The 72,089-nt window shown below is 38.2% G+C and overlaps 3 protein-coding genes across 3 annotated transcripts; 2 read left to right on the top strand and 1 right to left on the bottom strand.

Moving 5' to 3' along the window:
* The first annotated feature begins 9,243 nt into the window (after positions 1-9,243).
* On the top strand, positions 9,244-26,174 carry LOC139149701 (putative N-acetylated-alpha-linked acidic dipeptidase). The gene is made up of 17 exons (XM_070721573.1): positions 9,244-9,598; positions 10,469-10,625; positions 11,775-11,906; positions 16,948-17,076; positions 17,952-18,144; positions 18,291-18,381; positions 18,581-18,670; positions 19,137-19,222; positions 19,629-19,751; positions 20,006-20,088; positions 20,638-20,769; positions 21,407-21,492; positions 22,208-22,298; positions 23,737-23,989; positions 24,322-24,403; positions 25,166-25,258; positions 25,513-26,174. The coding sequence occupies exons 1-17, from the start codon at positions 9,354-9,356 to the stop codon at positions 25,703-25,705; spliced, it is 2,259 nt and encodes a 752-aa protein (XP_070577674.1). The 5' UTR covers positions 9,244-9,353; the 3' UTR covers positions 25,706-26,174.
* A 6,647-nt stretch (positions 26,175-32,821) lies between these two features.
* On the bottom strand, positions 32,822-33,229 carry LOC139150630 (ribonuclease P protein subunit p20-like). The gene has a single exon (XM_070723066.1). The coding sequence runs from the start codon at positions 33,227-33,229 to the stop codon at positions 32,822-32,824; it is 408 nt and encodes a 135-aa protein (XP_070579167.1).
* A 223-nt stretch (positions 33,230-33,452) lies between these two features.
* On the top strand, positions 33,453-71,377 carry LOC139149700 (eIF-2-alpha kinase GCN2-like). Its single transcript, XM_070721572.1, has 38 exons — positions 33,453-33,706; positions 34,096-34,214; positions 35,794-35,896; positions 37,428-37,601; positions 37,902-37,985; positions 38,424-38,584; positions 40,828-40,961; positions 41,380-41,537; positions 43,808-43,918; positions 44,308-44,525; positions 45,195-45,300; positions 45,784-45,884; positions 46,474-46,589; positions 47,061-47,203; positions 47,342-47,475; positions 48,102-48,274; positions 48,484-48,613; positions 49,622-49,718; positions 50,422-50,625; positions 51,003-51,174; positions 51,519-51,604; positions 51,923-52,024; positions 52,687-52,971; positions 54,744-54,938; positions 55,309-55,358; positions 56,081-56,249; positions 56,722-56,907; positions 57,578-57,751; positions 58,546-58,683; positions 59,416-59,535; positions 60,645-60,773; positions 61,990-62,073; positions 64,150-64,244; positions 64,934-65,114; positions 66,299-66,364; positions 67,300-67,347; positions 68,557-68,687; positions 69,771-71,377. Exons 1-38 carry the CDS (start codon positions 33,596-33,598, stop codon positions 69,826-69,828), a joined length of 5,046 nt encoding a protein of 1,681 aa, XP_070577673.1. The 5' UTR covers positions 33,453-33,595; the 3' UTR covers positions 69,829-71,377.
* The last annotated feature ends 712 nt before the right edge of the window (positions 71,378-72,089 follow it).

The following is a 72,089-nucleotide window of genomic DNA, read 5'->3' as shown; positions in this document are numbered from 1 at the left end:
TCACTGATCACGGCGTTACATATCCGTAATCGCAAGTGTAAAACGTCCCTGTTTTCAGTATACCGTGGTGACACCTATCTTGTGTATACCCTGGCAAACAATGTTCTCAACCTGTGAAGATATTATTAAATTTCTAATTTGATTCTGTTGCCCGCGCGCTCTCACACTTTCTGGCATTATGGCATTTTTCTTTCATTTGTTAATCAAATACTTATTCAAAAGTGCAACACTTTCGTAACGTACAGTAGCGATCAGTCTCTGTAGGCCCTCTTCACCTGCTGGCTCTGTGTCGGCCTTTCTTGACTCGCCAGGTGACCGGGATTTGCCCACGAGCCCTCCACATCGGATCAAAACAAGACTGCTATTTCGCTGGTGGCATGGCATGGCAGAGCGGTTGCGGTCTGTACAAGGTCTATCTTATTAGTATCGGATTAATTTTAATTGAAAGTAGAAAAAGGGGAGAGCAAACAAACTTTTTAAAGTGGGTTTTTAGCTCTCATCGGATTGTGTGTGCTTTCGCTTCTAAGCGACACACAGGAAGTTCTATTCAGGCGTCGGTGAAAAGGCCATCATCGAGCTGTCCTTGATTGCTGTAAGTGTGCGGCAGAAAGTTCACCGGTCCGACCGAAGCCATGGTCATGTTCAACGCCCGAAGCTTTCAATTCTTGCTGTTCTTGATTCTTTTGTGGCCGCAGAGCTGGAAGTAGGTTTTGAGCGTCCATTGTGAAAATTCGATAATCCATTTACCTTTTTCACCTTCAAAGAGCAACTGTACTCAGATCAAAGAATTTCCGCTGAACTGGTATGCCGTAACGTTTGCGAAATGTAAAGGCCAGAGATAAAAGTGTTTTCGAAGACGGGTTTTGGTAGATTGCGGAAATTCGGGATAACCGGGTGATGGAAACCACGTTTATAGTATATTTTGGCTGCTGGTACGGTCACATGTCGTGAACTATAGATGTACTATTATAAATAAACAGCCGTAAGATGTTAATTTGGCATTTTCGAATTTTATGATTACTTTTCAATGTTTTTTTTTTACCTGTGTTTGTGCGCGCGCATATGTCTGAGCTCCTGGACAAACTGAATTATCATTCCACAGTGAGTTTTTGAATACAGTATGATTTGTTAATTGATGTGTTTATTCATGTGATACAGAGTTCGTGTGTGAAACACTATGAGATGTCCCCCATTGTGAAATTTACCCACCGGTTCTAAAATTTTATGATCACGTTTCAGTGGATGTGTGTATATGTTTATTCGTAAAATGAAAGCTGGGGACATCGTCGCGAGCAACTATATTGCCGTCGGCAACCTGTTTCTGTGAGCGTTTCAACTTCAAATAAAGTGATAGGAATTCAAAGTCATCGTCGGATGTAACTTGATGTAAAAGTATAGAGAATCAATTGCAAGTTTCAAGGACATAACACTTCTTTGCTAGTTCATGCCCAAGTTATTAATTGATTGCCAGTCTAGACGATTGCGAAAATGAAAGTAGAAACCAAGTTTTATAGTGAAGATGTCAGTGAACCACGACAAAGTAACGAACAAACGGTTTTTTATTTGTTTAATTATTCATACATCTGTACAATCACGCTCATCGTGGCTCAAACGTGAAAAATATTGTGCACGTGGACATCAGCAAAATGTTGTTCCAGTCCACGTTCTCGTAATTTCACGTCAATTATTTACCCCTGATTTTGAACCGAAACGTTTTGTACTGATAACACAGTTTGTCTATTGCCACTGAGTAAAAGGAATGATCAGCCGCGATTCTTTGTCGAATTTATAGCAAGATTAAGCTTAACCAGAAACGACATTTTTATTGTGAACAGATAAACGCTTCTTGAATTAAGCGCGACACAAAATTCCGACACATACCAACGCACACGGATATGCATATCCCGGCGAAGGCACTGGCACCCTGGTGTGCTTGATAAGGCACCCGGGCGACAGAAATTCATTCGACGAATATTTCTCCGAGATTTCGGTAGTGAAGTTGATGTCGACTGAGATATTGAGTTCGCTGGAAGAGAAAGACAATTCGAGATGAACGTAAGGGTCCTGTACTTTTCAGACAAGCACGTGTGCATGGGTGAGAGCTGTCGCAGTTTACTTGTGGTGACTGATATCATTTGCCGATATTCAGCAATTTCGCGAATTTTCAGTCGCCCGAAAGTACAAATATACCCTCCACAGAGTGCATCCTGAGAAACGATTTGCCCATCATTGCTAAGAAACACACTCATGGATGCAGGGGTTCATAACTTCGACCGTTTGTCAAGGAGTACTGTGTCTGCGCCCTCTCTCATTTTAAAGGCGTACGCCGTAACATACAATGAAAATATACTTTTTGCAATAGTTCAATAATCACGGTTTCTCATTTACTCTGATGAAACTAAACGGCTGGAACTAATACGACTAACTTCGCAAAGAAATGAAATACAAAACTGTATAATATGTTGATGAGCTTTGCTAAGTCCAAAGTGTCCGGTGAGGGCGCACTACTCAACCAAATACTTTCATTCATTCAGGCTCAGTATTGTAACGGAAACTCAACATTGACAGTACAGAAACGATTTCCTCTAACATCTTTCGCACAACACAAACACAAAATGACACAAACTGAAGCAAAAATGAAAAATATTGTTGGTTGAACAGTATGAAAATTTTGACAATTTATACAACGATAATGGATTCCGGAATGTAAAATAAAAAATGCTAGATTATTTGAAGTGTTTCAGATTTTTTCACTTGAAATGTAAAGGCAGAGCATAGACACTTTATGAATTATGTATGATGAAGTACAATTGATCATTTTTCGTGAACAAATGCAATGGTGAATTATACAATTACTGGGGCGCTGCACCCAACGCAGCGTATTTTGCTCAAAAAGCACTTTTTTGCAAATATTCATTCCATTTTCATTAATTTTTTAAAGATTAAAATATTGGTATGGTTCACCTTTTAGCTTGTCAAGCAGTCGTAAGTTGCGTGATTAAGACGTGCTAGTTTATGTAACTGTATGAACATCACCCGATTTCATGGCTTCTCTTTTCTCCCAATTTCAAAATTTCAAAAGAATTTAACTTTACTCTGGCTGGGTCAAATTTTCTGACATTTTCACATTATGTTCTTTAAATGCTATATAACTAAACGAATATTTTGTTTGGCAATAAAGTTCGTACATTTTCAATAAGAGGCATTTTAATTATGCTAATCATGTTTTAATTACTTTTTTGTGTGTCAGTCTTTCAACCAATGCCATTTTAGAATGAGGATAGAAAATGCAAAATGAAATAGTCGTTTTTTTCTACATATACTCTTCTTTCGAGTGAAATATTACATTTCAGAAAAGTGTCAAGTTTTTGACTTAAATTAATTTTTATCATTAATACCAAAATTGAGTTTTTTTACCCCAAATATATACCCCTTCATCCTTCAAGGAAATTATCGCTTTCATACTAAACTTTAGATTATCTGCTTTTTTTGGAAATATATAGGATAAGGGGTTTCCTTGCAATCCTTGATGAGAAATATTCCTTTGTAAACAACTGTTGGCAACGTGCAACTCCACCTAAATCTTTAGTTGTGAGTCAGTATAGAAAGCACATTAAACCCAGTTTTATCAACCTAAATAACTTCAAAAATTTGAATAAAAGAGTTGACGTTTTCACAACTTATAATCAGAATACTAGTCTATCGACCTATATCTTTTTCGCTAATTTTCTTTGCATTAATTTATCTTTCAGTGATATAAATATAGAGAATGTTGGATAAAAATTAGTGATTTGATCATCCTCAAATTCTGTCCTTTTTGTATATACTTCTACCAATCTGATTAAAATCCGATGTAGAGTACGGCGACCTGTACTTGCGTGGTATTCTCTTGCTGTCGCCTCTCACAAGAGAATACCGCGCAAGTACAGGTCGCCGTACTCTACATCTGATTTTAATCAGATTGATACTTCTACTTACTTTCCATCACGTCTGTAGACCGTGAGTTGCTCATTAAGGTAGAACGCTCCTCGGGGACAGACATTCGGACTCTCAAACTTTTACAATTCTCTTCTGATGTATCACTTGTGGGGGTTCATTTTAAAGCTCTTGGTGTGGTGTAAGAAAACTTTTCACCTGCTTAGTTTTTCGAAATTCGAAAAAAATGATTTTCCCTCGTAGAGTTAACACAGGGATGGCGGCCATTTTGAATTTCAAATATTGGTAAATCTTTGGTTATATGTTTCTCTAGTACCACAATTTGCACGGTGACCCCCAATTTTTATTCTTGATTTTGAAAGAGAATGGTTGAAAGATTCTTTGAGGAATGTTTGAGCAAAAGTTTAAGTCTTTCACTTTCGAGACGCATACAACGAGAAAGTTGTCTCATGAAGCTCGCCAATAACATCAAATTTCGACAGTTCAGTTGCTTGTAGCTTTGTGATAGCTTCACATTACTTTTGGCTTTTGAAGATATCCGAAAAGTGGATTTTTAAATGGCAGACGCATCAAATTTATAGCCAAATGATGATTTTAAAAACCCTCACCGCGGTTTGGAATATAACATCCGCACAGGTCCAATGATCAGTATCATTCAAGGTGAATAATTAACCAGGTCCAAGAAACACACAGAAAGTGGCAATAACGATGAGCTAATCTTCAGCCACTGTTTAGTGGTGGTACTAGGTGTTCGGAATGGGTAAGCGTCCCCTGCTAGCATTCTACACTGTCAAGATTGATCAAAGTGACAAGTTTTATGTAATTTGGCAAATCAACGAAATCATTATTGCGAATTCAAGCCAAGACTGCTGCCACTGATCATTCGAGACACAGACGTGTAATTTTTCGATACTACACCTCCGTGTCTACCCTAGAACTTCCTAGGTGATCTGACTTCAACGAACCTACTTTCTGAGAATCTCCGTCTTACTAGCTCTAGCGCTGATCAGCTTTGTCTCACCCCTGAACCTATATCAGCTGCCAGACCGCTTGCTGAAACATCTGTTTCGAGGGGATCAAGCTAACTGACCGCTATACTAGGTGAATTAGTATTGGAAGGCGGCGGTTTACAAGAATCTGATCTGTGCAAAATTAGGACCCCATCGGCTTGAAGGCGTTGGCGAAGGTAACAAATGTGTCTTTGTAATTAGTCCAGTTTATAAATCAAGTTCTATAGTGCATCCGTCAATCGTGACTGTCAAAATATTGTCGGAACTTTAGTGTCTTTCTAAACCAAGAGAGAGAGAGAGAGAGAGAGAGAGAGAGAGAGAGAGAGAGAGAGAGAGAGAGAGAAAGAGAGAGAGAGAGAGAGAGTGTGTGTGTGTGTGTGTGTGTTGTGTATTTCCGGTGACCAGAACTAGCCCATTTAATATTCCCCGACCCAAAACTTTTTTTTGGTTATTTATAAAATTACAAATAATCGATACATAGAAAAATGAAATAAATAAATAAATAAATAAACAAAGCAATTTCAAGATATCTTGCAAACGATATATCTGAATATATTTTTGAAGCGCGCCTGCCTGTGGAAGCAGTCAAAGCTCACTGTGCCGGATTGCAATCCACTGTATGTTTTTATACATATGGAATTAAGAGAATATTTATTGTGAAGACAAATCCAAGACAACCCCTGCAACCCGCAGCATTTCTAAAATGTGGAATTTATTTGTAAGTCTGTCTCCCTTGTTAATGATGCTCCTATTCACTATGTCACAATTCGGTGATGCTAAACAATGTCGCGAAATCACTTTCGGGCGATTAGTATACCGTAGGTTCATCGTGAAAGAATTTTCTCCGATCGGACTACTCGAGACTGGCATTTGGAGGTTACATAGCAACAATTTCTGTAATCGGTTCGTGTGTGTACAATGTCGTGACGTGCTAGATATGACATATGATAGTATGAGAATTCAGTGTTCAAATGTTGAGCTATCACGGGTACGCGAAACGTGCAAGTTCAGTTTAAAACTTGTTTTCATCCATTGTGTTCGCCGATGGGGATAGGAAACGAGAGAAGCGAGTGTCGACGCAACTCACTGTCCTCTGAAGCAGTGAACTCAAGGAGACCAACACAGACAAATTATGTGACGGGCATATAGACGTTACGAGTTGCGCTTGCGCAGTTTGATGCTTCTATCATTGTTTGTCAGCATTGAAAATTATATCATGTGATTCGAGTCAGGTCTAAAGTAGTTTAGAATTTGCAGTTGATGTGAAAGACAAAATAACTGTTTGGTGTGATGTAGTGGGATTTGAAACTTTCAAAAAAAATTATGGACGTTTATGCGAAAGGAAATTTGATGTTTTTGCTGTTTTCAAATTTATCTGTCACTGACATTTTTGCTCTCTTACATTTCGATAAGCATTTCATCATCGCTGAGTGACAGCCGCACGTGACGAATATATGTTCGCCATCGATCTTGTTTTGCGATTTACGAGAGAATCACCCGTGGTACCAATAAGCCTTGTCAACGAGCTCTGTACGTGCAAACATCACTCCGGGTCAACCAGTCAAGAAACTGTTTTGATGGTCTGAGTGATATTAAATTGTAAGCGGTGTAGACAGTTAAAGATAACATTAGCCGAGAGTCGTCCTGGGGAGAGCAACAGATGGTCACTGAACTCTGTGACTGACACTGATAGCGGCATGCAACCAACACTGACCAAAACAAATCATTGACAATGACACAGTCCCCACTTGTTAATGGGTACTTTAATTACAAGTCCTCTGAGAGGAAAGAGTCCTCTTCATTAATTAGGTCTGTGATTAAAAATACTGTGATACAGATGGGGCTTAATGGCCAAAAATGAGTTCCATGGTGGTGAAAACATAAAACCAATGTAAGCCGCCATACTAATTACAAAAGGTCATTAAAATGAATCAATTAGTACTTAATCGACAGGATGCTGCCAAACATTTTTGCATCCTATCCTAACACTGACAGATTATCACCGGTACCATATTTCATAAAGTTTGATGCAGTACTTTGGACATTCACCCTAAAAACAAAAATCCATTATGTAAATGCAAACTAGCAATTAATTTATATATATAAATGATACCACTAAGTGTTATTGATTTGTATTTACAACACTATGAGATCAAAATCTGTACCAAGTTTCATCAAATTTAACGCAGTATTTGTGGATATATCACTCTATAAATTAGGAAAGTTCATTACATATGGAATTACAAATTAATTAACTTGACACTGATAAATATCTTTTTCACTGTTAAAGCAATGTGAGCTTAACATTTTTACCAAGTTTCATGAAATTTGATACAGTATTTCTTGACATATCAGACTAATTACGAAAATTCAATAATTGACATGATACTGCTAAATGCCGTTAAACAAATTGATGTGCAAATGTATGTGCCAACTTTGCATGATACTGGTGGAAATATGTCTGAGTTATAGCTCTGTACATGAAAAATTGTAACAAAATGGCCACCAGACAGCCATTATATTGCATAGGACTATGAAACCGATAGACATGCATATTTATGACATGATAGGTCAATGTCCTTGTACCAACTTTGAAAAAAATCAGTTGATACATATCCAAATTGTGGCTCAGGACATGACAAAATCATAACAAAATGGCCACAAGGAAGCCATATTATTTATGACATAGGTCAATGTCCTTGTACCAACTTTGAATAAAATCCGATGATATCTGAGTTATGGCTAAGGACATTAAAAAGTTGTCACAAAATGGCCGCCCAGCGGCCATATTGGATCATATCGTGAAACAAATTGACGTGCATATGTATGATATAGGTCAATGTCCTTGTACCAACTTTGAATAAAATCGGTTGAGATGTGCCTGAGTTATGGCTCCGTACATGAAAAAATCGTAACAAAATGGCCGCACGGCGGCCATATTGGATTGTATCACAAAACAAATCGACGTGCATATGTATGACTTATGAAGTAATCCTTGTACCAAGTTTGAATGAAATCGCTCCAGGCATCTCTGAGATATCTGCGTGAACGGACGGACGCACGGACGGACCGACGGACGGACGGACGGACGGACGGCATGACCAAACCTATAAGTCCCCCGGACGGTGTCCGTGGGGACTAACAAATTATCGACAGGAACGTCCCCAGTCGACCCCCTGCTGTTAATTTTTAGACGTGAAATTTTTTGCCTACATTTTAATTTGATTAGCCTTTGATTCAGACTTGGTACGCGAAACTCTGTTATCACACTATTGTCGCATAATTACTGTAACATGCAAAAAGGATGGTTGCGAGATGGAGATGTATACCCGGCTACTCCAGTTGCGTTCCCTTAGAGCTATGGGAAGCATAGCTCTAAGGGAAATTGAACTCGATGACAACGAAAATTGGCCCTCACTATTTTACGATTTCTGATAAAATCAGGTAGGCAGCAGCAAGGCTATGGAGTAGTGGGTCCAAGATACCAGAATAATTCAAAATTCGGACACACACATTCCGTTTATTTACCTGCACAAGCGACTTCGGCAGTATTTGATGTCGCAACAGTAAAACGAGTTGATATGTTACCGATCTACTGGTACTGTGGTAGGGTCTGTTCAGCGACTCGGGTCACCGAGGACTTCTCCGAGACAGTCATACAAGTTAAATAATGAACTTTGTACCAGACAGCAGGTGCAGTTGAAATATACTCTCGTCATCTTTAACCCTAGATTGGAATCAAAGGGCATCCTTTACCTAACACGATGGAACTTATTTGGGATAATTTGATGGTGAAGTTATATCAATTTGATATACAAATGTAATCTCATTTGCTTTTCTTCTTATATGACACACTTGTTTTTATGAGTTTGCAATATTGCAACATTCAGCTGTACGGCACCTAACACTTTTGAGAAATTTGAAAAATATGAACATCCAATTATCCCAAATTAGTTCCAATCGTGTTACCTCCTTTCGCGTAAAGTAGCGCCGGTTTTTATGGATCACTATTGAAAATATGAAGTCTTTCATAAATATACATAATATACGTGATTAATATTTGGGCTATCCGAGGTAATTTTTGCGCTATACATAGGCATTTTCCAGTTAAACTTACGCAAGACTGACTTTAACACGTAGAACGCACACACCGGACAACTGATGAAACCTGTAGATTTCAGGATTATGAAAATACACACGTGACTCACTCGCTGAATGATACGAATCTCAAGTACGCTGCCTTGCAGATTACTATAAAGGGATACTGTACTACCGGCAAGTTCTTCTGCGCACTCTCGCCGGTATTTAATCTTGAGATCCGAGTTACCGATTGCCAACCTCTGACCTGTTAGTGTCTCACGCCACCGTGTTCGCGTAGTCTTATACAGCACAGGGAAGCTAAGCACGATGCCATCGTCGGACAGGTATTCGTTGATCGGCGGCAAACACCGTAAGATCAAAATTTCAGCCCTTGTCGTCCTTCTCCTAGCTGTCGGCATCGGCATAGGAATTCTGTTGGGGTATCTTATAGCGTTCTCCATACACTATGAACCAGAGCCGTCTTGTGGAAGTCCCTGTCAAGATGCTGACCCGACCGTGTCAAGCAAACTCATGGCGTCCATGGAAGCCACAAATATTAGAGGTTTTTTGAGGTAAGTATGCGTTTGCAGTCGCAGAGAGCAATGCAAGTGTACACTGGATCATGTAAGAGACGAAAAATACTGCGTTTTTGTTCGTTTTTTTTGTTCGGTGGAATCTCCATCTGGAAGACGAGAAGAATACCTTACAGTGACACACATTGAAGTTACCTGTTAACAGTTACACAAACAACGAATGTTGCAATAAATTAAGGTGCGCCTGTTCTTGATTGTAATTTATGAATGTCAGATCTATATGGATTACACACTTCGATCAACAAATGTCTTTCAGCTATATAGTTTGGTGTCAGCAATGTGCACGTATCTACATGAAACTAGGTATGCGCCTCATCTGAAAGTTTCAGGGGCGTCTTCAAAAGGGACGTCCATCTTAAACCAACCTGACTTCCCCTTTTATCAGATGAGGACACTAACGTGATTTGCTTCACTGGAAAAGCTGCATACATTCTCCTACGTACTGAAACGTTTGCATTCATCGTTCAACAGATATATGATCGTCTTCTGACGTTAGCTGCAGCATGCTTACGTATACGTACAAAGTTTTGCCACATACGCTAGAGGCTTACGTCATCAAGTGTCATTATCACGTGGACCTTCATTCAGGGCGTTGGTATAGATTGAAAATGACTCGACGATTTTTGCAAGTAGGGAGATGAGATTAAGATCTCTGAAGGATTTATTTTGTTTGATCTTTTTCTGTTGTTGTCACGGAACTACTTGCATGATCTGAAACGTACTTGGCCGTCGTCACTCAGAGTCCGTCATGCGTATTTCCAGAGTAATTTAAGTCATTTTTGTATGAAGCTTCTCATATCTTTTTCATTGCGTCATATGCATTAATAACATTTACCTATCTTATCTCAGTGATCTGTCGAGCAAACCTCACCTTGCGGGCACACCAGAAGACTTTGAAACGGCCGAGTACATCCAACAGAAATGGCTAGACCAAGGCTTAGACTCAGCTACAATATACCCGTACCATGTCCTGCTATCCTATCCAGACGACACAAAACCAAATAAGGTGAATGACCGTAATAATAATTTTAATACCAATGAGGTTTTTGGTGGCCTTTAGGTATAATATTGTTGAAAAACGGTTAATTTTTACAGTGAAGGCCAGCTCAGAATGAACGCTGAAATTGATCGAAATGTTATTTCACTTGTGTAATTGGTTTGTAAAGTTGTATAAAATTTTACTACATAACCAGTACTTGCGCCAAACAACAAAAGGGTGATAGTGTCGTTTCATAGTAGGCTTACAATGTAATTGTTTGATAAAGCAATAAAACCAGTCAGTCGTTAGAAACTGATTTGTAAGTGTATGGAGGGGGGTCTTGGAGGAAAAAGAAACCAAATGTTCGACCATGGCAGACAACTTCAAGAAATGCCAAGGCAAGAGTACAGCGTGACACTGACTAGGCTGCTGCATAATGTGACATGGGGCAGTGCAACAATGTTATACAGACATCTAAAGTTGACCGGACAGTGTTCGACTCCCCGATGTGTGTTTTATTATGAGTCAATATACAGTCCTTTGCTAAGTGCCACTATTTTGGCAAATTCAGGAACAAGTTCTCAAAGCAAATTACACAAACAGAGAACATTTATATCTATTTCATCATCCTCTCTCAGCTGACTTTCACTGTAATTTACTGATGGCTTCATAATACAACAGATCAATTCTTGTTTTAGGGGGTTGGAGTCTTTGCACGTGACCGTATCTTTATTCGCTCATCGTTGCGTTCCGTATACCTTGTACGATGGCTGGTCCCTAATAAATCTACGACAGCCTAAGACAAAAAATCCTAGTGATTTCTCCAAAGCGCCAATCTCGTAACATCTGCACTTTTACCAAGTCGGAGGATGGTTCAGCTCAACATTTGTCCGTGTTTCATATTTATCCAGAATGTGGATAATGGTACAATGACAGTGTCGGACAATCGCGGTAAATAAATACCAGACAATGAAGGCTCCATGTCAGAGCGAAATACTATCTGCCATGTTAACTATGTCTTGTTCTCTGATCTCAGCAATCCAGAAATTGGAATTTTTCCATTATAAAATTTCACCTACCTATCCAAAATGATATTTGCATCAGGAGGGTAGGCAGTGATTTTTCCCCCTCTAGATATGTCATGACCCGTCTCCGGAACTTATTTATTGGCTGTAGGTTCAGATACTCAACGATGATGGCAGTGATAACTATACCTGTGTTGACATGGAGGAAAACCTCAGACCGGAAGATCAAAATCCGAACATCGTGAAACATTTTAACGCGTATTCAGCCATCGGAATGGCACAGGTAAGTTTTTTGTGGCTATTGCTTACGCTATGTAGCCTATCGCCAAACACTCCCGACTTCATTCATATCGGGACCAATCGCAAGCAAAGCATCTGTAGATAACAGGGAAAATTCATTTTGGAGCATATATATATATATATATATATATATATATATATATATATATATATATATATATATATATATATATATATATATATATATATATATATATATATATATATATATATATATATATCGAGGCTCAATCGGAGATCTCATTGCCAGTTTTAGCCAATATCTAGACGTTTTGCTATCTAGCAATTGTTACGTCTTATTTGAGACGAAGTAAGTTTATTATTATTAATGATAATTTCTCAATATTTCTGATTGACAGAGAAGCTATTTATATTTATTTGCAGTTTATTAGCTCTCTTAATGTAGACATGCGACCGAGATGGCCATTTCAGTGTGCCATGATCGGGAGTTTCTCGGGTATGAATGTACGAAGTGCAAAAATTTATAAGGACTCCTGGAAGTGGATGAATGATACATTTTCTAAAATAAACGGATAGATGTAAAAACAATTGATTCAAAGGTTTAATGCGAATAAAACATGTAAACACATATTAAATGTTTTGATGAAATTGTGTTTTGATCTCTTTCCTCTCGGTATGCAAATACGATAAACACAGAAATTTGGCGAGGAGAGTCAAAAAATGATTGGCCGAATCTAACATTGCGTCAGCTAAACTAGGATCATTTTTCGTCTGTATTCAAATTTTACATGGTATTCCTACTCCTAGCTCAATAATAAGCTTCATATCTGCTCTCAATCGAAGGACCTTGTACATAATGGTGATGATATTTGAAAGTATATCTTCTGAACAGCAGGGTTATCGTCATTTATCACACATATTATCATGAGCTACTCAGATAGGTTCACTGGCTATCGTCGACCCGTCAGGCAGTGCCCACCGTCCGCTGTCCGTCGTCCTCCTCCAAAACCATCGCTCAGACATCGTTCATAGTCTGTTTACATGTCACTCAGGATAACTGAACACGGATTTGTCCAAATGCTTAAGAAATTTGCATATGCGATTTTTTTTGCTGATGTTCTCATTTTTAGTCAGACAGCTCCTCCTTTTTCAGTGCTGCTGGTCTGACTTTTTTAAAAAATTCAACGTGTAGCTTCTTAGAGATGAAATTATTTAGTTTTATCATACTTCTCGAAAAAATTACATATGTAAATTTTGCGAACTTTTTCCAATATTTTTCAAGGTTTTCTTCTAAAATTTTCTTGTCCGCCTAAAGTGCTCGTCTTGATTTGTAAGTCGCCAGGGATGACGTCATTCAATATTATTTAATAGTGGTGAACTTTGCGATTGGAATTTTTTTGGGTCCAGTTTACTCATTCTTTCCAAACATCATTTTCTCTGATACTTTGCTCTGCTCTCTGCTCTGACAGTTTTCACATTGATGTGTAGCTTCTTACTGCAGACCTTATCGATAAATTCCCACCTCATTTGTACATTTGAGGGCTAGTTTTCTCATGTTTTGTTAAAACATTGTTTCCTCTTATGGCATTTGGATTACGCCTTTGAAATCCGATATGCAGCTTCTAAAGGGACGCCCTTATATGCCAGTAATTGTGTTAAAGTCTCCGGGAACTTCAAGATGATTTTGCGCGAAAACTGGCAAAAGACAAGTGACTTACAAAAGACTGGCAACCGTTGACATTTCTTGATCGCCACACTACACTTCTCGTGTAAAGCATTTTCAAGTAAATGTAAATCTTTTATCTTTCACGACGATAACGATTGAATCTTTTTTCAAGACGGTAACGAATGTATCAGAAGTTATGAAACTATTGAACGTCAATCAGGTATTTATATAGGTTTTCCTAAAACACCGGTCAGACATCAACCTTGGTAGTTCTTTATGACTTACATAAAGATGAGATGAATTTAAGGTAGTATGCACCTCGAAAGTGAAAGACTTAAACTTTTGCTCTAACTTTCCTCAAGGGATCTTTCAATCATTCTCTTTCAAAATCAAGAATAAAAATAGGGGGTCACCGTGCAAATTTTTGTACTAGAGAAACAAATTGCCCAAGATTTACCGATATTAGAAATTCAAAATGGCCGCCTTCCCTGTGTTAACTCTATGGAGAAAAATAAAAGTTTTCGAATTTCGAAAAACTAAGCCGGTAAAAAGTTTTCTTACACCAAGAGCTTTAAAATGAACCCCCATATGTGGTATATCAGAAGAGAATTGTAAAAGTTTGAGAGTCCGAATGTCTGTCCCCGAGGTGCGTTCTACCTTAAAGGGGCAGGGTCTTTTATCAGCTTTATCTGGACGCAAATTGACTGACTGTGCACGACTTTCAAAGGAGAGCAAAGGATAAAAATCACATAAACAATACATGTCAAGAATCAATAATGTGTAGGACCAGGGACTGAGGACTGCCCAAGGCCTTTAAAAGTAAGCGCGACGTCAATAAATAGTAAAATTGACATATAACATATAACAACTCTCATAAAAATATGACGTTGCTGAGGTCAACAAACCGAGCACTTAGCTGAGCATCAAAAAAGACCTTGTGAACTCTTTTATCTGATGAACCGTACCAAAAGACGGGGGAATAGAACATTACACATTAAATTCCTTTAAAAAATTGTACAAAACGTCAATAAATAGGAGACAAGAGTACTCCCTTCCCGAGCGGCTTGCTTTGATCGGAAGAGTTGAAAACTTAACCAAGGCACGGTCCTTCTATCACCGGTGATAGAGGGATGGGATCTACTATTTTCTACAATAATAAGTTTCTATAAATCCCCTGACCTGAGGCAGTTTTACTTTAAGCCGACACCTATACTGTTGACCATCGACCTTTGTATGGTTTCATAATCATAAGAGGGAAATATATACACACTCTTTCTTACTGTATTGCGCTCCACGGAACACGCCTGTTCTTCCGATCACTGACAGTTGTGGTAGGACTACCGAGTAAAAGATTAAAATTGTTTATGGCCACGTCAATCGTTTTGCAACGGCAGCTTATTTGGATTTATAAAATAAACCAAACAAACCGAAAAACAGTCAAGATAATCAGCGTTTCGTGTACTTTATTCTAGTTCGTCGAACAATAGGGATGGAATTTATGGGTACATAAATCATTGTTTGTCCGTCATACCAAAACAAGATACCTGGCTACGGTAGGTAGCTAAGCATGCATCAGTTCAGACTGAAAGATCCGTCGTTCGGGTGCGCTGTCCACGCTTCCAACAAGGGGAAGGGGGAAGCTTGGCCAAAACTTTTCAATTTAAGTGATGGGAAATGCCATATTTGTGGCCAAGACACACGCTCAAACTTATTTGAGTGTAAATATGTTAAAGAAATCTGGCAGAAATGTATTTCTTTCTTTGTCAGAAAACACAACTTTGATAATATCAATATCAAAAGATTAGCAATTGTAGGAATCGAAAATGATAATAATGCAACATCTGACATTATTTACTGTATTACTTCCTTTGTAAAATATACAGTTTGGAATATTCGAAATTCGGTTATTCTTGATGGGATTAAAGTTTCCCTTCAATCCTATGTCATGCAATTGAAATGTTATCTCTCCTCATGGATGAATACATTGTATTTCACTTATAAGATGATGAACAAAACTGAGTATTTTATCACAAAGTTTTCAAGCCTTGTAAGACTTGAAGGAGAAGAATACATCCTGAATCATTCATATGATGATCTTTGTAATTAAACAGCTATATTTATTTGTTTTGGTTTTTTTTTCAGACAAGACGCATTGTAATTTTAATGCATTCACAGTTATGTAGATTTGTTTTATTTGTGACTATGTGGAAATAAATTTATCTTTTTCAAAAAAAGGGGGGACCGTAGAGTGTCCTCGAACGACGGATCTTTCATTGCAGTATCCGTTTTGTATCCGTTTGTCCCAGAACTAGGCAACCTCCAATCGCGGTCGTGACCGAACTCCGATAGGGTACGACTTTAGAGCGAGCTAGTCCACCAGAAATCAAAAACAGTATGTCTGTACACTGTCAGTGCATGATTGCCTTGACTAAATATGGTACCACAATTAACAGGCAATCCACTCTCAATTAAAGACCAAGGAAATCTTGAAAAAGGCAACCGGTTGACCTTGCAGCTTGGCAGTGATACCATAATAATCTTTTTGAAACAGTCCCTCCACCAACTGATGGGTGGAGTACTGTGTTTTTTATTTTTTTTTACATAAACATGCCAAAGGCTGACTCCATGTCTCCATGAGAAATCATACACTATGTCTGTATGGTTGCAGGGCATGATTGCCACTGCAATCACTGTCCATGATTGTCACTGCAAAGATGCTGTACAATGTCAACAGTAATTGTCTATTCGTGCAACAAACTTCTTCTCTCAATGGACAATAGATTGTCTATTAGTAGTATTGCAATAGTATTTGTTACTAATACTGTTGCAATACAAGTAATAGACAATATATTGTCAATTGAGAGAAAAATGTTATTGCATGGGTAGACAATTCATTGTTGACATTGTATACTAGCATCTTTGCAGAGACAGTATGATAATCTTTTACATAGTTCATCCCCTGCCAGTGGATGGAGGGACTGTGCCGTTGATGATTTACCTAGATAATGTCAAATAAGCTTACTGTCTCGAATAGGATTTTTGAACTTACTACTTACTATGTTTATTGACAATCCTTTAAAATGTGTATGCCATATGTAACGGATACTGTACGGTCGATAATCAGTCATCTCATTTGTCACAGAGAAACAATAAAATACGTATGTTTTGCTGGAGTAAATTTGATCTCAATATGTAAAACATGCATGTATGCTCAGACTATCTCCTGAGAACCGAACATTGTAAGAAATTACCACTTTCTTTTCACTGACATTTTTGCAGTCTTTCTTGCACACCAGAGGGTACCTCTTGGCGTATTTTTACCGGAATATGTAAAAAATGCCTTCATCGAAAGATTTGGAAAAATCGTAACCTCCAAATAATACTAATACTTCAACAGGGGGATCTGGTATATGTGAACTACGCCCGTGTTGAAGACTTCGATTATCTGGCCACAGAACAGCCGACCTTGAATCTGACGGGAAAGATCTTCATCGCCAAATTTGGTAAAATTTTCAGAGGGAACAAGGTAGGAGTTCTGATAAGGAATATTTACTTACCCTGTTGAGTGTGGGTAGTGATTGTGACTGCGTTACATGCAAGATAACTGCCGGTGACTATGAGTTACGCAAGTAGCCGAGAGTCAATACATTGAAGTTCAGCCATGTAACTGATGTTTGTCTTCGAAATCGTCCGGAGAAAATAGGATACTTGCAACATCCTCGTTTGAGTGACACATAAAGTTGCTTACTTGGTAACGCTTTATGTTCATACGGCAAATGAAACTGTATGACAAATGACATTACCAGCCCGAAGATGGTCAAATCTGGTATCGAATATCTATTTCTCGCGAGTCAAAGCTTTATTTCCAGTCAACGGTGTTGCGCAAGCCACATGCGCCAACCCTAGTGGTTTAACGCTTCTAGCTGCTGTCGACCGTGAACATCCCGTACCTATTGCAACATCTGACGGGCCAGTAACTGTATAGCTTTTGACGAATTTTTCAGTATCTCTGTTTCGCACATCAATCGCAAGTTCCCTTTTAACTCCGCAGAGCATGCTGAAACAACTACTATTAAGCTTGTTAACACAGTGTATTCGTGCAAAATGCGTCGGTATTTACATTTGAGTTTTAGTCCGGACCAGAATTCACCTGTCAACAACAATGATGCAGTGTACGCATGTCGGACTGAGCTGAGAAACTGAATAGTGTGTACCTTAATATACAGTACCATGGATAGTATAACAAAAAACTGTAATTGAAATAAAAAAAACAGGAAAAACAACAATAGTTGAAAATCAGGAAAAGTTACATCTAATGGCTTTTTAACAAATCTCAGTTCATGTTCAAATATGAACCCAGTGTAACCTGCAGGTTTCAACTGTCTTGTCCGACCATCACAGGCACTGAACTCTCAAGAAAGAGGGGCGACCGGGTTGATACTGTATTCCGATCCCGCCGACTACGGTAGTGACGACCCTACGGCTAAAGTCTACCCAGATGGTTGGTGGTTGCCGGGTACTGGCGCACAGCGTGGAAACTTGCATGTTAGTGACTACAAAGGGGACCCTTTGACACCAGGATATCCTTCAAACGGTAATCCATGGCAAAGTTACTTGCTTTCCTGGTAGGTGTTTATTCAGATAAAGAAATAAAGGGATGTCAGCTTACTGTCGCAGCTGTTTCCCAACTTTTTTCAACGAAGGGGTTGTTTCCTCTAACTTTCACGTCTTGTTTTACAGATTACATGTCACGTATAGACATGGAAGACACCTACCTACCTGATATTCCTGTTCAGCCAATCGGATACGACGACGCACTTGCATTCCTAAGGTACCATTCACACTTATCTTCACAACGTCCGCTTTTCCGTTGTTTTCCCCCTTTTTATTCGATCATGTCAGATTTAAATGGGGTAAATAGTCTCTTTACTTATAAATGGGACAAGCATGTCTGATCATGGTACCTGGTTTCGCTATTGTTCGTGAAAAATGTTATTAGTGGATACTAAACGAACAATTGCTCTTCATAGAGAATTGGATGGTCCTGATGCCCCAAGCAACTGGCAAGGTGGACTGGGAATCACCTATAAACTCGGACCAGGCTTCACTAGCAGGGGAAGGTTAGTGATGCAACTTTTTCCACGAGAAACGTAAAATAAAGGCCCACGAAAGCGTATATGGTGCAACCGTAATGTGTATGAATGTGTGTATGTATGTATGTATGTATGTATGTATGTATGTATGTATGTATGTATGTATGTATGTATGTGTGTGTATGTATGTATGTATGTATGTATGTATGTATGTATGTATGTATGTATGTATGTATGTATGTATGTATGTACGTACGTACGTACGAACGTACGTACGTACGTATGAATGCATCTGTATGTCTACCTCTGTATGTCTATCTTTGTGTGCCTATCTCTGCTGATGGGTTAAAGGGTTGGTGGATGATGGACAGATGGATGTATGTGCGCATCGTTGTTTGCACACATTGGAGTGCTTTTGTATAAGATACATTAAGATGTGGTAAGGTCTACAGTCGATCCCTTCAACTTACCTGGGATTCTACCACTGTTTCAGAAAAGTCAAGATGGACGTACACACAACTAGAGAAAGGAAGTGGACTTACAACATCGTAGGATTTATCCGTGGTGCTATCGAACCAGGTAGATGATGAGAACTTGTTCAAGAATCCTGTCAGTCTTTGTGAACACGAAGGGATTAGTACTGACCTTAAAGGCAGATCCCCTTCATTTGTGCAAAAGTTCTTCTTGACATTGACTACAAACACCGTGATAGTCCTCTATTTTGTTTGCATTTTGCAACATTTTAACCATACTAATGAAAGTATGTTTTCGGATAAAAATCATAAAGAGCATTCGCCTTCAATAAAATGCTTGGTACTCAAGAACAGGCAGGTGGGAGTTCGGGTAAATTCATTTTTGGAACGAAAGAAAGAGTTTCCTGTGAAAACTGTACCTAGACTTTCTTAAATATATTAGATTCATATGTGTATCATGATGTCTTTAATACCGATGCAATATCTCCCTTCCTGCGTGCGTCTCCCTACAGATCGATACGTGATAGTTGGAAATCACCACGATGCGTGGGTCTACGGATCTGTCGATCCTTCCAGCGGAACTGCAGCTATGCTGGAAATCAGTAGCGCTTTCGGCAAACTTGTCAAGTCTGAAGGTAAATTCGATATGCCCATGTTACGATTCTGGGAGATTAAAGGACATAATCTTGTCCACGTTGAATTTGATAGCCTGATATACAAAAAGAATACATATTTGTAAAGAGGTGATAGACTGTAAGATATTTTCTTCAAGAAAATTATCAGTGTACGCACAAGAAAGTAGAGTCCGCTGCCTTATTTTAGAAAGCTGGAGTTTTCTTTAATAACCCAGAGTGCTCTGCATCATTTGACTGGTTGTTGTGTTTTGCAGAATGGCGCCCTCGACGTTCTATATTGTTCTGTGCATGGGGAGCCGAGGAATATGGTTTGATTGGCTCCACAGAATGGGTTGAGGTGATACGCTTTAGTTTTCAATCGATCTATACTCTTCAAGATCGCCGCTATTGTCAGCTAGTAAAAGTTTTTACATTTGCTACTTGATAGGTTGACGAACCAACAAGAATATTTCCGTCAAAAAGTTCGTGTTTGTCCATTTATGGCTTGATCTATCCGAATTCTCGATTCACCGTGATAGCATGTCACGTGTCGAGGAATATTTGTGCTGCGGCCATCCGCTTGACTTAATAAATCTGTGCTATCTTTAATCTGGTTTAAAGATGAAGGTCTGAATTCAGTGACAAGACATTGTAACCGCAAATATGTACAACAGGTAACGAAGGAGGGCCCACAAAGAGAAATTCTACTGAGTTACCTGATTGGGCCATAATAAAGCATGTGTATGCTAAATTCATCAGGCCAAAATGCTTAAAATCTTAAAATATGCAATGGAATGGAGATACTTTCAGTAGGATGTCAGCATCCAAAAAAACCGAGACGATCTCGCTCGGCCACATTAAAATTTCATTAAAAATCATCATATTCATGCATATATATATTTCACAGGACTTTGCCAAGAACCTAGGCGCTCGTAGTGTCGCATATCTGAACATAGACCAAGCGGTCAATGGTGACTGGTATATGCGGGCAAAGTCTTCCCCTCTTCTCTACCAGGCAATCTTTAATGCAGCGAAAAAGGTGAGCCTTTCTAGAGTTTTCGGAGAATGAGGCACCAGATTGACATGCTGTAAGTGTAGACGTAATATAACTAGTTCCAGAATTGTCAGAGCTATTGCAGGAAGTAGCGGAAACACTGTTCGGTGATAGACTTGTACGAATTGACGACGTTGTGATTTAGTACCGTTGTTCCCGTTGCAGAATTCTATCGCAAACGGAGAAATTATGAACAGACAAAATATTCTATGAATTGCTTTCAGAGGATTTATATTTATTTATGTTTATGTTAGGGATAAAGACAGCTGATTTGTTGGTTTGTTTGTTCTGTTTTGCTCCATTTGCTGTGCAACCCATAATTTCATGTATTTGATGAAACTGACAAAAATGCCAAACATTTGATTTATTATTATTAGACTAGTTCCTCGTAATTACTTTTCTAAGTCTGCTGTTTGTTTGTTTGTTTGTTTGTTTGTTTGTTTGTTTGTTTGTTTGTTTGTTTGTTTGTTGTCATTAATCTGACACTGATCTTGAGGCGACGCAATCATTTGGCATCTAGATGGCGTGGAGTGTGGTGGCTTCTGACATGTTTAGACACTGTCTCATACATTCCCTGGTCAGGACTAATTTTCGTCAACTGTAATTCTCTCTCTGTCTATAGGTGACTGACCCAAGCGACGCAGACAAAACTGTTTACGAAGTGATGGTTGAAAGAAATGGTGACTATGATAATCCAGAGATACCATAGTGAGTGAACTATGTACTTCAGTACACCGAAAGTTTAACATCCCGATGTGTTTGAGGGAAACATAATCCCGGATCGGAGGGATAGCGTTAAGGTAGAACGCGCCTCGGGGACAGATAGTTGGACTCTCAAATTTCTCCAATTCTTTCCTGATCTACCACTTGTGGGGGCTCATTTTAAAGCTCTTGGAGTAAGAAAAACTTTCACCAGCTTAGTTTTTCGAAAATGCAAAATTTAATTTTCCCCCATAGAGTTAACACAGGAATGGCGGCCATTTTGAATTTCGAATATCGCAAAATGTTGAGTAATTTGTTTCGCTTGTTCCAAACTTTGCACGATGACCCCTGATTTTTATTGTTGATTTGGTAAGAGAAAAGCTGAAAGTTTCCTTCCGTAAAGTTTGAGCAAAAGTTTAAGTCTTTCACTTTCGAAGCTCATACTACCTTAATAAAGTTTATCCTTTCTCGTGGTTGCTGATTTCTCACATCCCCAATTTGCCGCCACTTCGATGACGTGTGCAAACTATGGAGCAGATGTGGCAGTATTTGTAGATGATACGATTTCCACTAACGTACTGCCTGTAATCATTGGAGTATTTTCCTACAAATTTAGTATTACAAGTCTGCAAGGTTTTTGACGGACACTTTCAATGCTGTACACAGCAACAGCATGTGTTTAAAAAAAGTAACATCGTTTTTAATCTCTTTCTATCATTAGTGTGAGTAACCTTGGTTCCGGAAGTGATTTCGCACCGTTTATGTATCGCATCGGCGTGCCTGGTCTGGACCTCAGATACACATATGACCGGGTAAGGTGTAGTTCAAGCGGGACACATATTACGTGCATAGGGACGAATTGAAGAAAATTGGCTTCACAATAAACGTTCAAGCTGTTGCATGCTAGTTTCTCGTTGCTAAGACTACGTTCCCCAATAATTGAGGTTACAAGTTGCATTAGCTTCAGACAGGTGAACTAGTAATGGCATAATAGTAAAAGAAGCTTTCGAGAATCTCAACACGGTCCGAAGGTCGGTCAGTAATGTATATGATGATGCCCAATGTCCCCTTCAAACAGGGACCATGAACAACTATATAGGTGAACGGCTCTTTATGTAAAGTTATTTGTACATAAGCTTATACCTACTAGAACGTTTTTATTTATTGGTAACAGTGGCAGGGACCATGAACAACTATACAGATGAACGGCTCTTTATGTAAAGTTATTTGTACATAAGCTTATACCTACTTACGGACGTTTTTATTTATTGGTAACAGTGGCAGGGACCATGAACAACTATATAGATGAACGGCTCTTTATGTAAAGTTATTTGTACATATACCTACTTAGAACGTTTTTATTTATTGGTAACAGTGGCAGGGACCATGAACAACTATATAGATGAACGGCTCTTTATATAAAGTTATTTGTACATATACCTACCTACGAACGTTTTTATTCATTGGTAACCGTGGCAAACGTCTACTACTCTTATCTCCAAAACCGCAACAGTACAGTTCTCAAGTATCGGTAATTCTTTGTAGTATTTAATTATAGTCCAGTTACACAACGTTAACATTGTGTCTCTGGTTTATCTCTCTATATGGCAATTACATATTCAAGGTAATAGTTGTATATGGCATGCAGCAAATGAATAGCAGATAATGGTCTCCCAGTATTTTTCAGTTTCATTTCGAAGATTAATTGTTTTGCAATGTGTATGAAATGATTGTAAATAGCCAGTGTCGCCAAAGATCTCACAACCAAGGCTTGGTCTCACGACACGGTCACAAATAATATACTTTTGTACAAATAGTTCAAAAAGGTGTCGGGAAATTTGCAGGCCATGAGTAACAGAAATGGTCTACTCATTCGTTACCACTATGGTGGGAAGAAGGGTATCTGATCCTGTATATGTCGCAGCTTGTGTATTATACAGTGAATGGGTTTCCATAGATTTTAACGAGTTTTTTGTCTCTTTGCGTAGAGATGAGACCAATGCGATACTAAACCGCACACTGTCATTTATAACATTTTGCTTTATGTAACATGTACTCTTGACTTGCATGAGTTTATGTCCTGCAGCGGTCTAGTGGTAAAAGACAGCAAAGCCATCACTTGACTGAGCGAATAAGGCTATGACACGTTTGTTTCGCTAGTTTGAATATAACTTCCTGGTACAATTTCTTTATTGAGAGGGAATTCAAAAATGCTAACTGAAGACTTTTCTCCATACCTTATTTTTCTAGTCGCTGGGCATATCCAGCTATCCTCTGTACCACACCGCCTTTGAGACCTTTTACGTCATGGACCAGTTCATTGATCCCGACTTCAACTATCATCTCGCTGCGTCTCGTGTCATGGCCGAAATCACGCGAGATCTCTCTGATGCCTTGGTTATCCCGTTCAACTGCCAGGACTATGCGGACAGACTGAAATACGCTGTGGATAGCCTGAAGACTTCCTACCAACAAGACATGGCGGACAATTCGATTAATTTTGGTGAGCATGGCAGAAGGGGCAGAATCAAAATGACGTCACAATTCTACCTTTAATGTGCACAAACCAAATTTGTAGAACATTCTGACAAAATTTCCAGAATTACACGTGCAAGAATGACAAAGTGGGAGTTTGTTACTATAAATACAAGGGCTCAAGGGATCCGACCACAAACCTGGGTAGTAAATAAATCAGCAAACAGACAAAGTCCGTCTCAGTTGCTGTGAGCAGCAATGATGCTATTTTATTAACAAATGTACATGCATCTCTCTCTCTCTCTCTCTCTCTCTCTCTCTCTCTCTCTCTCTCTCTCTCTCTCTCTCTCTCTCTCTCAGAGTCTCTGGATTCTGCTGTGGAAAACTTCACCGCCAGTGCGCAGGAACTATACGAAAGAACTGGCGAAGTAGACAGGGAAAAGTAAGGGAAATATCTCGTCAAAGGTTATTCCTGATAGCTTGAAAGAATATGTTTGTGTAGTCTCGCATGCCAGACCTCGAAACCTGCGTAGGGCGCGAGCGGCGAAGCGAGCAGCGAGTAACCGCAGATTACGAGCGGTTACTCGCTGCTCTCGGCTTCGCCGCTCGCGTCGCATGCAGGTTCGAGGTCTGGCATGCGAGACTAATGTTTGTGGGACTAATGAACCACCTCAGTGTATTACACAAATTCTGGGACTGTTATGAGAACAAAAAATAATAGTACCAGGGGATTACGTCGTTCCTAGCAAGGGCCGTTACAATAAAAGTAAACAATAATATGATAGCGACAGCAAATACTGATATAAATTGGACGTAACTATGTTACCGCGCAAGTGTTTTATTGACAGGTTCATTGTTAATAAACTTTTTGGAACATATGCATATAGTTGCAAGCTCATCTGGTATGATTTGCCATCTGGACTTGAAAGACACATACTTAGCTGCTTATCAGGATTACCACGAAAGCTTGCCTTAACCTTCGTTCTCTTTGCAGTAGCTCTTCTGAGTCACATACATATTGAGAGATGTGAATCGTCAAATACAAAGGCTGTCAGGTGCTGTGAAATGCTATCCAAATCCAACTTATAAAAAACAACAAGGGAAGAAAGAAGGCAGTACAGGTACTATGTACTGGACATTCCGTGTTCAACGATAGAAAAAAAAGATATATGTAGTAAACCAGTCTTTCTTCTTTTAATTTCAGTCCGTTAGCGGTAAGGTCTATCAATGATCAGTTGATGGGAATTGAGAGGGCGTTTATTGATCCACTGGGACTGCCAAGTCGCCCCTTCTTAAGGTAGGATGGAAGAAAAATTTAAAATTCAAAGTTATCATTTCAAGAAGAACCGGTAATGCGTAAAATGTACACTAACTCTTTTTATAATATCAATCCACTTTACCAGCGTATTAATCGCATTATTTGCATAAAAATTACTTGCAGTTTCAAAGGCGTCAGGTTTTGTCGTTCGCCTAGATTTATGACGTATAGATTTATAGGCCGACACCGAATCATTTATTCTACTGCATTTGATCGCACGGCTCTCTCCACAGACACATCATCTACTCTCCAAGCAGCACCAACTACTACGCCAGCGCATCTTTCCCGGGCATCGTGGATGCCATGTTCAAAATCGATGAAGATCCGAACCAAGACGAGAGATGGAAACTGGTTGCTGAACAAATGTCGGTGGCCGCTTTCACCATCCAGTCTGCAGCTTCCACGATGAAAGATTACCAGTTATAGAAACAGTGGCAACCGTTTTATGCTAACTCTCTTGGAAAATCACATAATCGAGCAACATGACATTAATTCAGTATTTTTTGAGGAATGAAAATTTCTTTTGATGAGTAAGTTTATGTTTAAATATTATTGTACAGAGACATATATATTTTCTTATCTGCATGTATTATATAAGTATGGTGAAGCTCAATACAAAGAGATTAGTTTCATCATCTGATGTTACAGTCAGATGTGCCATTAGTACATGGTCACTGGCAAACCTGGACAACAAAGATATCACCATGACCATCACTAGAATACAGGTACACATTGAACTCAAATTCCTGGTAGTGGCCTAGTTTCTTGGGCGGGGTAGCACATTTCATGATAGTTGTGTAGGACCATGGATTTTAAAATTATACCAATGCTGTTGTAAATCTATTTGAAATACCAGCGCTGGCTATTGAATAAACTTCTAATGATTTTGAGAGCAGTTACTTTTCCTAGTCTTTTCTATATACAATGTACGGTAGCCCTCTGATCTCAGTTATGTTTCCTTGCTGTCTTTTCTATATACAACGTATTAAATCCGTCATCCATCAGGCGAAGGCCAAATTAGAGGATCCTCTTGATCTAGACATCCCACTCGTTTCCCAGGGTAACTTGCATATCAATATGAGTCTGAGATCCGAAATATCGCCCTATTTTTGTAAACAGAAACATCATGGCTGTATATGAAATGATTCATGCCAATATCTTGTCTGTTGAAAAATGCGATAGTACTCAACACATAACTGTTTCTTGGTGCTAGGTGTCCTGTCAGATTGGAATCAAAACTTTTCCTTGAAGAAATTTCCAAGGATATCATTATTTCCTAAACTGGCAATTATTTTCAACGATACAAAGTGGCTCGATCTGGACAAATCGCAGTTACTGATTCCAGGTTATGTCGTTCGTGGCGCAATTTCAGCGCAGGTGACGGACACGCGTCCGGAGTCTGTCGAGCGAGACTGGCGGTAGAGCAATCAATTTTCAAGTCCATTGGGAATGAGAATTCGGTAACGTTATATCGGAGAAACAACACATCTGAATGATTGACATCTATAAAATGCAAGAAAATATCGTGACGATTACATCTAGCTGCACTACGGCGACATTGCATAATTATAGCTAACTTCATACACCGAGAAAGTCTATAATGGCGTTAGTTTTGACTGTGCTAGGTGACTGGGTTCCGTATCTACTGAATTCAATACAAACACCATAGATGTCAGGACGCTAAGACTATTCAATTCTGGACAGCTTGCTTCTAAAGCCCGAAATTTTTGCACAATTAGGGAGCCTTCAGTAATTACAGGGGGGTGGGCCGGGGGAATTTCGCGAACACCTGTACCGTAAAATGTGACCCTCCCCCTATACTCCTGTCTAAAATGTGACCCTCCCCCTTGTCCGACATTCTAAAACTTGACCCTCCCCCCCAACCACTGCGGTATTCTCCCCGGGAATAACTAAAACAGTATCAGCTAATTTACATAACAATTGGTTCAATTGTTATGTTGGGGACAAATTACAGAGGGGAGGGCTGGTGTTTTTGGAGAGACAGTCGCAATATATCACGCAAGAATTTTTGAAGAGAAATGGTATTTCATACAGTTTAGGGAGGGTCACCATATTTTGTGCAACTATAAGAAGGCAAGATGTAGCTGATTTAGTGCTTCATCCAAAAATATCAAATCATAATACATAGAGTCTATCAGGCAAATTATTGACAATTTACCCCCACAAAACATGCTATATCTGTATTTTATATATGTTTGATAATGTATTTAAATGTACTTTGCTTGAATAGGGAAGTAAAATGAACATTTGTGTACAAGAAATTAATTTCTGAATTTCATCTAAAAAGTTGGTTCACTATCCATGGTGTTTATGATGAAATTATGAATAGTTTTTTTCCAATACAAAAATAGGTAAATCTTTGCATTTGTGTACTCTTGATTATTGATATTAATTTTCTTAATTAGACTAGAGTGGTTACAAGTCTATGGTTGCGTAAGAAATTTGATTTTGGAATTTAACCAAAATGTCATTCAATACACTATGCATTGGGGTCTATGATGAAACTATGAATAATTTTTTTTCAGTACAAAATTAGATAAATCTGTGCATTTATGTATGCTTGATTATTCACATTATTGTTCTTGATAAGACTAGAGTGGTTACAAGTCCATGGTTGTGCAAGAAATTTGATTTTGGAATTTCACCAAAATGTCGATTCACTATGCATTGGGGTCTATGATGAAACTATGAATAATTTTTTTTTCAGTACAAAATTAGATAAATCTGTGCATTTATGTATGCTTGATTATTCACATTATTGTTCTTGATAAGACTAGAGTGGTTACAAGTCCATGGTTGTGCAAGAAATTTGATTTTGAAAGTTCACCAAAATGTCAATTCACTATGCATTGGGGTCAATGATGAAACTATGAATAATTTTTTTTCAGTACAAAATTAGATAAATCTGTGCATTTATGTATGCTTGATTATTAAGATTATTGTTCTTGATTAGACTAGAGTGGTTACAAGTCTATGGTTGTGTAAGAAATTTGATTTTGGAATCTTACCAAAATGTCAATACACTATGCATGGCGGTCTATAAGTGTGTGCGTATTTTGTTGGTGATTTCCTATTCAGGAAATATCACACGGACAATCAAAGTTTTGGCCATAATATCAGCTTCTGTCAAAAGTGACCCTCCCCCCAAGATAGGTTTATAAAAAGTGACCCTCCCCCTTGAACTGTTTTCTAAAAAGTGACCATCCCCCCAATTCCCCCGGCCCACCCCCCTGTAATTACTGAAGGCTCCCTTATTTATATTGTGGCTTGCAGAAGAGATTACTTTAAACGTGGAGGGACTGTGCTTTAAAGCCACATTAGCTGCGAATTTTACGCATTATATTTATTTTCTTGATTGTATTTCAAACCAAAGTTGGTTCGCGTAAATGTGCTAACTGAAGGACGTGTATAGAAGTATTACTGCTCGCTGATTTGGACCATGCCCATACGTTTCGCGCTCTCTCGAAAATATTTAGTTACTTTAAATATCAATCTCTGACCGGTTTCCTAAGCCATAGTGTCCGCGCAATCCTACACAGCACGACAATGCAAGATGTCGTCGTCGGACAGGGTATTCGTTGATCAGCGACAAACACCGTCAGGATAAAATTTCCGCTCTTGTTATTCCCCCTCGCCCGGCGTCGGTATCAGAATTCTGTTCGGATATCTTATTGTAGCGTTCTCCATACACTATGAACTGGATATTCTTGTGGAAGTCCGTGTCAAGATGCTGACTCAACCGTGTCAAGCGAACTCTTGGCGTCCATGGAAGCAGCGATTATAAGAAAGTTCTTAAGGTAAATATGTGTTTGAATTGAAGTCGAAACAGGAATCTCATCTGTACAGATGAGAAGAACACCACAAACTAGTGCGGGCAGTTACACAAACAATGAATATTGTGATAAGTAAGAATGCATCTGTTCTTGCTGGTTATTTATTAATATCAGATTTATACGGATTAAACATGGTGATTAACAGAAATTTTCTTCATATAAATTAGTTTCAGAACAACGGGACGTCCTTCTAAACCCATTCTGATTAAAATCTGATGTAGAGTACGGACGTTTATACTTACGCGGTATTCTCATGCTGTCGCGACAGCAAGAGAATACCGCGTAAGTAGAAACGTCGCCGTACTCTTCATCTGATTTTACATGTTATCAGATTGTTCTTCCATATTTCGATTTCCCATGTTGTCAGACAAAATATTTCAAGGGGTGCCATGCAACTATTTTTGTTTCAGTTAGAAAGTTGTACGCATTTTCTTGAACATTTGTACTCACCTTTCAATAGATCTCTAACCGTGTCCTGCTTTAGCTATAAAAGAATATGAATTTTTAAAGACCATCTTGGTACTCACACGACAAAAAATTACGTCATCAAGTGCTCATATCACATGAAACGTGATGTATGATGCGTGATGTATAACCATAGTCCACCAAACTTGGGGTGAGATGAGTGTTACTAATAAAGTAGGTAAGTCATGCAGAGTGTTGGATGATTAAAGAATACTTGGCATATTTAGTATTGAGAATGTTATAAAGATCGATATTAGCTTCATATTTGGTCGATGTGTGAGGGCAGTCTTCAAAATGAGCCATGGTGTATTGTCGTATTTCTGTTTGTGTGAGCCTTTCTGTGACTAATTTTCCCCACTAATAACGGTTTGTAAACTCATTTGCATATTTAATTAGTTTCTTCTCATTAGGCCATTTATCAAAGGTGAACGCACAGACTTGATTCTAACTTCTGAGGCATATCTGTTATACCTGGGTTAAGTTATGATGAAACTTCGATGAGTTCAACATGGAGCGGTTCAGATCCCGATTTCACTGATCACCTAGTTTTATATCACGTCATGGCCGAAATCACGCGAGATCTCTCGGATGCCTTGATTCCATTCAACTGCCATGCAGATTGACTGAAATATACTGTGGATAAACTGAAGAAAAAAAACCGATTGCTTATTACGAACAAGAGATGAAAAAAAAACCGATTACTCTTAATGAGAGTGAACATTTGAAAGAAATGCCGCGTGTGTGTATCTATTTTCTTGTCTAAGATAGGCGGCAACGAACGTTACAAGAAAGCATTTTAACTGTTCTGATAGATCGCATGTGTTATGACACTTGTTTGTAACGATGAACCGTGAACAAAGTCGACTTCTTATACAGACTCTAGATTCTGCTGTGGTAAACTTCACAGCCAGTGCGCAGGAAATACACGAACGAAGGGGAAAGTAAAGATAATATCGCGTCAAACAATATTCCGTGGTAGAAGTTATCATTAAGCACCTTTAATTATCATAATAACAGGTGGGACAGATATGTAAACTAACATAATTCGCATCATAGGATAGTATTATGCCTAGCAAGAGACCGCTATTATCAGAAAATGAACGAGCATGTAATAGCCGCAAACATTCATTAAATGAGAACGTAAACTCGTTACCACACATACGTATCTATGGACGGGTTCATTGAACCCTTTCTGCTCACCGGCTAATCTGGTATGGTTTACAGCCTGGAAACTGCATGGTGTAACCTGTAGCCCCTAGGTGTTTGGTTGCTTCAGAACCGCAAAGGCTTGTCAACATTCATTCTTCTTGAAAATACTGTGACCATGTGAAAATATTGTGACCTCATTTAACGCATCATTGCAATCGCAAATGGGCAAGCAAGGTTAGCTACATGTAGGTGATGTAAAATGTAATCGAAACTTAGTATAAACACCAAGGGAATCAAGATGACACTACGGGAACTATGGGGTATGCGTATTAGTTGTTGGGTCAAAACGATAACAGAAAAGATAGGAAACCTTGTCCTTTGCATTATCATTTCAGCCCGCTAGCAACAAGAGCTGTAAATGTTCAGTTCGTGGGATTAGAGAGGGCGTTTATTGATCCACTGGGACTGTCAGGTAGCCCCTTCTTGATGTAAGGGGAACAAATTTAAAGGTCATTCTTAACATCCTTCCAAATTTTCAAATCTTTACTTACGTGTAAAAAGTACTGTCGATCTAACATATATCAGGTTTTGCAAGTTCACTAGACTTATCAATGGTATATTGGCCGACAACTAATGATTTTATTATATCGTTCTCTCTAGAGACACATAATCTATTCTCCAAGCAGCACCAATAGCTACGCTAGCGCAAATTTCCCAGGCATCATGGATGCCATGTCCAAAATCGATGAAGCTCCGAACCAAGACAAGAGATGGAAACTGATTGCTGAACAAATGTCGGTGGCCGCTTTCACCATCCAGTCTGCAGCTTCCATGGCGAAAGATTACCAATTATAGAAACAGTGGCACCTCTTTATGTTAACACTCGGAGAAAATTACATAATTTCATATACTAGAGAATGAAAATTTCTTTACATTTCCTTACTTTCGGGTATCAGTGTGAGGCTCAATCCAAAGAGATTAGTTTCGTCATCTGATGTTACAGTTAGATGTGCCATTAGTACATGGTCACTGGCAAACCGGGAAGAGGATGTAACTATGTCCACCATTAGAATAAAAGTGCACATTGAATTTCAATTCTACCAAATTTTATGATAGTAGTGTTGGACCATTGACTTTAAAATACACCAATCATGATGTACTTCAATTTGAAATGAAGAAATGAATCAGAATAACAGTGAAATGAAGAAATGAATTAGAATAAAGGGCACATTGAATTTCAATCCTACCAAATTTTATGATAGCAGTGCTGTTGGACCATTGACTTTAAAATACACCAATCATGATGTACTCCATTTTGACATACCAGAATAAACAAGATAGGTTGAATAAACTACTGATTTTAAGCGAAGAAAAGTTTACTTGTCCCTTTTCTACGTATTACCCCTATGATCTATACCCTCTCTCTTTCAAGTTGTACCCGAATGCGAGACCCTTTAAGAAATACTTCCCGAGTTTTTAGTGTTTGTGAACAGTGGCACCATGCCTGTGCATAAAATAATTCATACCATCATGTCTTTCAAAAAATAATACACACACAACAGTTACTGTTCCTTGTTGCTAAGTTGTTCAGTTACATTTATTTGAGCAACAAAAGAAGAGAATCAGGTTTTCCGATAAGTTGACGAGTGCTCAAGTACAGACTCTACCAATGACCTCTGTACAATATTGTAAATTTTGAAGGTCTCATTACTCCCTCCAGTCCATGTGCACATGAAATAAGACTCCAACATCATGATCTTGTCCAGTACCGTCAAACATCGAGATAATTTTGCATTCGTCGTAACCTTTCAAATTCTAAATGCATTCATCACAGGGGTTGCATGGCATTGCTAAGTAGCATCACACTGACACTACTGACACTAGGCATTGTCACCATGGTTCTTCTTTCTTCAATCTGTTTCACTTGGGACGAATATCACTTTGTGTTTTTGCTCCGACCAGCAACGCATCTTTTGATGATCCAGTTCTCAGTGACTTACTAGTTCATGACAGTAGAATGTATATATCATGGACGGGAGAAGTACTATTGTCAATAGTATTGAGTGATCAATTCTCATGATAACGGTACTTTGTATACCCGGATGTGAACGGCAGAATTTGTCCGAATTTGGACGTCTGCTTCTGAATCATCATTGTTTGGCTCAAGGTCGTCTATGAGTTCTACACTTGACGTACTGACAGACACCTCTATGGACCCCATTCCACGGGTTTTCAGTTGAAGAGCCAGATTTATCGCCCGATTGATGGCTGCGCCGAGTCCGTGGATGAAAAGTTCCTCGAAACCCGCATCGAGCAGTTTCTGACATCGCTCTAGTTGGGCGCCAAAGTTAGTCCTCCTGTTAACATATACGTCGTTCTTCCTTTTTGGCAGTCTTCTTGGTAATCGTTTCCGTAGAATGTATTCATTTTGGTCGATCTGTGGAATTACGGCTTTCTCGTGTCTACCGCTGCTGTCAGCCATGTTGCTTTAAAGGTTGGGTCAACATCCGGGAGCCTAAAAGGAAGGGAAGCGATCAGAATATGAGAAAAAATAGAGAATATACCACATTCTATAATGCTTACTTTTGATGAAAGTTATTTTCTGTGTAATGATGCTTGATCAAGATACATTCGAGCAGGGAAATAAAATGAGAAGCATATTGGGTCACAGAGCATCATGGGTAGTTGAGGTCAAACTTGCTGAGCAAAGTCTATGTACTGGACGAGTGAACTACAAATGATAGCGTCGAAAACAACGAATGTCACGATAGTTATGCACTTCTCATTGACTTCCGTTGCAATAGCACTTTAACAATGTAAGTTTTGCAAAGCAACCAAGGATTTGGCCATGGCTGATTACAGCGAGACACCTCAGGAGCGTCAGGAGAACGAGCTGCAAGTTTTGAAGGCTATTTTCATGGACGATTGTCGAGACCTGCGAGAAGACGACCCATGGCAGGTAAAAACAAAGTTTGCACAATAAGTCTGTAACTTCGTAGCAGTTGTTCAGTTGATGTATGTTAGCAATTGTTGCAAAGTTTGAAAAGTCACAACGTTTGCTACCATATGCCCACTTTTAGTCTCGAGCCTGACAGCTGTTTTGGCATCCGAGTCGCCGTCGAACGACAGACAGATTCAGAAGCTGTCATTTTAGTTTATAAACAATGGTCACGTGATATATTTTTCCTCGGTTGTGCGTCGTCTTGTAAGCCCGCGGCATGTGAATATTTGTCTTACCTATAGACTGAACATAAACACTTGTTTGAATACTTTTGAACTTTTATCGTGCCGGTTCGTCCTTTATCGTCAATACTGTGTTTAATCATTGTTGACACGTGTTCCCTTCAGGTTCAACGCCCTTTGGAAGTAGTGCTGCATTTGCTGCCTTCTGAAAGCATGCGTGGAGAAACCGAAGTGTATGCTAAAATTGATCTGAGGATAAATTGCACCGAGAACTATCCAGACGAGTAAGTGGAATCCTTTAAAAATTTTATGGCTTTGGGTACATCAAAGAGTCACAGGACTTGAGCGTAAGTTTAATACAGTAATGTATGATGGTAAATACAATTATGATCTAAGGGGAATTTCCCCTTCTATTGACAATTAAGATCTAACATACTAGCAGTAAATCCCTACATGAGCAGACAGGCATTGTGCTTTCATAGGTACAACATAAGTTCCATAACATAGTCTAAGCTGAATAATTGACCTTACCTAGCCAATCCTCCATCATGCAAACAAACGTATAGAGGTAGGCTTGAGATGCAAGTGAAAAGGTGAAGTGTTAAAAGAGTCCCCATACTACGTCATATGAGACTTTACAGAGGTTAAAACATAGGATACACCCTCACTCCTGTGGCACAGACTACATGTTCAGGTGTTTTGTGGGTTTTGTGATAATATGCTAAAATGAGAAGTTACCAAATATTATTAAAGGAAGTTCACCAAAGCTGATTTTAACATATGCTGCTAGCTTTTAGGTCACTAGACGGTAACCAAATACATATGGCACGTATGTATTGAGGGTATGGCATTGTCATTCACATTCACACCAGGACCTGGTGCGAACTTAAATGATAATGCCATACCCATCAGAAGATTGTCCCTGCCATATCACGTGATGAAAGGGCCAAGCTTGGTGCTTTTCCCCTGATTCAAAATACAGTGAGTAGATGAAGCCCTAAAATGCAACTTCCGCCACTATTTTTATCCGTTTTTGTAAAAAACTCTGCGAGTTATAAGTGGCGAAAATGGCTTTTCCGGAATAAATGACACACAAGCTGGCAAATATGTAAAAATCAACCTTGGTGAACTCCCACATGCTAAAGCTACAGTGTTTTGATTAATATTTAAAGCCATATAAAACTTGGCGTACATATTTACCCTCGCTTTTACACATCATTTCATCGGACACAGTCAGGAATAGTGGGATCTGACCAGTGAAGCTGACGCTGCAGCGTCAACACTCAGAATCATTTTTGCCAATACCCTTGAAGCCGATGATGAGCACGACGTTTTTAAGGGTCTTCAATCTTGGCCCCAGTTTCAAATTCTCAATTGTGGACAATAAACATACACACGTTTCTGTAGATAGCACATTTTTATTGCTTATGATAAGCGCTCAGCAGAGATGAGATTTGAACATTTGAATCATTCCTCCTCACATTATTCTGATACGTCCGTGCCAGCTTCAGCATCAGTCAGCAATATAGTTTATGCTATTGCTAAAATTATAAACAAGTGAAATGAAAGTTTAATGGTACGACTTCCTCGCCGCACTTATCACAATTATTTAGGGGTATTTGTTTATTGTGACACCTTGGCATTTATGTAAATAAAAATCACAGTAGAGTATCTCCTCCAGATCAAAGTACTTTTTGTATTGAATAAGGCCCAACGGTAATCTCTCAAAATAAATTCAGAGAAAGTAGACTGCTACTGGAGTCTTTCAGATGGTCACAGTAGAATTGAAGTTATTTTTGATGTTTTAGAAGGTACAGTACTAATGCTGAATGTGATACTAACTTACCCCCGCTTGTCTTGTAGACTTCCTGAAATAAGTTTTGAGAATGCCAAGGGGCTGTCAGATAAACAGGTAAAGGCACTGAAGCGGAGCCTTGAACGAGAAGCAAAAAAGTTCCTGGGAGAGGTAAGGGCTCGTGAGTGTATCAGTGTTTTCTCTGCATGTTCACTGAAGGGGCAATTTCTGCCCCATTTGTCAAAATTAGGGGGGCAGAAACAACAGCAAATTCACAGGTCACTACACTATGCGCTAGGGTCACCATCATATGGGCGTATTTGCTTGCTGTGTTTTGTGCACGATTTTCGCACTGTCAGTAACTTTTAACCCTTTCACCCCCAGATCCCTGTATACAGGTTCAACTTTACCATAGAAAACAATGGATTTGGGACAAACCATGGTTGTGAAAGGGTTAAAGGGCAGAAAATGGCTCAAAATGCGCAATTTGCGAAATTGCACTGTTAAGAGAAAAACCTGGTGTATAGTGACTGACCTTATATGATGGTAACCTCAAGTCTGCTCATCACAGGATATGTAAAGACAGACAATGTAAAGACAGATAAAAGGAGCACACTGAAAGACCGTTCAATAACACATGCTTTCAAGTCCGAGTACAGAGAGCAAGAAAAAAGAAAGTGACATGATTTCTTTAACGCACAAAAAAATGTGTGTGCCAATGAGGTAACAGCCATTCTCAGAGGCTGCAAATTCTTTATGCAGAATGCTATGGCAAGATCCTCGACTCTCATGTCTTGCGTTGTTAACGTCATGTTTTGTTTTGTGTGTGCAAGATCCAAATTCTATGCTGCAGTGAATACATGAAAATTTATGATGCTTTTTTAGTACGCAGAATCTATCACAGTCTCAGGTCATTTTATAACTACAGTACTTATACTATAGAAATAACGGGCGACGCGCTGACCATTAACGTTTACTTGTGGGCAAGGGCGAGAGGAAAGCCAAAAATTAACGGGCGAGGCTTGCCGAGCCCGTTAATTTGGCTTTCCTTGAGCCCGCGCCCACAAATAAACGTTAATGGTCAGAGTAGAGTCTGTTATTTCCATTATATTATCAGCAAACCCAAGAAAACCGTCAAAATTTCCGAAAATTTCAGGAGCGAACGACAACTGGGCCCCAGAAACTGAGCAATACGCGACGCACTGTCACGCACTGTGTAAAATTTGGCAAATCCGGAGATATTTTCAGAAAAAGTATCTCAACTTGACCTACAAGTGCTCCATTTTATTTTGTGATTGATTATGATTTACGTTTGAGCTTTAAAGTTACGATACTTTTAGTTGTTAATCTTATTATTCATATTCACGGGCATGTAAACAAACAATTATTGTGTATTTGTGGTCAGTCACGTGGTTCAGCTCGCTCAATCAAAATGCGACGGGCAGGGCATGGTAATATACTACTATTTAACAAGATTGTTCATGTGATAACTTGGATAAGTTAATCTATGGTTTGTCGGCAAAAAGAGTGATATTAATTGTGATGGATATATTCTATCATACAGGTGACATTCCATACATTTCTCGAACCTATACACATTCGCTACCTGAAAATATTGCCAAACTCGGGATACCTAATGTATTTTAAATAATGATGGGGGAGCTTTCACTGCAATTAGTATTTAACAATTTCCTCCTTTCAGGTGATGATACTGGAGATGGCGCAGTATGTCCAACAGTTCCTTCACGAGCACAACGTACCACAGATGAAGTCCTTCTACCATGAGATGCTTTCTAACGAGAAAAAGAAAGAAGAAAAAGCTGCCAAGGAGGAACTCAAGAAACATGCCCTGTTGAAGAAAAAAGAGGAAAAACAGGTTAATGTGATAGCATATAGTGACATCATATCTTAGAAAGCTTTCATTTTACAAACTGTAGTGTATATGAGTATAAGTAACTTTGCAAGTACATTAATGATACATAATATTTGACTGTATACAGGAATCACAAAGAATACAATGCATTGCAACTCATAAGATTTGGTCTCTGGGAAATATATTTTGAACACACGAAACAGAAACTTGCTACTCTACATGTACGTTCATGCTCATCCAAGATTTTCAAATTAACCTTCTGTCTGAGCTACCTTTAAACAATTTTATTTTATGTGTCTTCAGCGTAGAGAATTTGAAGAAGAGCTCAGGAGGAGAGAAGAGGCATTAAGAGAAGAAAACAGGAGAAGGCGGGAACCAATCAAGCAGGTATTTTGGTCGTCTTGAGTTTTCGCTGAGAATATTTTTACATACAACGATGGCTTTCCTTTAAGGTACATGTAGTATGTGCATCAAAAGTGAGACTTTAGGCTTTTGCACAAACTTTCCTCAAGGAATCTGTGCTCCATTCTCTTTAAAATTTAGGAATAAAAATCAGGCTGCTCTGCGAATTGTGATACAAGATAACATATTACCTTAAAATTATTGATCTTTGAAATTTAAACTGGCCGCCATCCCTACGGTAAATCTATGGGAAAATTAAATTCTTGATTTTCACTAAAAAAATAAAGAATGAAAATTTATTTACTTCAAGGGCTTCAGAAAAGAATTTTAAAAACTTTAGAGTCTGAATATCTTTTTCCAAGACACGTTCTATATGTATAAGTGATAAGAGTGAAAAAAATATTTCTTGTTTATGCACTGAAGGAGGAAGACCAAGTCAAAGAAACCAAGGTGAAGGAAGATACAGAGAGCCCAAATACCTCTCCAGATGCCAGTGGGGAAAGAGAAGATGAGAAAAATGACCAAAACTTCAAACCAAAGCCTTCACCCACACGCAGAAAACGACAACCAGACCCAGAACCAAGGTTTGTGAACTGCAATGTGATGATACAGTAGCTTCACTTACAGAGCCCAACTCTATCCTTCCATGTAACAGTATTGTTAAAGACATTCTCTGTTCATGATCCCCCAAGCACATTTTGATACATGTATGTGTAAATTAATGTGGTATGTGTAACAGTATGCAGATACATAAATATGATGCGTAATTATTCAAGCTCAGTCCTATTGAGAAGTAACTGCATTTCAGTATAATCTTCTGAAGAGTCAAATTCACTCCAGGGATATACACATGTACATGTAGATTTGCATTTGTACAGGTAAATGAAACATTTTTAAAAGCTTGATATATGAGAAAGGAAAAAGTGAACCAAAAAATGACTCACATCAAACTAGTCTGATAGTTATAGTAAACAACTTAAACTTATTAACCTTTAGCTGTGTAGACTTTGGCAGGTAATACTTTGTTAGTCCCCACGGACACCGTCCGGGGGGACTTATAGGTTTGGTCATGTCCGTGCGTGCGTCCGTGCGTGCGTGCGTGCGTGCGTGCGTGTGTGCGTGCGTGCGTCCGTCCGTTCACACAGATATCTCAGAGATGCAAGAAGCGATTTCATTCAAACTTGGTACAAGGATTACTTCATATGTCATACAGATGCACGTCGATTTGTTTTTGGATACGATCCAATATGGCCGCCAGGCGGCCATTTTATTACGATTTTTTCATGTACAGAGCCATAACTCAGACATGTTTCAACCAATTTTATTCAAAGTTGGTACAAGGACATTGACCAATGTCATAGATATGCACGTCAATTTTTTTTGTGATACGATCCAATATGGCCGCCAGGCGGCCATTTTATTACGATTTTTTCATGTACAGAGCCATAACTCAGACATGTTTCAACCAATTTTATTCAAAGTTGGTACAAGGACATCGACCAATGTCATAGATATGCACGTCAATTTGTTTTGTGATACGATCCAATATGGCCGCCAGGCGGCCATTTTATTACGATTTTTTCATGTACAGAGCCACAACTCAGACATGTTTCAACCGATTTTATTTAACGTCGGTACAAGGACATTGACCAATTTCATAGATATGCACGTCGATTTGTTTTGTGATACAATCCAATATTGGCCGCTAGGCAGCCATTTTATTACAATTTTTCATATACAGAGGCATAACTCAGGCATATCTCACAGATTTTATTCAAAGTTGGTACAAGGACATTGACCAATGTCATAGATATGCACGTCAATTTGTTTTGTGATACGATCCAATATGGCTGCTGTGTGGCCATTTTGTTACGATTTTTCATATACAGAGGCATAACTCAGGCATATCTCAACCGATTTTATTCAAAGTTGGTACAAGGACATTGACCTATGTCATACATATGTACGTCGATTTTTCATGTGATACGATCCAATATGGTCGCTAGGCAGCCATTTTATTACGATGTTTTCATGTACAGAGCCATAACTCAGACATATTTCCACCAGTATCATTCAAAGTTGACATTGACCTATTTCATACATATGCTCGTCAATTTGTTTCACGTCATGTAGCAGTAACATGTCAATTATTGAAGTTTCTAAGTAGGCCGATATGTCAAGAAATATGTACTGCATCAAATTCATGAAACTTTATACAGACGTTAACTGATGTTAAGCTCACATTGCTTTAACATTGAAAAAGACATTTATCAGTGTAATTTTAATTAATTTGTAATTGCATAAGTAATGAACTTTCCTAATTAGGGTGATATAGCCACAAATTAATACAGCGTCAAATGTGATGAAACTTGATACAGATGTTGATCTCATAGTGTTGTAAATACTGCATCAAACTTTATGAAATATGGTACCAGTGATAATCTGTTAAGTGTTAGAATTGTATGCAAAAATGTTTTGCAACATCCTGTTGATTAATTCCTAGTTGACTCATTTTATGAATTTTAGGATGGTGGCCTACATTGGTTTTATGTTTTCATCACCATGGAACTCATTCTTGGCCATTGAGCGCCATTTGTAGCAAAGTATTTTTATCACAGACCTAATTAATGAAGAGGACTCTATCCTCTCTGAGGACATGTAATCAAAGTACCCATTATTAACAAGTGGGGACTGTGTCATCAACGATGACTTGTTGATAGAATCACTGGTTTCAAATGCTTTTGTTGGGTCAGTGAAATGTTCTACAATTCATGCCAACTGCTCTGTCCAGCTCTGTGATGCCTGTAGTCCACTTTGCCCATTTCAGACATGCCAGTTCAAGTCGAGTGAGACACGAGTCCATGGGAAGTGGACTGAAGAGGGGAAACAGCAACACAGGAATCACAACCACAAAATTCTACACAAAGGGTGAAAGAAACATAAGCAAAGGAAAATGTCTTGGTAAGTTCTCTCATCATTTCGCTTTTTAAGAAACTTCTTTTTGGGCAAGAGTAATAAAGTGTCAAGATACGCCTGTTTACTCAATTTTACTGAAGGCTTGAAAAGGCCACTTGTATTTCCAGGCTCTGTACGTATCATATTTCAACCCTGCCATCTAAATGAATTGCTTTCCCAAGCAGGGAATATATTACCAAATATATTTATCTGGTTCACATACTCAAAAAGCTTTTAAAAGTTTTTAGCCTACAGCACCTGGTGAACTCAAAGTTTCAGGAAATTAGCAGATTTGAATTATGACCCACAACTGTCATCTGGATTGTATACATTATATAAAAGTGAGGACCCAGAGTGAAAATTCTTCACCCTGTGAAAGACTTTCCAGACCCTGTTTAATCCAGCACGGTTTTCTTTTTACCAGGCCAGGGAAGTTCAGGCAGTAGGGTGTATGTTGGAATGGACTCCCATAGTGGAGAATTAGTTGCAATAAGTGAGTGGACTCTGAAATGGAAGCACTCCAAGAGAACATCACCAAATGAAGATAGTGATAAAGAGAAAGTTGCACAGTACATGGAGCAGGTAAAAATTAACGTTGTTAAAAGTGAGCAATGTTGTTAGTGCACTTCAGAACTAGCTTTACTCTGGTTGCTAGGCACATTGCTATCAGGTAACATTCCATTCCTAAACAAAGCAGGCACAAGCTTCAAACAACGTCTCCTGATCCTAGGTACAACAGTGAAGTACAGCAAAATCAGGTGATATTTCTATTGAAATCTAGTGTTCACTAAGAAATATACCAATGGTGTCTGCATTGTCTCGAAAGATGAGAAAGTGAACTATAATATTAATTATATTATATCATGCTACCATGCGCCATTCTGATTGGACGAGAGCGATGCTAAAATATTGTTTTAGCACTGATAGCGGTGGTAAAACGGCCCCTAAACCAGCATTTTTGAAAATTGCCCGGTCGGTGCATTTGAACGATGTGGCTCTGAACTTAATCCGAAACAGTCCGCTTTGTTTCAAAGACCGAGTTCGAATTTCGATACAGAGATAAAGTATGGTTCTGTAACTCACCTCTTGGTGAAAATAAGCGGTCTATGATGAAAGAAATCTCCGAAGCAACACATTTATTTTGGTATGATGATGTACAAAATTGTATAGGGTAACAGCGCACTGTGTAGTTTGCTTGATCGATTCAGCAGGAGTCGAGACGCGACATACCGCTCTTTAAAACTAAGTTACTACTAGTATTCGTTCATACACAAATAAATTGAAACTTCCTCACTGTAACGGTACGTCAGATATTCCTTCCTAGAGTTTGGGCTGTAACAGACCAGGGTGTTCTAACAATGTAGCCCAAGAACTTGAAGAAGTTCAAAATAACAATGCGATCATTCCTGGCGACTGCGACGAAAATCGCTGTGTCAGCGTCCAGCTCTCGCTGAATCGGGCAACACACACTCTGCTCGCATATTACAACTGTTCATACAGTCGCCGTAATCCATGTCTGGATTATTTCAAAACTGCACGTTTTCTAGCACAAATTATCCATCAAAATATCCATCAAAAATAGAACCTGTAACCCCACTGCACCACCTCCTCTGTCTGAATGTTACGACGGTTGGCGCACACCGGACTGACAGTGAATGAGACAAATCTATTTTTAGTGTACTACGCAAAAAAAAAGCCAGCGCTATTGTTTTTATGTAAATTTACGAAAAAAATTGTTACTTTTTCTTTTGCTTTGAACTCTTGACCCATTTGTGTGTCTGAAGCAGTTCTTGTTGCATGTAAATATTAATAATTTTGATGAACGTAATGCGTATGTTATCGTAGGATATTGTGTTCGTGTGTTGTCAACGTAATCCAAACTTATAAAAATGCTCGGTCTCGGGCGATGATTTTCCGACGTTCCATCTCTCAGACGTCAGTTTTCTGCATTTTTGGCTGAAACTGACGAAAATGCCGGACCAAGACGACAAAGACACACAAGTTGATATAATATAATAGCAATAACCCCCTTCGAAGTCGGGTATACACTCGATTTTGGTACAATTCGCTCCATATAGCACTCGCCTATCGGCTCGTGCTATATGTCGCGCATTGTACCAAAATCTCGTGTATACCCTCCTGCGGCGTGGGTTATTGCTTAAATATAAATCAGATCCCGTGCTACTATGCAATGCTACATAAGATAAGCCATCATCGATCCTCCAGCTCAGGTACATGGTCATTTCATCATAAAATTATCACAAACTTTAGCTAGGGGCACAATGCTTCTTTCAATAAAACTTTTTCGGATGATCGAATCTTGCTGTCTGTGTTACATAATTAATGATAATTTTCAGCACACCATTGTTCTTCTTACACCTTGATTTATGCCCCATTCTTTGTTGGTATATGATGAAACTTTAATGGCCTTGATACAGGTTTTGTGTACCTCGGGTCACGGGCACTCGCACGTGTGAGCCCTTCACTGTACAACCTTGGTCTGTAAAACCTGTATCATAGGATGGTAACGATTGTCACTGTATGGGTACTACTTCTACTTCTATTTCACATCAGCTAAAAGTTTGTATGCATGCATTTTTCGCAAATGAATGTTATAGATACAAATTGACTGCACATTGTTGGTCTGCATATATCCTTTTGTAAAATTATTTGATCACAGCCACTCTTTCAATTTTTAGAGAGAAAGACATCGTTCCTTCTCAGAGAAAATCCAGATGAATCATAATGTTCTCTGAGTTGAAAATCCCAAAAAGAATTGGTATTTGTCATAAGCTGTGTTTACATTCTCTTTTGTCACATAAACATTTATTTGTTCTGATTGCATTCGCTAGGTTGTGAGCATTGAACAAGAACTGTTTAACCTCTTGAAGCTGAGTCATCAAGGCCTTGTGCATTACTTAGCCATCAAGTATGCTGAATTGACAGACTCTATCAAGATAGAGGTAAAGTATCTCTTCAGTGTCTTCAGATACAACTTCAGAGTGTGAGAAGTCATGTTTTGATGTTGTTTCTTTGTCATGCAAATCAAGTAAAATAAATTGTAGATTCCAGGGAACCTGAATTGAGGTTCGTTTGAGTTAAACTTTCGTTTTTTTTATTATGAAATACTTTGTTTCTTATAGTGTGATTGTAGAAAACATCAATTTTTCCAATATTTTTATATGATTATTTTGTTGAAAATACTGATAATAAGTGAAACTGTGGTAAATTTCATGTCAGGCAAAGCTGTATTTTTTGTTCACTGTGGGAAAACATTAAGTGATTCAGTGAAAACACCCTCATCATAGCAAGGCACCTGTCTTGAATATTGCAATTTTATTAAAACATGCAGATCTTACAAGAGTATGTTGGAGGCGGCACTCTTGCTACGTTCATAGAGAATGGTGTGACTGTACAACCAGAAACTCTCCGGCATTATTCCATAGATATCCTTGAAGCTCTGCAGTATCTACACAACAAGGGTGTTGTCCATAAGGACTTGAAGGCTTCCAGTGTGTTCATTGATTCCATCGGACAACTCCGGCTCGCTCAGTACAGCATAGGGAAAAGGTAAATATATTCAGACAAACTTCAAACCTTGAAGTCCCTTTTCGCACGTTAGAGACCTTAGTGACATTTTATGTTTTAAAAATGTAAATAATATCCCCGATATAAAGCCAGTCTTAAGTAGTAACATTGTATGCATATTCTGTTTAATGAATGAAGGCTTACCGACACTGATGTGTCAGTCCTTGATTTTGACCATGATTTTATTTAACCCTTTGGAACCCGGCTCGGACATAAATGTCCAATGACGTCATAGAGTACCAGGGGTCAGGGTGCAAAGGGTTAAATGGCTTAGCATGCTGCATGCCACACATTATATTGCACAATCTAGGTTTTCTCAACACAAAAGTTCAGGTACATTTAGATGTGCTGTACACAGAGCCATTTGTGAACAGTCTGCAACCGTTTATTATTATTATTATTATTAATCTTTATTTAAACTCGATAACTCCATAGGTGAACACCTCTTTTCATGGTTGCAGACTGTTCGCAAGTGGCTCTATGTACAGCACATCTCAATGTACCTGAACTTTTGTGTTGAGAAACCTATTTAGGCCTAAAGAGATCTTTTCAGGAAATGCTGAATAAATCCTATATAGGCTGTATGTGTTGTAATAATTGCTGTAAATTTTTGGCTGATTGAATGAATCTTTGTTGCTTACTGTGTGACAGATTAGCTGATCTGTACTACAACGCCAACCCTGCAAAGCAAGGAGTAAGATTCAATGAGGACAAGGTCATTGGCAGAGGAGACAAGAAGGGTGACATTCTGAAGTTTGTAAGTTGGTTGAACTTTGGAAATTTGTTAGACCCTGTATTCGAAATGTTTACTGTTGAAAGTATAAATTTATTCAATATCATATTGTGCTCACAGAATTTTGATAAAGTTCGCTATCATCAACAGATAGAAGTGAATGAATAAGTCAATACTTGCTGTAAGAGCGTTTTTAAAGCTTAATTGAATTGTTTGTAAGTGTACAACTTCTTAAAAAGTGACCACACAAAACACCTGCTATCATACTGAAATCAGAAATGGCACACAATGAGGAGGGGAAAAAATTAATGTACGGAATCAGTACAGAATTCATTCCCTGAAAGCTATTGCCAGATCTATAGGAAAACTTGCCTTACAAGGTAGTAATGGAACATGAACATGGTATCAGTCATGGGAGAACAAATATTGAATTTTTCCTGGAAAAATAGCATGATACCTAACTTTTCACGGAATAATAATTTTGCAAAGTTAACACTCTAATTTCAGGGAATGCTGCTCCTATCTCTGTGTCAGGGAGATTTTATTACAGACTATCCAGTTGTCATACCATCTTCATTGCCAACAAAACTTCAGGATTTCATTGGAAAGTGAGTTCATGCGGGTTTTTTCAGGACTTTGTGTAAATCATTTTCACCATAGTATCTGACAAATGCATATTTATCATTCAAATTATCTACTGACAAGTCTGTGTGTGAAACCGGTGGCATTCCTGTCGCTAAACAATGAGTGAAGGTCCTCTGATAGAAAGCACTCTTAACCCTTTCACCAACATGGTTTGTCCCAAATCCATTGTTTTCTATGGTAAAGTTGGATCTGTGTACAGGGAACTGGGGTGAAAGGGTTAATGCTTGGTGTCATGGCCAATTCAAGTCATAGATTATAAATATTCTCATACCATCCAGTTCCACTGACAACATTTTCAAAGCTCCTAGACAGGGAATGCAGAAATAAAGTAACGTTATAACATAAATGTAATTGTGGGGAAAAAAAATCACTGAAAAACACTCACAACTCTGAAGTCTGGTGTGGTGGCCTTCTTTCTAGCAGGGCACAAGTAATAGCTTTGGTAGAATTCACACAAACAGCAGTGTGCACTGCATAATTGTTCTCAGGAAAAGAACATGTGAACAAGGACACCATCATGAGCTGTCATGCTATCTCTAATTTCCTCCATAGATGTGTGGAAAAAAATGACCAAGTTAGGTACAACACCCAGCAGCTTCTGAGTCATGCATTTATCAACGAGCCTGTAGAAGAGAATGGTTTTGACACAGAGAAAGAGACTTCAACAGGTAATGCAATGTCCTTTGTGTAGACAGGTATTTTCTAACTTCTACTGAAGACAAATAAATTGCTTGTATACTGGGAATGTATGCGTAGCTTTCATTAGTTTGTAGATTTCTCACAGCACAATATGCTGATGAAATACACAGATTTCTCACAGCTCAATATGCCGATGAAATACACAGATTTCTCACTGCACAATATGTCGATGAAATACACTGATTGCTCACAGCACAATATGCTGATGAAATACACAGATTTCTCACAGCACAATATGCTGATGAAATACACAGATCTCTCTTTCCATATCATTCATACGGCACCTTAAACATATGCCAAAGAAGGGTCAACTTACATTTACTCTGTAAGCACTCTTTGGAAAGTCCACAACAAAGAAAAGACTACAGTTGACATGTGCATGGCAATGCCATAGTGCGTTCAGATATACACTATCTCTATCTATTTGCACCCCGTTGCAGGCAATGAAGGTCAACATGAAATCTTGACTGGTGAAATGCACTTTGCAACTCCTAGACCCATTGATCCAAGCAAGTCCAGACTGCACAGTGAATTTGAAGAGTTGCAGTGGCTCGGCAAAGGAGGCTTCGGTGATGTTATAAAGGTAGGCCGACCTGATACTTCTTACTTCAGAAATGATGTTTATTGGTGTACTTCAAGGCTCAGTTTCATTGCTGCACCTTTTGTGAGATATTGACCCATTGTCTTATGCAATCTGTACATCTGTTGTTTTCTCACCAAGGTTCGGAACAGACTTGATGATTGTTTTTATGCCATCAAACGCATCCCATTGAACCCCAAGAGTAAAGAGTTCAACAAGAAGATCACCAGAGAAGTGAAATTGCTGTCCAGGTTAAACCATGAGAATGTGGTCAGGTGAGTGAAAGACTCGGATCAAATGTGATAGATTGTGAGAGAGTTTTGAAATTTTGACTAAAACATGTTGTCAATGTGTTTGCAAGGGGAACGGTGATGTACTGTACTTTGGAAATAAAATGCCCCCATCGCAGCAGAACAAATGATGTGGAAATCGGTAAAAAGGACAGGACATGTGCCTTGAAAGTGAAAGAGTTAAACTTTTTTGAAACCTTCAACCTTTCTCTCACCAAATCAGCAATATAAAATAAGGGTTTATCATGCAAAGTGTGGTACTAGGGAAACAAATTATGCAACATTTTGCGATGTTCAAATTCAAAATGGCCACCATCCCTGTGTTAACTCTGTGTAAAAAATTAAATTTTGGAATTTTGGAAAAAAACTAAGAAAGTGAAAAGTTTTGTTATTCCAAGAGCTTTAAAATGAACTGCCACAAGTGGTAGATCAGAAAAGAATTGTAGAACTTTGAGAGTCCAAATATCTGACCCCAGGCGTGTTCTACCACGACATTTGGATATGTTGCCCATAGTGGTCTTTATTTATCATTTGGACTGAACAGGATTTGGCAAAAAAATTCCTGGTACTATGCTGGAAAAGAGTTAAATATTATAAATAACTTCTTCTAGGTATTACAATTCTTGGATTGAAGTGTGTGAAGATGCTAGCAATACGACCACAGACAGTGAATCCAAAGCCACAACCGATACAGAGTCCAGAGCACACAGACTTGATGAAGTCAGGATGAATCTGAAGAACAGCCTGAATAGTTCTGATGATGTTGAAAAGCAAGCCCCAAAACGTATGCAACCTGTTGAATTCTTTTTGAGATAAACTACGTCAAAAAATTTCCAGCCAAGCTTTTTACCTCTCATTAATTTTCTGAAATGCTTGTTACTGAATTTGTAGCTCAGTAACTGTTTATTCTGAAATAACAAATTTTGTTTTGCATAAATCTATAAACTCTTTCATTAAGCTATTTTTTTCAAATACACCTGTTTTTTACCTCAGCTGTGGAAGCTTCTGTTGAATGGAGCACAAGCATATCACATGAAGCAGCCAGCAAGTCAAGCAGATTTCACGAGGAGAGCAGTGATAGCTCCAGTGATGAAGAGGCCTTCGGTGGTGGTATGTCATTCATGTAAGTTCAGTGAAACGTCCCTCATTCAGAATGATTTTATCTGAGAAACTGTGGCTTCCCCATGCTTTCTGTTATTGGTTTTTAGCTCATATTTGGTTTTGTATATAAATACCAAAAAGAGCTTATATGATGAGTCGGTGGCGTCTGCATGTCTGTATGTTTGTGGGTATGTATGTGCGGATGTATGTCCGTCACACACAAAGGCTCCCATACCGCCAGAGCTACCATCTCAGTATTTGGTGTACAGGTAGATGCAGGGGTTGAGATGTGAATTTGTTCAAATGAACACATCAGTGTCAAAAATGTGCAAATGAGGTAAGAAAAAGTGAAATCCTGCAAATGTGCAGGAGTGATGGCATGCCAGTAAGAAACAGGCCAACTCAACTGATCTTGAGTCATTTCCTGTCATTGTTTATGAACTGTTACATATTAACAGACCTGCTCAAACCATAGACAGTAGAGGGGGAAGACTGTCTATGCTCAAACTAAGAGGGGCTTGTTTCTGCTATGCATGTTGCTAAAGTTGACCTCCAGTACCTAAAGTTTCAGACCTTAATTACTTTTGTCATTCTTGTTTTTCTGGTTTAAATATTTCTTGTTGTTTTTCTGGTTGTACTGTGCAGAAATCATTGTCATAACATCAACGTAGAATTTTCCTCCACTGAACAGATAGAAACAACATTTATTGTTGATCATTGGTAACCCATACTCGTATATACCAATTCTGATCAAATTTGAGCGACACCGTATAATTGCGGTATTTTTTACTTTTATATTGTCGATAATGGTCACTTCATACAAGCGCCATCCTATTATTTAATGGCCGAAATATTCTTCTTATTTCAATAGCATCTGTTCACAATTAAGAATGTCTTTGTCTGAACATCTCAAAATACATGTGATTATGAGAATTGATTCATTTAAATTCAATATGTTTCTGCTAATGAAAACAAATTTTGGATGTTCATTGACTCTCTGTATTCTGTTCTCTGCTCATTATCTATGCAGACAATTTGAAGATTCAGAGTCAGACTCGGACATCGTATTTGAGAACAGCTTTAGGAATTCCAACTTTGCAGGAATAGATGACTCTGAATCAGTGTTGGTAAGTTGTCCTTGTTTGCTCTTTTTATGTATTTTTTCAATTTCAGAGCTGTGTTTTTTCTGCATGTATCAGCTTTAATGGAAAATATGGAAGACCGGTCACGACATGCGACATGCGAGTTTTTTTAAACTGCGACCTGGGAGTTCTTAAACTGCAACATGCAAGTTCTTAAACTGCAACGTGCGAGTTGCAAAACTTATATGGCGTTTGCATACATGTCATTTCGTTCTCCTCCTAACGATGGATTACAGAGGTAGAGACGAGCTTATTTCTGCATACTTCTACAATGGATACACCCTGGGAGAAATAGCGGCCACGTTAGGACTCCGACATGTATGGAAGACCGGTCACGACCTGCGACATACGACCTGCGTCTTTAACTGTGATCTGCGACCTAACCCTAACCCTAACCCTACCCTAACCCTAACCCTAACCCCTAACGCTAACTAACCCTAAGTTATGCCGTTACAATTTTTCTGTCCCTTGGCCTAACCTCCAGGGTTGAGAGCGAAGTAAGGCTTTTTACGAGAGAAAAGCTAACCCCTAACCCTAACCCATAACCCTACCCTAACCCTAACTCTAACCCCTAAGCCTAACCGCAGATCGCAGTGTTAAAAACTCCCATGTCGCATGTCGTGACCGGTCTTCCATAGGAAAAGGTTAAGGTTCCATAATTTAATGGTACGTTTTTGCGTTTGAACAGGACATAAAAGCAAACCTGAAAAATGACGAGGACCACAACAAAGCACAGGCACCTGTAGGAAAGCAGTACTTGTACATCCAAATGGAATACTGTGACAAGAGTACACTGAGAAACAGCATTGATGATGGGTTATGCAAAGATATGAAGAGGGTTTGGAGGTTGTTCAGAGAGATATTAGAAGGATTAGCACACATACATTCACAGGTAAGACAGTTTTCTGCTCTTAGGGAAAGCATCATATTGTGACATTGATTTTTTTGTGTGATGATGAAAGAAAATTCACAATTGAATATGGAGGCCATGACTACATTTATTTCAGATTCAGACATTGTAATCTGCACTGGCCTTGCCAGAGCATGAGAAGGAGAGTGGTGTCTACCCTTTAACTTTACTGCATAACAATGAAGCTAATTAACATAAAAGTCACATGTATATTGATATGCAAATTAAAACCTTTGCTGTCCAAAATTCCTGTGAACAACTGTGTTCTGATATTTTACAACCTCAACTAAGATACTGTGTTTTCATATAAATGAAAGCAAGCTCCCTGTATGTCATTTTAATATATTCTGTGTCTCAAGGGCATGATTCACAGGGATTTGAAACCTGTCAACATATTTTTGGACTCCAATGACCACGTAAAGATTGGAGACTTTGGTTTAGCCACAACCCACGCTCTTGCCCAACACGGAATGTTTGGTGAATCTGCCCCGTCAGAGCCTACAAGTCCTGAAAGGTCACAGGAAGGCACAAGTAAGGCATTTGCAGTGTTAAGATCTGTGTAATCAATCCTCCGTGACTTTGGTTTTAAAATAAACCATATGTAGTAGCATGTATGGTAATTGTTAAGAAGTCATCTGAAGATGATTTCTCCATGAGCCCATAGACAAACCCCATTACCAATAACTCCCAACCCGCTGCATTGCATTGTTGTGTCACTTTGTAACTCCCTTCTTCATCATCAAATTTTTGGATTAGGCTGTCCACCTGCAGCCATTACTCAAACATGACAGAATGATTTCATTTAAATTGAATACAAAAAAATGTATTATTGTTATGAGGTACGTTTTCCTCTCCTATGTCTTGTCTGTTTTAAGGTGAAAGATACACTGGTAAAGTAGGCACCTATTTGTATGTCAGTCCTGAAGTGCAGAATGGTAAAGCCAAGACTTCTTACAGTCAGGTAAAAGCTTGCAGTTTTTCTTTCTTTTATTTGATCACTACAACAATTGGTTCCTTTTGACTTCTTAGAACTTTCAGTGTGAATTATTTTACAATTAGAACAATTCACAACAAATGTCAAACACTTCTCACTTTGTATAATGTATGAAACAAGTGTCTTTACAGGAACGACGGCAAAGTTTATTTTGATCATTTTGACATAACAAGTATCTGTGAAAATTGGACAATGTTCTAAAATGTTATACATTGACAAGAAGAACTTTCCCAGTGGTTTTGTTCAAATTTTCAGTTGTGTGTTCTTTTCAATTGCATTTGACAGAAAGTGGATTTGTACAGTCTTGGTATCATCTTCTTTGAGATGTGTTATCCTAATCTGAAGACAGGAATGGAGAGGGTTCACATCCTTGGTCATCTGAGGACAGTAAGCTTTTTTTAAGTTTTCCATATATGTTTATTGTGTACTCTGTCATGGGTACTGGCACTTCATATATTGCGTATAAAATATGGAATAGAAATCTTCCATTTGGACTGATAGTCACTTTGCTGTAAGAAAGTACATGATCCAAAATTGAAAGACTTAAACGTTTGCTCAAATTTTCCTCAAGGAAACATTAAACCATCCCCTTTGAGAATAAAAATCAAAATCAGAGGGCACTGTACAAAATCACTACTAAAGTAACAAATTATTGACAGATTTTACTGACACTTGAAATTCAAAATGGCTGCCATACCCATGATCATTCTTTTGGTAAAAATTTAACTTTTGATTTTCATGAAAAGTTTATAATACTCCAGAAGCTTCCAAATGAGCCCACACCAGAAGAGCATAAACATTTTAGAGTCAGAATATCTGTCCATGAGGTGTATTTCACCCTAAAGCAGCCAGAAGCAGAATTGTGCATCCTATGACAATTACTAGTCACTTTGCCAATGAAATCATCGACCATACATAAACATCTCATTGCAGATTTTGCTTGTGCTGAAAGTTTTCCGCCTCACCCTTATTCACTATAGTTTCCCCTGATGTAACATTTCACATTTCTACATGTGACATGTGTCAATGTTATGGTGAATACCCAATAGGAGTCAATACAGTTACCAGAAGACTTCGATGAGATAGAGTTCCCAGACCAAGTACACATCATCCGATGGCTGTTGAACCATGAACCCAGCATTAGACCCACAGCACAGGGGCTTCTGCAGAGTCAGTACATACCGGCGCCTGAGATGGAGGACGCACAGCTTCATCTGCTGAAACAAACAATGTCTAATAAACAGTCCAGTTCCTATAGGAGGTTGATGAAGGAAGTGTTCTCGCAACCAATGACAGCGACTGCTGACTTCACTTATGATATAGATATGCACAAGGTGAGCTCTTGACTTTAGTCAAAGGAAATTCACATGACCAATATTTGTACTCTCTCAATGTGACAATTATTTTTTAGGTACAGTACCTTTGTTTTTACGTACCTGCAAGATATCCTGTCTCTCCACAACTCCACTGCATGTTTACGGTATATTGTAACATTTCCCACTAACCAGCATCCACTTGCTTCCACATTCCTGATCCAAAATGAGTGTGCTGTAAGATATCTGATAGACATCCAGGCTAAATGAAAACAGATTGAGCTGCAGGGAAGGACTGAGCTGAACAGCGATTTTAAAGATAGCCACAGTTGATAACAACATTGTATCACAATAGTTGTACTGTCTTACATGCGCTGAAACAACATCTAATGTTTTGAGGTGGTATCTCAGCTTTGAACTAAAACACAGACACTGTAAATAGGTTTTGTGAAAGAAAACTTAATGTGAAATTCTTTGAAATGTAATATACCAAGCAAGCACAATTGTAGTTTTTCACAAACAGTAGATCAACGGCACTTTGATAACTTTAAAGAGGCACTCCCACTTGGTAACATTTTAAAACACATTTTTTAATGCCAACGGTCGATATTTGACATGGCGACTCCGCGCAGATCGCGAGATATCGATAAAAACATGTCATTTCCCGAGCGTATTTTTCACATCCCGAAGTTTTACGATCGTTTCTGTTATGACCCGAAATCCCCTGAAAGTGTGTTGTTGTGCTGATTGACGATATTCTAAGGAGTCCAAAAACGTTCGAATGACGCAATTAATTTACCTCCTACTGCGATGACTTTATATACATCATTATCAATGCCTTTACCTCTGGTAATTCTTTTTAAAAACTTCTCCTTAGTTTTTGTTGTTTTCATTATTCTCAATCAGTTGTATTAAATTTTTAAACAATACCACATAGATATCAGTTTTACGTGTAAAATATTAGTTGCCTCTGATGACTACATTTTGTCGTCTGCCACACAGTTACGCGTGGTTTGATACATAGCGGCCGCCGCCTATGTATCAACCGCACCTATCTGTGCTAGTCACCTATGCGAATTCTGGTGGAATCAGCAAACTTTGTTTTTCGGGTTTTTTTTGCCGAGTCAGTAGGACTCGGCTTTCTCCCATGGGACATGACCGCTCACCGACGCGAGTGGTACTGCTGTGGCGTACAGCAGCGTCAGCGTAGACTCGTACTCCATAGCTTAGTTGACAATGGCCCCAGTGCCGAACGTTCTATGTTCGGAAGCTGAATTCAGGTGGGCCACCGGAATTCAAACTTTAACTTTTTTGAGGACATGTTTTTATCGATATCTCGCGATCTGCGCGCAGTCACCATGTCAAATATCGACCGTTGGCATTAAAAAATGTGTTTTAAAAATGTTACCAAGTGGGAGTGCCTCTTTAATATAACTGTTGTCACAAACCGAATGGAATGCTTCTAGTTCTACGAGTTTCCAAAGTTACATAAAATAACTATCAAAACATGTACATTATTTGAAGAAACACATTTATTGATGGAGTGGGGAAGCAAGCATCCTGCTTGGATGAGAATACATGAGGTTACCAGGGGTAAGAGTTCAAAGGGCAAATAGGTTTATGACAACTACCGTGCTAGGAGTACACGATCTGCATAGTGATTGTATTTCACTGTTCACTAATGTGTTGTTCTATTCAGGAGCACAAGTTATCCACACATCTTTTCTCACAGAGAAACAAAGCTGTCAGGAAGCATTCAACAAATACCAAGTTCAAATTTTCCTCAATTTTAGGGCTTTCCAACGTGTAAACCCTACTTGGCGGAGATCAGTGTGAATGAAATAGTTTGTCGAGTATTTCACAAATACGGAGCAGTCAGGATCAACACCCCATTGCTGTTACCCAAAACAGAGCTGTACGATAGTGACCAACCAATGGAATTAATGGACAGTAGCGGTGCTCTGGTCATGCTTCCATTTGATCTACGGGTGAGAATTCTCAAACTGTTTATGTTGCTATGGTTTCATTTTGAGGTATTATTGCCATTTTTTCCCAAATTGATGCATGAATATTGAAATATAGTACAGATTATGCATGAATGTTAAATATGACAGAGTATGCATAAATGTGAGGATATGATACAGATTATGATGTATATTTTACATGTAGCAGTATTACTTTTTGATGGCAGCCATTCAGTCCATATGTTGCCTATTGTAAGACTTCAGGTACCTGTATGTGTACACTGTGCATCATTTGTACATGGTACATAGTTTTGAAGTATCATCTGGTCCTTTCACAAGACTGGTTGTATATATTTAACAGTCAAGTGATTAAATGCCATGTTGTGTGTTTCAGGTACCTTTTGCACGTTTCATTGCAAGAAAAAATGTCAGTTTTATAAAAAGGTAGGTACTAGATCATGTGGCTTTGACACCCCCTCCCCCAAAGTTCATGTGGTGCGTATAGTAATACATATCAATGCCTGTTTTTCATCCACAGTTTTGACAGTTAAGGCAATACAGAATCATGTAACAATGCAATGATTTTAAGGGAGTTTCTATCATTTGATTATCGACATGAACATGAGTGTAGCGTTGATAAAATAACCAAATAAGCCAGACTCCGCACATAGCAGTATTACTGGTACTCTGTTCATTGTGGTATTATGTCAGGTTTCATAGTGCTGCCATTGCATATATTAATTGTTTTGCTGCACACTCCATCCAAATCCAGTCAAAGTCCAGTGTAGCCAACATCAGCGCATTGGTGCCCATTTTTCCTTCCCTGCATGTTTATGGGTGCTGTGTGCAGACTTCTGCTTACACTAACGAAAGATAATATAAGACCATTTTGTACTGACTTGGCAAGATGGCATGTAACATGGTTGTGACAAACACCCAATCCCAAGCAAATAGAAGGCCTTTGAATAGCAAACTTTCTGAAAACATCACAGTTAGTGTAAATTTTTCATGACCTATGCATAATTGTTGACTCAAACATTCACATTTAATCATAAACAGAACACGAATGTGTTAAAAGAATAATGCAACTTTAAAAGTGGTCTGTTAACATAAGAATCGACACTGTTCATTCTCATATGTTGACAATACCAACTTCTCCCCCTCAGGTATTCAATAGAGAGAGTCTACCGATCTCGAAAGATATACGGGGCCCACCCGAAAGAGTTGACTGAGTGTGCTTTTGATATTGTCACCAACACAGCCAGCTGCCAGGTACCTGAAGCTGAAGTGCTCCATGCTGTGTGTGAGATTATCAATGAGATTCCTGCCTTGCAGGTATGTGTATGTCCTAACTTTACAGGTGGGGTTGATTTTCAGGCAGATCTTGGGATTCGCGCCACATTTTATGTCTACCCACCCAGTTATAATGACTGGCTCACAGTTACAAACAGGAACTTGCAATGTATGCAAGTGAGTTAATTACTATTGGTTGATATTAGAGCTAGTATATATTAGCCCTTTGAAGCCTGTTCAACATTAGATATCTCCGTGATGCTCAAAGTCAATAGGGGTCAGAAGTGGGTTAATAGGCTTTCCATCTACCCTCCATCGCATCAGACCATTATTGCCACACATGTTGCCTGTTGATGCCTCCTAAACAATCCGTAATGTACATGTACACCGCAAGTTCATTGTAGCTCTACAGCTTCTTCATGTTTCAATTGTAGCATGTCTATTGGTAAATATCAGGTATATGTATGTGCGCTCACCGGTTTTAATTAAGTGCTTTTTGCCCCTTCCATTTCAGTGTCGGTGCTATGTCATCAAACTGAATCACACCAAAATTCTGAAAGGAATATTTAAACATTGCGGAATCCCTGAGGAGAAGCACAGAGAAGTGTACGACATCATAAAAGATGTGAAAAATGAGAAACTGACCACAGTGCAGATCAAGACAAGACTTTGCAGTCTTCTTTCTCTCTCTGTTGAAGCTGTAAGTGTTCAGTACTGGCTGCTTGTCTAACTGCAGTGAAGGTTTAGCCCATATGTACCCTAGACCCAAGATTCTAGATTATGAATGTACATGCTAGCTAGTCTGTGCTTGTGGAACTCACGGATGCAACATGAATAATTAAAATGAATGATTAACTAAATGTCTTCAGGGGCCTAACGTGCCGCGTCTTGGAAACTTTCTGCCAGTTGCTTGGCTGAAACTCCGTGTTCTTATGTACTTATTTCCAAGCAGCCAATCAGATAAAGAACAGCCCTTGTTTCAGACTCCCTAACTTGCTGTAAATAATGCCAATGTAGCAATCAGATATAACCTGCACGTTGCCAGCCTTCAGGCTGTACTGGCTCAAATGTGATACATTTTACCACCTGTAGTCATGAATATTCATTTTCAACTTTGAGTTTAGTACTGAAAAGAAGCATATTGCCATATGTGACTTAAGAAACTCTGTGATCCCCAGTGAATTTTATACAGAAATGGCAAGTGCTGTGTGTGAAGCCAACATCATGCAGATGTGGTGACTAGTCCAGCCACAAACTCTTCTAAGACCTCTACAAATCACAGTGTGATAGGGATTTTAGATCTTGTTAGATTTATCAGTCATACAATGCTAAATGCACACATCATTCTCAATCTTTTTTCTATAATTCAGGTGGATAATTTGTACAAGTATATCCAATTTGAAGGCTCCTACAGCGAAGTCTCCCAGTTTCTAAAAAACCTTACAAGACGCAAAGGACCAAATAATACGAATGATATCAAGACAGGTCTTCATGAGTTGGAAGCGATCATCTCACACGCACAAATACTAGGAATTAGGTTACAGGTAAGTTCCATGAAGTGGCAGAGTATACTTCTGTGCATTTGTGTAAACAACATCAAAAGTCAGCCAATCTCTGGTGCATTTCTATAAAGTATTGGGACCTATAGAGTAGAGATTCAAGGATTACGCCTTTTTGCTTTCTGTGGTGAAGTGGGTATAGTAACTTTTGTACAGAGAGTTTGTGAGCTGGCCATATCACGTTGAATGATAGAGTGTCATACGTGATAAGATTTACATTCTTGTCGTGTTAATTTGGTAAATTCTGGATTAGATTGGAACTCACAATGTACGACACCATGTCGCCTAGCGAGGATGCCACAGTCAAATCATTCAGCTAAATCCCAATCTTTTAAAGAGTGGTTCAATGTATATAGTCAGAAATGTTAGGAAATGGACCTATCACTAGTAGTGTGAGATTGCTTTAGGTTGCTGATTGTATGGAATCTACAGTATGCAATAGTCAAATGTTTTGGAACCGGTATTAGGGTTTCCATTCATACTCTGGCAGATCAACAGTAAGTTTTCAATGTTGGCAGGGGGATGACCGATATTTTTTTCTTTTCCAGAGATATGGTTCCAGAATTCCTCATCATGAAGTAACATGTTATTAATTAATGAACTATTCATCAAACAATAACATGGTGACATGCTTTTTCTGCGCTCAGTGCAACCTCTGTTTAATGCTTGTGAACTTGAAAGGGAACCAGCTCAAATTTCAGTCAGTTTTCTGTGAGAATCTGTTACCTCACAAAAAGTGTGTGAATAAATGCCAAATGATTTTTTCCAAATTATTTCAGATGGAAGTCTGCTTGGGGCTTGTGCTAAATGTAGAAATCTACTCAGGCAGTATGTTTCGTTTCTCTGCTGATGTTAATCACAAAAAGAGGAAAAAGGTCACAGATGTGTTGGCCATAGGAGGCAGATATGATGATCTAGTGAGTATACATGAACATGTAGGTTATCTTGTGTCAGAGTATAATTGCTCTTTTTTCGGATAATCTAGATAACAAACTTCCAAAATTTAAAAAAATAGATTTAGTTACACATTTATTTATTCTAAGCGTAGATACTCATGCAAATAACATTTTACATCAAACTGAAATTGACAGAGTTGTATGGAATTATTCTATCCTGATTTAAGGTAGTATGCACCTCGAAAGTGAAAGACTTAAACTTTTGCTCTAACTTTCCTCAAGGAATCTCTCAATCATTCTCTTTCAAAATCAAGAATAAAAACCGGGGTTCACCGTGCAAATTTTGGTACTAGAGAAACAAATTACCCAAGATTTACCGATATTAGAAATTCAAAATGGCCGCCATCCCTGTGTTAACTCTATGAAGAAAAATATAAAGTTTCGAATTTCGAAAACTAAGCCTGTGAAAAGTTTTCTTTCATCGAGAGCTTTAAAATGAAACCCCACATGTGGTATATCAGAGGAGAAGTGTAAAAGTTTGAGAGTCCGAATGTCTGTCCCCGGGGTGCGTTCTACCTAATTCTATTCTTGTAGTCGTATAAGATTTGCTGCATATCTAGCAATGTCTCCTATTTTAGAAATGTTTCTTCCAGCAAAGTGCATTTTTTCCCTTCAAAACATTTTGTTTATTTGAAGCGACTTAAACCAAGCAAACGTTTTGAACTCTGAATCCAACATTTTACTCGTGTACAGATATCCGATTTGAGAGTGAATTTTACGAGCGCAACTGTAAGTCCACCCAGTTTACGTGCTGTTGGTGTCAGCATAGCCTATGACAAGCTTGTTTCTGCTGTTTTGGATGACCATGAAAATGTAAGTATGTTCCTCATAAGGTAGAATACACCTTGAGGGACAGCTGTTTGGACTCTCAAAATTTTACAATTCTTTTCTAATCTACCACTTGTGGGAGCTCATTTTAAAGCTCATGGAGTAAGAAAAATTTTCACTGTCATTACTTTTCAAAAATCAAAAATTTTATTTTCCCCATAGAGTTAACATAGTAATGGTGGGCATTTTGAATTTCAAATATCGGTAAATGTTAGGTAATTTGTTTTTCCAGTACTAAACTTCACGGTGACCCCTGATTTTTATTCTCGATTTGGTAAAAGAATGGTTGAAAGTTTCATTGAGGAAAGTTTGAGCAAAAGTTTAAGTCTTTCACTTTTGAGGCGCGTACTACCATAATTCCACAAAAATGGAAATATAAATTTTATGGCAAGTTACAAAATGTAAGTAGGCACCAGATGGGCCTTCCCTGAGACCAAAATAAAAAATTAGCAATAACCTCAGTCACAGGGGGTATGCATAATGTATGCTGGTTCAATTCAAACATGAGATGCCAAGGCAAGTGCTATTTAAAGTTAATTGTACCCAAATTGATCAATCTGACTTCGCCAAAGGCACTATTTCAAAAGTGAATGCTGCTTTTAAATAACTTCCGAGTTTTAATTATTTAATTTTTTGTTAAATCCCAGCTATTCAAATAACCAATGTTTCAGCATCCACCTCCTATGCTTGTAAATAGGCTTGCATTAGCACTGATGTATCACTAGTTTACTACAGCTGGCATGAGTTGTTATCAAATCAGAATGATACATTGATAAACTTGACTCTCTGATGCATTATAATTCATTTTTTAGATTCATTTGTTTACAGAAACAAACACTTCAATGCATGTAGCAATGGGTGAGAATTCTCCATAATGTTCCATGTGCTGGAATGAATCGGGCTCCCTTAGGTAAAGGATGATATTGCACATTGCCTTGAGTGCCACTGGAACACATTCCAGGGAACTGATCCACTCTCAAGAGATCACATTTTGACTTTCAGAAAGCATGTAGTCTGTGTAACTGAAAAAAAAATGACATTTTTGTCGCCACTGAGTATTTAGCAAAGCTTTTATGTTTGTATTACGTTGGTAGACTTCAAGTGTTGTAGATGCTTTGGTGTGTGCCGTTGGCAGCAAACCTCTGTTGAAGGACAGAATCAAGGTGGTGAGAGATTTATGGGCTGCTGGTGTGAGAGCTGATATGATCTATGATAGCAACCTGGTAAGAACACCATACTCTTTGTTTAACGCTCTGTCAGTTTCATCAATCTTTCTCTTTATGAAGCCTGGTGAGAAAAGGAAGACAGAATCTTTGATGGGCAGATGATCTATAACATACTATTATATTGATTTTCCTGCTGTCATCCTTGGTTTATGAACAAATTTATGAGAAAAAGTTCACTGTTGTATTTCTGCCTCAGTCCAAGTACGCTGTGACCTGAATTCCCAACAGGGAATCTCATCTTCAAATGTATGGCTACCAGTACTTGTATTTTACCTTGGTCAGAAGGATTTCGCTCTCTTTTGTGTGTTATACCAGTCCCCTAGTCTGTGTTCCTTTGAATTTCAGCTGCAGTATATACATGTACGTGACGCCCCTTTCTGCTTCTGTTGTTTTTTACATGAAATGGAGTTTTAAGAGATATTCCAAACATTCAGAATGCAGCAGTCAAACTACTGTCACTTTTCTTTGAACCATTTTGCTCCTTTCACTGGAGTTCCATATGCAATCTAGTCTAGTCACATCACACAAGTGAACCCCCAACAACGCTTTACATATTTGCTGTCAGCAATTCCACACACTCGAGGGGCCTTAGACTAGCATATTCTGTACCATACAAAATTGTATTTAACACATGCTACTAGTCTAGAGAACCAATGAATTGTGAATGAAGCAGGACAGTGTATGAACCTTTTCACAGCTTAGCACACCGTAGGTAAAGCCTCATTGCTTTCAAAGGATAGCTTTGACATGTTTGTACAAGAAAATAGGCAGAAATGGTCATGCAATTACTGTGAAACACTTTGCATCAGCAGCTGCATGCTTTTTTAGTTATTTTAGATTGTCATTGCAATCAGCAGGTTTTTTAATTTAGCTAAAGAGACATTGTAGCCATGATAAATATAGTAGGGAAAAGTTTAAATTAGTGGAATCTTAAATTAGCAAATTTAAACACTTAGCTAAATTAGCTAAAAAAGGATGTTAAGTAAAAAGACCTTTTTTTACAATACTGTGTGACTACAATTCTACAATGTCTGGCATTTGATTTTACCAGACTGTTGACATCTCTTTGATAAAAAAAGAATTTACTCCTTGTGCTGATTGTCTCACAGTCTTTGACAACTGGTTTTCAACTCATTGATTTCCATCCTCTGACGCATTTCATTTGCTATTCATCTGTCTTAACGGAACTCTATTGTTTTTTTGCTAAATACAGTCACTTGAAGAGATTCAGGACTACTGGAAAGAAGAGAATATTCCCTATTTGGTGATGCTGAAAGAGACAGACAACACCTTCAAGGTAGGAAACCATTTGAAATCATTTGAATGCAAAAAATATGACTTGACAACCATAAAATCAATAACAAACACAGTAGATATCCTGTCATACAAATAATAAAACTGTGAAAGACTGTCTTCATATCGTTTATTGATTGATGAGTGAATTCTTGGAAATATGCCCTTTCTCAGCTTGTATTATGCATCACTCACTGATGTGTTTTCTAAAAGGTACATGTTCACAAAAAAATACACAGATATCAAATATCATTGAATTGTGTTGGGTAGCTTGTTTTCTGTCTTTTGGGTTGGACAGATGTCATTATATGTTATGCATGTGTACCATCTAATACTGGATTTCTAAACAAATGTATTTACTTTTGCAAAGTGTATTTCTTGGTGTTGTTCGGGTATGCATGTTAAGTGACATTGTAATGTGCCTTATCTGGATCCAGCCCATTGATTAGCCAAAGTCTGAATTTGTTTCCTGAACTACAAGACTTGGGCCCTGAACAGTGGAATAATAAATAATACTGAAAACAAGTATTTGATTTGCTATGGCATGAGAAAACTATCAGCTGCCAAGGTCTGTAGACGCACTGATTGTGACATTTCGAGAGGTGAACAAACGAAGGCCCCAGTAAATTTTGATCTTATACACTTGAACAGCTTGATGAAGCTATCAATGAAAAGTTTGTCTAGACAATGATAGGCCTATAGCGATACAACACTGTCCCTCAGTGGATAGATAGAACATTGCTACTGTAGTGAGCGGTCAGTGCATCAGTGGTGTGTGAGTTGTAGACTTAGCATGAGAATTTGCAACTCTCAGCCACATGTTATAGAACATTCATACTTTCGAAATAGCAACTGTTACTTTATCACATTTTATCATATTGTAATAAGGTTTCAAACAGCGTGCTGAGTTCACTATTGAGCATAAACAATCACCTCACTCAGCTCAGTAAATAGTTCCCGCCAAAAATGCTGATTTCCCACCTAAGAGGACTTATATACACTATCAAATACCCTCGCTTGCCAAATAATCACCTCACTCAGCTCAGTAAATAGTTCCCGCCAAAAATGCTAATTTCCCCCTGGGAGGTCTTACATGTACTAGTATATCCACCACCATATATATGTACTGTACCCTCGCTTGCTGTTTATGACCTCTCAATAACTTACTGTCATCACAGATGTTCAACAGCCTAAATCACACACTATCTAGTACGTTCTTGCGAACAGACCTGTACTCTAGGTAACATTTACAGCCAGTGTATGGCTCTGACTGTTCCAAAATGGGACACAGGATTGTCTCCAAGGCTGTTGTCAATCATTATTTCATACTCACCTCATTACATGTGTAAATCTAAATTCCCTAAAGTGACATCTCTTGATAGTAGTGATGTTACCTGTTTTGTCAATTTCAGGATATATTTGGAATAGATTCTCAATCTAAATATAGCAATATGTGCATAGACATATATTCAATTCGACAGCTTTCAAAATTCATCAAGTTCAATATTACAAATGACATACGAAGTCAAACCAATAGTATCCTTGTATTAACCACAGAATTAGTCATTTCATCCCTGTAAATTCAAACAGAAATCAGTACATTTTTTTTACTAAAAATAATACATGTATGATGCATATGAATTTCAGTGTTGCACCATAATAACAATAATTCAATCAATGTTTTAAAGGTATACAGTCACCTGTAATCTAAATATGCCCATATATGGTCAAAGGGGCGTTCCTTGGTATTCAAAATGCCCATGTGAGGGCGCTGTTTTTAAAAAGCGGCCACCCACTTAAAATCTGTGATTGGTTAGATTTTCTCTTTCCATGGTATTCCTGTGGCAAAATTAGAACAGGTGACAGTATACCTTTAATGAAAATAACAATTTTAACCGTAAAAAGAGCTCTTCTTTGCCAAATCTAATTACCTTTTCATACTGAGTCACACACAAAAAGGTTATGAATTGCCCTGTCAAGAGAATAGTTTAAAACAAACTTTGTGTGATATGGTCCACTGCAGCCTTTAACTTGAAAATAAAATCTAATAGTCAGTGTGTCTCCCTTGACAACTGAACAGATTACCTTGAAGTCATTTGAAAAAGACAAGATAATTGAGAAGAAATCAGTTGCTGAACTGGTGGATCACATACAGAAGAATCCAGCGCCAAAAGTGTAAGTATATTGTCCACCTGATTCATTGGATTCAGTGAATCAGTGCTTGCTAATCCTGAATGCATGTTCTAAGATCAGTAATGTGATGCAACTGTTGTAAGTCATATGTAATGGCATAGATAATGCCAATTGAAACTAACAAGTACCTGAAACGTAAGTCTCTGCTGGATGCTCCCTAAGCACTTTTGGTCAACAAGTTTATTCTAGCCAATATTCTACGTCATCTTGTGTTTTTTGCTAACACAGTGCAACCAACAGATGCCTGTACCAAAATATAATTGTAATGTAAAACGCATTTGCGCACTATTGTGGAATTCTGAGAGCGTTTAATTTTTTGATCAAAAGATACCTACCCAGAGCTTTTGTCATGAAGGATAGAAATATGAATCCAATACAAATACAAACTGAGCCCCGATTCCCGGAAAGGCTGGTAAATCAATATTGTGCATTGTTAGCCTTGAAAAACTTTTTCATTTCATTAATAGACTGCAAAGAATATCTTAGAACAGTATCATTGACATCAACAAATTACGAAGAGATAAATTTCATGGTTATGGGAAATGCATCAGCTATCAGTGTATAACAACAGGCACAATACATTATATGGATACAGTGTATTGAAATATGAAATAATAATTAATGAGAGTCCAATAACAGCATGGTCTCACAATGTACATCTACTTCAACAGAGATGCTGCTGAGGGCAGTCAAGTGTATGGCGGTAGACAGAGTGCCTACGCTGGTCAGTACAACTTACCAGAATCCAATAGCAGTTCTCAGTATGGAACGAACACACTCCCAGATTTCAAAGTGTCATTCATGACGCAGGACAAAATTGCAAACAACGTCAAGAGGAGACAAGAAGGACAGGTAAAGATGGCTGATCTGATTTGAATTCTCTACCTTCCACAAGCTCTGTCTAATGTGAGATAGTCGTCAACTTAGTGCCCATAACTATGTTTGGTTATTTTTGGAATAGTTAAGTTACATTAAGGTTCCAAGACAAGAAATTGACCATTTTAAACTAACAATTCTCTAGTGTTTAATGAGCTCAGAACCCCCCTAAATTGTATATTTTCGGAAAGCCTAGATATAGGGGAACATTTTGGTTACCATAGTGTCACCATTGTTTACATAACTATCATGTGACAGGTAATTTGCATAACCTTTCAAAAAACGGTTTTCCCTATGTTTTGTTTCAATGCTTTGAGATATGTGGCTGAAATTCATGTGAGTGCAAGCTATCCTACAGGTCTTCAAAAGTGTGTCTCAGAATTTTTCTAAACCTTCTCAAACATTTTTTATGCCAGAAAAACTTCCAGAGCAGTGAATTTTACCATAGTTGATTTCTTTAAAATTGTGCTCCAAAAAAACTAAGCAAGATATAAAAAATCTGAGGCACACTTTGAAAGAGCATTGTGACAGCTTGCATTCCAGCAAGTTTGAGTCAGATATTTTGAAGTATTGAGACAAAACATAGGGAAAACCGACTTTTGAAAGGTTATGCAAAATATCTTGTCACGTGATAGTTATGTAAACAATGGTGACACTGTGGTTACCAAAATGTTCCCATATATGTAGGCTTTCAGAAAATATATACTTTACGGGGGTTCTGAGTTTTATAACCGTTAGAGAATTGTTAGATTAAAAAGATCACATTTCTTGTCTTGGAACCTTAAATGTTATGGACAACATTTCACTTGAAGTGGAACATTTTCGGTATCTTTGGTAGAAAAAGGGGTGTTTCAAGTTAACAAGAGTAGAAATAATGTGTGCCTATGTCAGTCATCAGTGTTTGCATTGGAGGCTGTAACAGATTCCTTGAAGAATTTTTCTAGTGGACCAACTGCCCTGCCATGATATGGTGTAGTAGCATGGTATATTATAGGTTTGTTGTACTTACATGGTGATAGCAAGTTGGCAAGGTAAATTTGTTTCGGGATCAATATTGACATGTAGATGCCCATACTGAGAGGAGAGAGTTGGGGGGGGGTTGCCTAATAGCATTTGACAAATGTTCCCCTGAAATAACTGACAGTATTTTCATCTTCCAGATGATGTCAACCATAACGCCGATATTACAACAACTCTCACCAAGAATCAGTGTTGAAGTGCTTGGGGTGAGTGTAACGTAGGATGTATCTTGTGAAATGTGCACTTGTTTAATAGCTCAGACATATATCTATGAAAATGCGCTTAGTAGATGAGGCCATCCAACAATTCTCCTCGAAATGTGCACTCAGACATTGTTTGATAAAGCCTTATTCAACTTCACACATTTCTAAACAATTTGAGACTTTCAACTTTATCTGATAATCCAGCATAGTAGCTCCAGATGTTTTCATTTACAAAGTCACTGGCAATGCCATAACTGTAAATTAATAGCAATAATGTATCCCCACCTGGACCAAAACGGACTCAAGCCAACTTTGCGCTCTATTACATACCCAGCTTTTCCTCATATACATTATGTTGTGCAAAGTTTGCTTTTGTACATTATGGGAAGGGGTACATTATTGCTTATAAATGAAGTTTGTGTAGTTTCCTTTGCATATGTATTTGGCAGAAATGTAAAAGAAGCTGTTTTGATACATGTACATTCAAAGTTATGCTTAGTCCTTACAGAAAACGAATGTATGTTTGTCACTTTTCAGTTCTGTTATCCTGAAAGACTTTTTGCTTCAACACCTGTGACTACACTCAATCACCCTTAACTCACTGTAAATGAGTCCAAACATTCCTGTTTCAAAACTGTGTGGAAATGACACGGTAGACACTTTGTTGAGGAAGTTCATTAGAGAACCTTTGTTTTGATATTCACTGAAATGACAGTGACACTCATGACAGAGAATGGAAGCACTTTACATAAAATGGAAGATTATTCTTTCTCTTGATAGAAGTAACAGTGTGATTTATAGAAAAGCGAGATCTGATGAATTTCATGCATCGGGTGCTCCATAGATTTTTTATGGAGTTTCTACTCCTTTTTCAGTAATCATTGATGATTATAGATAACAAGATAGGCATGTAAAGCAGAATGTACCATTTCTTTCAGATGGATTTGCCATTGAACATCCTGCAGCAGATAGCTGCAACCCTCAAGGTAGGTGTGCTGTAATGTGAAAAGCTACCCATACAAATAACATACCATAAAGATAGATTTTGTATGATGATGAAAATGTGTACAAAAAATGACCTTTTTGTAAGCGTAGTGGGTAGATAAACCAAGCTAGGGGTCAGTAAACACACTGTTGTCCCATTTGCTTGTGTTTTCATACCTTTTCTAAATTTCATATCGAGTTTCATCTGGAACTCAGAAAGGAATTCTGAACTGTGTTTCTTGGTCAATGTTTCAAATTTCTGCAAGGCATTCAAAAGCCATTCCTGTTTTACCCAATAAGGAATGAATTTGTTGAATAATGCCACAATATGAGTCATTGATTTTTATGGCAATGGAATCATATGAAAGCTTTGAAAACAGCACGCAAGTTGCATACAGTATGAGGCTTCTGCTCTGTGACAGCTTGTTCTTGAACTGTTATGGTTCAGTGCCATGTTACCATTTTGAACATTGTAAGTGATTCTTGTTAGAGAACAGCGTGTAACATTCAAGATTAAGTTCAAGGGTAAATTTCAGAGCTGTTTGAGACAGCTCACAACTTTGACTCCGATTTTCCTCTGTGAAGATCTGAAACTACCTTTGAAAACAATAGGATTGGAACAAAACATTTTGGTAAAAGAGTTAATATATTTTAGTTCTCTTTTACAACCCTGTGTCATGAATTTGGTTCGTAGAATTTGATAGGAATGATGTTGTAATTTCCAGTCAAAGGCTTGTGCACCATTCTGAAAGACATTAAAGGTAGTATGTACCTTGTAAGTAAAAGGCTTACACTTTTGCTCAAACTTTCCTCAGTGCAACTTTCAACCATTCTGTTACCAAATCAATGATAAAAATCAGGTGTTACTGTGCAAAATTTGGTACCAGAAAAACAAATTACCTAACATTTACCGTTATTTGAAATTCAAAATGGCCGTCATTTCTGTGTGAACTCTATGGGGTAAAAGAAAATGTTCAATTTTCTAAAAACTAAGAAGGTAAAAAAAATTTTAACTCCAAGACCTTGAACCTGTTCACCCCCCATTCCCTGTAAACAGGTCCATACTCACCATTGATGACAATGGGTTTCGGCCAAACCATGGTGGTGAGAAGGTTAAAATGAGCCCCAATAAGGGGTAGATCAGAAAAGAATTGTAAAATTCTGAATATTTGTCCTTGAGGGCATACTGTATTTTATTCGATTTCTTTCAGTTTAATGATGAAGATGACGATGATGATGAGTATGAAATGAATGTGACTGCCCTGACAGAAAAGTACACCAAGTTCAGGAAACACTTGCCCAAGGTCTGCAATTTACTGAGAGAACTTAAAATTACAAAAAAGTAAGTCTTCCTTTTCAAATATTGCATGGGTTGCCATACTCCTGACAAAATTATAATGGCAGCTCATATATGTACATGTATGGTAGTAATTTTTTTTGTGAGACCTACATGATTTTAACATTTTCTGTCTATTGTAGTTTTAGTTAATCTGAAAGCAAAGATATAAATATGCTGTTTGCAACAGTGTTAATTTTTTGGAGAGAGGGTATGTACATGATACTGAAAGCATTTGGTACACACTTTTATCATAACTGAAGTAAGTAGTGCATGCACCCACATTCAGGTTTCTTTCTGAAGCTTATAAAACCTTTATCGCATGCCTCGATGTGAGTGCAAATCAGTGCATTGATTTGAATAGGAACATCTGGGGAGTTAGCGGGCCAGCGAATGGTGTACTGACCGGTTTCCATGGTTACCCGGTCACGTGAAGCCCTTCGACGTTTTCGACGTCAAAGTAGACGCTTAACGCTAGATGTACAATATCCATGCGCACCCTGTTATTTTGACTTTCGTTAAAATCTGTTTGATACTGGTTGATAATAGTAAAATTGTTTGAAAATGCCCTGCATGTAACTAAATGTCATATAGCATGAACTGTAAAGAGGCATGTAATAAAAATATTATTGCCTGAATACATGGGTTTATGTGCCCTCGCAGCAGGAGACAATTTGCCCTCCTGGCGTCGGGCAAATTGTCACCTGCTCTCAGGCACATAAACCCATGTATTCAGGCAATAATATATACAGTTGTTGTTTTATTAAATATTTTTAACTTCACATGTTGGTTTTGTTAATGCAGCCAGTAGATTCTAATTATAAAGCAAACATTCGCGAAGTGATGATAATTGTTATGGAAGAATAACAATGGAAATTTAGATAAGCAATTGAATTGTCATTTGCAAAATTGTTGATTTTGTTGGTGCCAAGAGATGCAGAAAGTGAAGAGAGTCAGAAGTATTGAGACAGTGTATCAAATTGTAGACAATATGGAACATCCACTTTGCAGTCATGAAAGTATCTGAGAGGAAAATGATATATACTTACACCATGTTTTGTTTTGTTTTATCCCAACACCAAACTACAGGATACCAGTTGTGATTTTATATTCCACCAAGGACGATGGATGCCAACTTTTGTTTTAACCTGTTCACCCCACAACAATGTCAACAGGTCTCCAAGCTCACCGTTGAAAATAAAAGGTTTAGGCCAAACCATTTTGAGGGAAGGGGGTGTTATAGAGCAAATATGTAATCAAGTGATACATTGCAATAACATGGGGTTTCTCAGTACAAGATCATATTAGGCGGCATTATATTTGACATCATTGTGAAATGAATCAAGAGAGTGGACAGCATAGTTTTATGATGTTGTCTGTTCTAGATACCAGTTACTGATCCAGTGTTGTGAAAATAAAATTTTATCATTCAGTCACTTCTGTTTTAATACACGAATATAACAGAGAATATTCTGGCCATGGCAAACACCTGCAAACATACGTTTTTGCTCTGTTACAATATCTATATCTCGCATCTGCTAGTTTAGTTGTTGTATTTTAGTAATTCTTGTCTTTAAAAATCTTTGCTGTCACTGCAGTTTCTGAGATGATACAATTCACTTTTCACTCTGAAAACTTACGATGAAGTTTACATCAGTTCTTGCAGAAGTTTTCTGCAAGTTTTTTCAAGAGCAATCACCCAATCTTTCTGATTTTCATTCAGCATTTTTCTGTTCAGCCATTGTAATGCCTGTACTTATGAGAGAGGACAGTATTTTTGTCTTGTGTTTCCTGCTAAATAATGAAAAATTTGTTTGTGCAACTTAAAAAAATATTTTTTTACAAGTATTTTCAGTTTTGTCTGTTGTTTAACGCATACTGCCATGTCCATTTTGTTAGCATTACATGTTATCCTCTTGCATATACATAGATTATTTTATACTCTGAGTGTCTCCTTTGTAGAGAAGTCAATACATTTTACATGATTAATGATCTCCATGGAAGAGAACCTACACATAGTGAAAGGAATTCACGCCCTTTTAATTTCATTTCAAAAGTGGATTCACATGTTCGGAATTTTAATACAAAAATCCATATGATGCAGGAGGCTATCCATTATAATTATGGTAATGTGGTATACATTAATGACATCCCAGTGTGTCTCTTTTTGTGTGGGCGACTAGCATTTTATTCATATTAAATGTGGCTTTTGAAGATCTGGATTTGTATTTGACCAAAACAAAATTGATTTCTGTGCAGGGGGTTAACAATGATGATTTGTTTGAGTGTATAAGATGAAAACCATTGAGAGGAATGGTGTCGCAGATGGTGAATTATTAAGTGTGGCATTGACAGCTCAGTTAATTTTTGATTATCAAGATGGGTATCATCATTAAGCCTAGCAAGCAGGTGATAAAGTAAATGACCAGTGGTGTGTTATTTCCTGAGTCTTTTTTAATTTTTTTAAAACTCGTTTTACATAAACCTACTAGTGATTTAATCCTTATAACTTGGCTTTGCTTTGGACCAGCATATGCTCAGAATTGATTTTATTTACATGAACAGCTCGTGATAAAGCTATCGGTATCTCAGACTTGTGTACAAAGCTTTACTTTTATTGAAGACTATATTTTTAAGAATGTCAATGAAAAAATAGAAAAAAAATGAATAAAACATACAAGATCAGTACCAAAAAAGCATTGTCCAGTCACTATTCCTATGGTGTTCTCATAACATTGAATACCATTTAGTGTTTAGTTTAATAGAACCATATTAACTTAACAATGCTTAGATGGTTGTGGAAAGTGTTATATGGAAAGCTGAGTCCACTTCTCGCTTTCAGGCTATGAGGTTTGATTGTTCAGACAGTTTTATAACATAGTGCATGCCCACCCCACGACTTGCCAAAATACGGTATGTCATATGATGAGAAAATAGATCACATAAAATATAGATATGCCACATGGTAATTCTGTGACGCAATTTGCAAGAACCAGTCACATGACAAGAAAATAGATGTCTAGCATCAACTGGCTAGAAACAAACGACGTCAGAGGGTAGTCTAAAAATATCTATTTCACCGAGGGAGATTGTGCAAATGTGCCCTGTCACGTGACTACGTGCAGTGTCGTCTGCCGCTTTTTACAGTGGAAGATGATCAGAGGTTGATGAGGATATGTTGAAACTTACAGAATAAGACATTTTATTCTAACCGTGGAGGAACTTAAAGAGCTCATTGACAAAAGAAATTCAAGTGCAACCAACGACATCATCGGGTATACTACGGATATTGTCACTTCTCTTCGTGAAGAAACTAGCGCTACTATTTTCACTGTGGAGAATTTTCCCGCATAGTGTTGTTGCAGTGCATACATGAAAGCTCATTGAAAACAATAACACAGAACAACA

This window comes from Ptychodera flava, chromosome 14 (assembly GCF_041260155.1).
Source record: "Ptychodera flava strain L36383 chromosome 14, AS_Pfla_20210202, whole genome shotgun sequence".
Classification (NCBI taxonomy): Eukaryota; Metazoa; Hemichordata; class Enteropneusta; family Ptychoderidae; genus Ptychodera; species Ptychodera flava.
Note: the sequence above shows the minus strand (reverse complement) of the source record. Positions and strands in the feature narration are given on the sequence as shown.

Coding starts and splice junctions, on each gene's coding strand:
- LOC139149701 (XM_070721573.1), top strand. CDS start 9,354: ATGCCATCGTCGGACAGGTATTCGTTGATCGGCGGCAAACACCGTAAG. Junction 18,145..18,290: donor ACCAGGATATCCTTCAAACG/GTAATCCATGGC, acceptor CTTGTTTTACAG/ATTACATGTCACGTATAGAC. Junction 19,752..20,005: donor CAAACTTGTCAAGTCTGAAG/GTAAATTCGATA, acceptor TGTGTTTTGCAG/AATGGCGCCCTCGACGTTCT.
- LOC139150630 (XM_070723066.1), bottom strand. CDS start 33,229: ATGGCTGACAGCAGCGGTAGACACGAGAAAGCCGTAATTCCACAGATC.
- LOC139149700 (XM_070721572.1), top strand. CDS start 33,596: ATGGCTGATTACAGCGAGACACCTCAGGAGCGTCAGGAGAACGAGCTG. Junction 37,986..38,423: donor GGCGGGAACCAATCAAGCAG/GTATTTTGGTCG, acceptor TATGCACTGAAG/GAGGAAGACCAAGTCAAAGA. Junction 60,774..61,989: donor TGATCTATGATAGCAACCTG/GTAAGAACACCA, acceptor TGCTAAATACAG/TCACTTGAAGAGATTCAGGA.